At 34.5% G+C, this 72,089-nt stretch overlaps 4 protein-coding genes and 1 non-coding gene across 5 annotated transcripts; 4 read left to right on the top strand and 1 right to left on the bottom strand.

Moving 5' to 3' along the window:
• Window positions 1–5,835: 5,835 nt before the first annotated feature.
• LOC140006862 (uncharacterized) lies at window positions 5,836–11,186 on the bottom strand. Its single transcript, XM_072049530.1, has 5 exons — window positions 10,947–11,186; window positions 9,712–10,185; window positions 8,430–9,516; window positions 6,875–6,914; window positions 5,836–6,481 (listed from the first exon to the last, which is right to left on the bottom strand). The coding sequence occupies exons 1-5, from the start codon at window positions 11,184–11,186 to the stop codon at window positions 5,836–5,838; spliced, it is 2,487 nt and encodes an 828-aa protein (XP_071905631.1).
• Window positions 10,543–10,649, top strand: LOC113719573 (small nucleolar RNA R71). Its single transcript, XR_003454922.2, has one exon. It is a non-coding gene; the product is annotated as a small nucleolar RNA R71 (small nucleolar RNA).
• Window positions 11,187–15,121: 3,935 nt separating the features above from the next.
• LOC113694389 (dirigent protein 11-like) lies at window positions 15,122–15,685 on the top strand. The gene has a single exon (XM_072049529.1). It carries the CDS (start codon window positions 15,122–15,124, stop codon window positions 15,683–15,685), a length of 564 nt encoding a protein of 187 aa, XP_071905630.1.
• Window positions 15,686–32,704: 17,019 nt separating this feature from the next.
• On the top strand, window positions 32,705–33,268 carry LOC113694405 (dirigent protein 11). The gene has a single exon (XM_027213287.1). The coding sequence runs from the start codon at window positions 32,705–32,707 to the stop codon at window positions 33,266–33,268; it is 564 nt and encodes a 187-aa protein (XP_027069088.1).
• Window positions 33,269–39,837: 6,569 nt separating this feature from the next.
• On the top strand, window positions 39,838–40,404 carry LOC140006861 (uncharacterized). The gene has a single exon (XM_072049528.1). It carries the CDS (start codon window positions 39,838–39,840, stop codon window positions 40,402–40,404), a length of 567 nt encoding a protein of 188 aa, XP_071905629.1.
• Window positions 40,405–72,089: the final 31,685 nt, after the last annotated feature.

Genomic DNA, 72,089 nt, shown 5'->3' with positions numbered 1-72,089 from the left:
CAATCAAACTCACAAGTTTATTAATGCAAAACATCATGAAATACAAGTATAAGAAAGGTAAAAGAAAGCTTAGCCAATTGAAGGTAAAGCTCTCCAATTCCTGCTATGTTCTTGTACAAGATGGTTACAAGTGAAAAACCAAATGCTTCTCTAAGAACTCTTAACTAGAGAGAAAATTTGTTGCAAGAAGGAAAACTAGCTACGTATGGTCATCCAGGCTTCTCCCCTGTGTTTCTGCATAAAAGGTGGTAGAAATTCCATTTCTCTCACTTCATAATTTCCTCCACTCAGATTTTGTAAAAAGAAGTCAAAGATATGATGTTTCCTTTTGTCCACACTCATTTGGTCTTCTCTTTTATTGCAGAAGCATGTGCCACCGATTTCTGTCCCTCAAAATAGCTGGAAAAGTTGTGAGAAAGGTAAAGAAAAACGGCTGTGCCACTTGCTGAAGAGAGAGACAGATCCGAGCCACGGATCCGAGGGTTGAAAAATGGATCCGAGCTCGGATTATAGGATCCGAGGACTTCCCATGATAGATCCGAGGTCGGATCTTCCTGACCTCGAATACACTCCGCCAGAAGTACAGACGAGGGGTCGGATCCCTCTTGTCCACACGGATCCGAGCTCGGATCCGTGTTGAGCAATTTTCCAGTTTTTCACTTCTTCCCTTTTTCTACATTTTTGCTCCCAATTTCTTGTGTACTTTGTCCTCTGGATGACCCTGACATTTCTTTCAACTTGTGCATGAATTTCATACATCAATTACCTTCACAATTTCACAAAATTAACGCATTAATCCACTCATTTATCAATTTCTTAACCCTTAAACAATATTTAAGCAATTATCACCAAAAGAGTTCAAATATGGCTTTAATCTTCTCAAAACATACCAAAAATTCATGCCAAATTCGTACAAAATGTACGTTAAATATTCACTTATCAAATTCCCCCACACTTGAATCATTGCTTGTCCTCAAGCACTTTTACACAAAACTTACTTCAATGATTCAATAGATAAAGCAATATACGTACTTTTGTCAAATTTAATTCCTAGAAAATCTAGAAACCAATCATTATGCCATTTCTCAAATTACACTAAATACTCATAATATTCAATTAAAGAAAAATAATTATGCCCTAATTTTAACAAATTCAACTCAATCTCTCATTCTATCCTAATTCTATAAATAAGTAAATCACAGAGTCAATTCTATGGCCTTCCTCATTCCAACACTCAACAATTTAGAGGGATTTATTCTCATTTCATTTTATTTAAATAGTGACAACGTCTCTTTACGCGAAAATCAACACTTTTAGGTGAAAATTCCCGGTTACTCGACATTTCACTTATTTAAATTGCTAAGCCTACTCTTAATTCCAATACCTTTTTACGCGAATGTCGACATTTGTAAATGCCAACCCCCGGTTACTCAGTATGTGAATCATTGGAGTAAAATAATACTATTTTTCTTCATTTTATTTGATTTGATTTTTTTTTTTTTTTAAGAATCCGCTTCTTTTTCCCTCTAAATATAAATAAAGGAAGAATTTGGCCTTTTCTTTGACTATATCAATCACTTACTTATAAAATTAAGTAAAAATGATAAATATCATTAATCTTGCAAAAATCTAAGCATAATTTTTCTTATTTAACCAAATATACTTTCTAAAATGTAAAAATCTTACTTGCATAATAATTCATTCCAAGCCAAATAAGAATTAAACTTTTCCAAAATACACATAGCATTTTATCCAATGGAAGAATTAAACACTTAAAATTTTAACATTTTGGCCATTTAATTGGAAGAATTGCAATGAAATATTGGAAATTATTTTAGAAAAATTTTGACAGAGTTTCCCCATAAAAATAGATGAAACTCCCTGCCAACAACCTCAATTTCACAAAAATTATCCTCATGACAATATCTCCAAATATAATTCCAACATTTTTAAGCTATAAACAACTAAATTCATGCATTTCAAGACACAATCGCCCATAAGATAAAGTAATCCCTCCTCCACACTTAAAATCTACAATGTCCTCATTGTAGAGGAAGGTAAAAGAACTGAAACTTCCCTCAAATAGGTGGTGATGCCATTTTGAAGCCCTTAATCATCACGATCATCCATTTTCTGTCCAAAATGAGACAACAAGGGTACCAAATACCATAAGTAGCACAAGATGATTCAACTAAAAGAAAAATCTACAAGTGTGTCTTAACAAAGGAAAAGAAAAATAAATAAAGACATAAAAGATCAAATCCGATAAGTAGCGTCATGGCTGCTCGGAACGAGGGTCTACTGCCTCCTCGGCTCCATGAGGACCCTGTGAGGTACCAATATGCCCTCCTCCTGATGAGGTGTCGGAGTAGGGGACCGTCGGATATGGAAATGATCCTCGATCGCACGAAGGCGGCGATCATGTCGGTCGAGGCGCTCAGTCATCATCCGCTCCGTCTGGTCAATGCGCTCGACGACTCGCGTCTCCATACAGCAAATAGCATTGAGAAGCTCTTGCCACTTGGATCGCGGTTGAGGAGGTGGTCGCGGAATCGGAGGAGGAAGAGTCTGCTGTGCCTCCGTCTCTTGAGTTTCCGCTTGTGGTTCAGTGTGAGGCGGAGGCTGAGTGGAAGTCGATGCTTCTCCTGTGTCCCGGACCAAAGCAGCTCCAAAATCCGTAGAAATACTCAAGGATTTGAGTATAGAAGCGTTTACCTCCTCGGCCGACCTAGTTACCACCGATCTCTCGGTTCCAAGAGGAACCTTGAGCTTCTCAAAAACGAGGGATAGCAGTCGGGGAAATCTGAAGCAAGTCTCGCCGGCCCTCATGCGAGCTGTGGTCCGCATATAACTGGTGATAATGCTGGGTAGAGGAATACCAGTCAACTGCCTACCCAATCCATGTATCATCTTATCCAGAAAATAGAGATCGCTATTTCGGATCTCTCGTTTACCACTCTTTTTCGGCACCACATTAAAGGCAAAAAGATAGAAGATCAGGTGGTAACGATGCTCAAAGGAGTCGGCATATACCTCGAGTTTTTTCGAAGTTCCTCGCTCACGGTACTGACCCTTTAGACGCTCCACGGCTTCTCCCACTTGCCAAGGGTCTCGAGCTTTGAATTCCTTGGTCAGTTTGACATCCTCGCCTTCGTCTATTAGTTGAACGAAGCGTCGCAGTGCCTCTCGATTGAGAACCACTTTCCTGCCTCGAACCCACGAGACGATGAGGTTGCCACTGTGGCTCTGCTTGTTCTCCACATTGGCGTAGAACTCCCGGACCAAGTTGGGGTAGTAGTACTTGGGCAACTGAAGGATGTTCTCCCATCCAAGTCGCTTGAATGTTGTCGAAATGTGGTAGTGCGCATCCACCTCCGGTGCCAAGTGTTTCTCAATGATGATCTCCTTGGCCAGGCCAGCTTCATACCACTCTTGGTTTTCGAGCGATGTGAATCGTGTGGTATCGTAGTCTGGCGGTGGCTCATCACGGCTAGTGGATGCGGTTTTCCGGCGAGACCGAGGTGGTGGCTCAGGCGAAGGAGATTCTTCCTCAGGCGACTCCTCATGCAAAGAAGGTGTATGTTCTTCACTTGACGATGGTGTAGGAGTACGAATACGAGCCCTTCTTGTATGAGCCATAGCACCTATAAACAAGATGAGTATTTATTAGAAACGATAGAAACTCTCTCATACATGTTCAATAGGAATTTAAGAAAATTTCGGCAGAGTTTCCCCTTGAAAAAGGGCTAAGCTCCCTGCCAAAATGTACCCAAAATTAAACAAATAAACTTCCTAACAATTCTCAAATCCAATTCCCACACTTAGAAAGGATATTAGCAGTGAAGAAATCATTTCATGCATATTAAGTGCAAACAATTTTAAATTATATCCATTTGCAAGAATGAACACTCAAACACTTGAGAATATCTCCAATCCAATTCATAACACTCGTTAACACTTAAGTTAACTACACATGAGTCCCAATTCATCCAAATACTAATTATTTCAAGTAAAAGTGGTTCAATGTGCTTAACTTGATCGGGAACACACACTTTTACCCAATGGGCTATTGCTTTAGTGATAGCATATCATTTTCAATTGATATAACAGTGATTTATACCTCTCGGAACAAGCAAAATTCACAAGTTTAATTTACTAAAATGCTCAAACCCAAAAATTGAGAAGCAAAACTCAAAACTATCACCAAATCCATAATTCTCTCACAAATAAGCATGAAAATAATTATAACAGCTGATTTGAGCACAATGTAGCACACTTATATGAAGAATTTTCAAAAATTAAGCTATTAGCAAAATATATTGAAAACTAAAAATATACAAAAAAATGAGAGATATAAAATGTCCCAGAAATTCGCAATTTGTTACCTCAAATAGATGGAGTGATGATGGAGGATGATAATGATGCAAAAATGGAGAACAACCAAGCCCAAATTCGATCTCAAATTGCAAGATTTCAATTCGGCCCTAATTTGCTTCTTGAAGATCAAAACCCCTCAATTTGATGTTTTTGATTCCAAATTGTTGAGGGTTAATGCTCACAAGAGGTTAGTGAAGGTTTTTATTGTGAAAAATTGGGAATTTTATGGATGAAATGGAAGATTGGAGGAAAGGGGATAGGGTTTCGAAGAGAGAGAGAAAAGAAATCTGGAAAATGAGGAACCGAGGCCTCGTTTCCCTTCTTATCGCGAACGGATCCGAGGTCGGATCAGTTCTGGAAGGCCTCGGATCCGACAAGGCTTGGATCAGTCTCAACAGAAACACAGACGAGCCCTCGGATCTATCTGGGTTGGAAACGATCCGAGCTCGGATCTATTGATCCGAGGTCGTATCTGTCTGGGATATTTCGGATCCGGGCTCGGATCTAGATTTCTCTGCACTTACTGCAGAAACTGCAATTTTTTTAACTTTTTCTCCCTTTTCCGGCCAATTCCAAAACACACATTGGATAAACTTTTTATCAATTCTAACCTCCCACACACATGCAATATACCTTAAACACAATATCCATCCTCTCAAAACACAACAAACACATTTACATTGAAAATCGAGGGGTGAGGTTCTTTGATTATTTTTGCATTTTTACATCAAAATGGCATTTTTGAGCATTAAATACACATCAAATGAATCCATGAACCTTTATAACCATAAGGTCGTTGGCAGTATTGGAGTGGGGGAACTTTTGCAGGGGTGGGGAAGGGGGGTGGCGGGCAGAGGGAGAGAGAGGGAGAGCTTTTGCAGGGGTGGGGGAGGGGGGTTGCGGGCAGAGGGGAGCGACGGGGGAGCTTTTGCAGGGGGCGGCGGAGGTAACGGGGAAGAAGAAGAAGAAGAAGAAGAAGAAGAAAAAGGAAAGAAAGAAAAAGAAAAAGAAAGAGAAAGAGAAAAAAAAAGAAAAGGAAAAAAAATTTCACCTTCACCTTACAAAAATTTCTACAAAATTTTTTCAAAAACTTCTACAGTACACTACAGTAAAGTTTTAGACAAATTCCCAAAAAACTCAGGTTCCAAACAGGCCCCATGATCTCACCAAAACTCACTTGAATTGCACAATGTATGTATAGGCATAGAAATTTTAAGCACTTAAAACACAATTTGGTAAGAAAAACTCCCTGCCAACATGTTCTTCAAGTGCACCTCCAAAATGGATGATAAAACTCCCGTATCTCCTACAAACAAGTGAAATACATCTAATTAGTCAATTAAATTACACCAAAATGTAAGAAACACATAAAAACACACAAAAACACGATTATTATTGGGTTGCCTCCCAACAAGCGCTTTTGTTTCTAGTCGTTGGCTCGACTCTCCTATAACTTCTTTAATTCTCCTTTGCATTTCCTAAGGAGTAAATTACCCCTTTAGGAACTTTTTCTCCTGCCAAATAGGGCTTCAATCTTTGTCCATTTACTTTAAATGGAGAACCATTTTCTCCTTTTATTTCCACTGCTCCATAAGGAAATACTTGAGTTACTTCAAATGGTCCCGACCACCTTGACTTTAATTTTTCTGGAAATAACCTCAAGCGTGAGTTGAACAAAAGTACATGTTCCCCTACCTGAAATTTTTTAGGAATAATATGCTTATCATGCCAATATTTGATCTTTTCTTTATAAATTTTGGCATTTTCATATGCATGTAGTCGGTGTTCCTCCAATTCACTTCGCTCAAGTAATCGCTTTTCTCCTGCAAAATTAAAATCCATGTTAATAGATTTAATTGCCCAATAAGCTTTGTGCTTAATCTCCACAGGTAGGTGACAAGCTTTCCCATAGACTAAACGATACGGCGACATCCCTAGGGGTGTCTTAAATGCCGTTCGGTAAGCCCATAGTGTATCATCTAGCTTTGTAGCCCAATCCTTGCGTGATTTATTCACAGTTTTCTCCAAAATGAGCTTTATCTCTCTATTAGCTAACTCTGCTTGTCCATTGGCTTGAGGATGATATGGAAGTGATGTCTTGTGCCTACAACCATATTTAAACAATAAGGAATCCAATTGTCTGTTACAAAAATGTTTCCCTTCATCACTTACTATGGCCTTGGGTATACCAAATCTACTGAAAATATTCTTTTTAAGGAATCTAAGTACAATCTTAGAGTCATTAGTAGGTGAAGCGATTGCTTCTACCCATTTAGAAACATAATCCACTGCTACTAAGATGTACTTATTATTAAAAGAACTAGGAAATGGTCCCATAAAATCAATATCCCATACATCAAATAACTCAACTTCCAAGAACGTAGTCAGGGGCATTTCATTTTTTCGAGATATATTTCCAGTTCTTTGGCATGCATCACAATTTTTAACATATTCCCTAGCATCTCGGTACATAGTTGGCCAATAAAATCCTAATTGCCATACTTTTGCCACAGTCTTTGAAGTACTGAAGTGACCACCTGTTTCAAGGTTATGACAATGATATAAAACATTATGTACCTCATCTTCAGGAATACATCTACGTATCATACCATCGGCACAATGTCTGTATAGCAATGGTTCCTCCCAAAAGTAACTTTTGACGTCATATAAGAATTTCTTCTTTTGATGATAATTAAACCCCTTTTGAATCTCTCCACTGACCAAGTAGTTAGCAAAATCTGCATACCATGGAGAATTTCTAAGTGCTAGAACAAACTCATCCGGAAAATTCTCTTGAATTGGAACCTGATCTTTGGTTGGGATATATTCCAAACGTGATAAATGATCTGCAACTACATTCTCCGATCCCTTTTTGTCTTTTATCTCCACATCAAATTCCTGCAATAAAAGAATCCACCGAATTAGTCTAGGTTTTGCATCCTTCTTATGCAGCAAATATTTAAGAGCTGAATGGTCCGTATATATAATAACTTTAGATCCTACTAAATAGGATCTAAATTTGTCCAAAGCAAATATCACTGCCAATAGCTCTTTTTCTGTCGTTGAATAATTGAGTTGTGCCTCATTTAGCAACTTGCTAGCATAGTAAATGATGTGCAATCGTCCTTCTTTCTTTTGTCCCAAAACTGCTCCAACCGCATAATCACTTGCATCACACATCAATTCAAATGGTAGTGACCAATCGGGTGAAGTTATAATTGGGGCCGAAATCAATTCCTTTTTCAACCTTTCAAATGCAACCAAACAATTGTCATTAAATTGAAAAGGAGTATCTTTACATAATAAATCACATAATGGCTTTACTATTTTAGAAAAATCTTTAATAAAACGTCTATAAAAGCCAGCATGTCCTAAAAAACTCCTTATCCCCTTGACATTGCTTGGGGGTGGCAATTTTTCGATAACTTCTATTTTGGCTTTATCCACCTCAATTCCCTTGGAGGAAATCTTGTGCCCTAAGACAATTCCTTCTTTTACCATAAAATGGCATTTCTCCCAATTTAGTACAAGATTTGTTTCCTCGCATCTCTGCAAAATCAATTCCAAATTATGAAGACAATGATCAAAAGATGAACCATACACAGAAAAATCATCCATAAATATCTCCATAATTTTCTCAATATAATCAGAAAAAATAGCCATCATGCATCGTTGAAAAGTTGCAGGAGCATTGCATAAACCAAATGACATTCTTCTAAAAGCAAAAGTGTCATAAGGACATGTAAATGTGATCTTCTCTTGATCCTCTGGAGCTATAGCTATTTGATTATATCCTGAAAAACCATCAAGAAAACAGTAAAATTCATATCCAGCTATTCGCTCCAATAATTGATCAAGAAATGGTAGGGGAAAATGATCTTTTCTTGTTACCGTATTTAACTTACGATAATCAATGCACACTCTCCACCCTACCACAAGTCTAGATGGAATCAATTCATTATTTTTACCCACGATTGTAGTTATTCCACCTTTCTTTGGTACCACATGAATTGGACTAATCCAAACACTATCGGAGATAGGAAAGACTATACCTGCATCAAGCCACTTAAGAATTTCATTTCTTACCACCTCTTTCATGTTTGGATTGAGTCTTCTTTGTGTTTCCACCACTGGTTTGCAATTGTCCTCCAATAAAATGCGATGCATGCATATAGAAGGACTTATACCTTTAATGTCTGAAATTGTCCATCCAATTGCCTTCTTACGCTTCCTTAGAACTCTTAGCAACTTTGTACACTGCTCATCATCAAGATCAGCACTAACAATTACAGGTAAAGTGCTATTTTCTCCAAGAAATTCATACCTTAGATGAGTTGGAAGTGGCTTAAGCTCTAACCTTGGAGGTTCAATTTCTGAAGGTTGTGAAAACCCTTTTCCTTGGCCAAGACTTTCATACAAATTACTCCTTTTATAAGGTGCTTGAAAATCCAAGTACTTGGCCAATTCTTCAATTTCTTCATAAACATCTTCTTGCTTACCTAAACTCATTAAACAATGCTCAAGAGGATCTAAGTCAAAGTTGACTTGACTCATCTCTTGGGTTAGTTTATCAATTGTGCCAATAGAATAAGCATGATCGGTAAAAGAAGGGTATTTTTCCATTTCATTCAAATTAAATTCTACTTCTTCTTCCCCTACTTGAAACTTAAGCTTGCCATTTTTTACATCAATAATAGTACCTGCAGTAGTTAGAAATGGTCTACCTAGAATAATTGGCATAGATATATCTTCTTCCATATCTAATACCACAAAATCCACTGGAATGATAAATTTTTGAACTTTTATCAATACATTCTCCAACACTCCCAATGGATATCTAATAGACCGATCCGCTAGTTGCAAAGTAATATTTGTGCGTTTAAGCTCATGCAAACCCAATTGTCTAGCCACCGTTAAAGGTATTAATGATACACTAGCACCAAGATCACACAATGCTTTAGAAAAATCAACGTTACCTATGGTGCAAGGTATAGAAAAACTCCCTGGATCCTTCAACTTCGGTGGTAGCTTATTTTGAATAATTGCACTACATTCCTCCGTTAATGCTATTGTTTCGCAGTCTTCCAACTTTCTTTTTCTAGTCATGATTTCCTTGAGAAATTTCGCATAAGACGGAATCTGCAAAATAGCATCGGCAAAAGGAATGTTAATGTGCAATTGTTTGAACAGTTTAACAAATTTTTCAAACTCTTTATCAAACTTATTTTGCTTTAATCTTTGTGGAAATGGAATCGCAGGAGGTATTGGAATGGTAGCGGAAGATGATGGTTGATTTTCTCTTGATTCCTCCCGGCTATTTTCTTCCACTATCGCCTCTTGGTTCCTCTGCTTTTCTTCTTGTTTTTCATTCTCATCTTTCTCAACTTCCATCACTGGAGGATCTTCTAATTGCTTACCACTACGAAGAGTAATGGCTTTCATATGCTCCTTAGGATTGACCTCTGTTTTGCTAGGTAATTCGCCTTGATTTCGATTATTTAACGAACTAGCAATTTGACCAATTTGGACCTCTACATTCCTGTACATTGTAGTGAGTTGGTCCAACCTTCCTTCTACTCGCTCAAATCTGTCTGAAGTAACTTTTGCGAGCTTTTCCACTGCCATCTCCCAACCAGGTTTAGTTTCAGCTTGTTGTTGCCTTGATTGAAATCCCGGTGGATTGGTTGGCCTTGGTTGATTTCCTTGATCCTTCCATCCAAAGTTTGGATGATTTCTCCACCCCGGATAGTAAGTATTCGAGTAGGGGTTATTTTGAGCATTACGATTGTAATTATTGACGAATTGTACCTGCTCAGAATCAACACACTCATTAGTATCATGTTCACCTCCACATATAGAACAACATGTTACATGTGCATTAGATGAACTTGTACCAACTCCACCTTGTCTACTTAGCAACTTCATCACATTATTCATTTGAGCACTCAGCATATTGAGAGTGTCCATTTCTATCATACCTGCGTGACGTCTTGTAGTACCTTTCTCATTGGCCATTGGTAGTTATTTGCTGCCATTTCTTCTATCAAATTATGAGCCTCTTGGGGTGATTTACCCATTAAAGCTCCACCTGCGGCTGCATCAATCATAGTTTTAGTGGAGAAAGATAAACCATTATAAAAGGTTTGTATAATCAGCCATTCGGGTAGTCCATGGTGTGGACATTTCCGTAACAATTCTCTGAACCTTTCCCATGCTTCATATAATGATTCTCCTTCCATTTGACTAAAACAAGTGATATCCATTCTTAGCTTAGCAGTCTTACCGGGTGGAAAATACTTATTCAAAAATGCCCTTGATAAATCATCCCATGTAGTAAAAGTGTTAGGAGCATGAGAGTGTAACCATATTTTTGCCTTATCCCTTAATGAAAATGGGAACAACCGTAACCTAATAGCATCATCACTAACTCCATTCATTTTAATGGTATCACATATTTCTAAGAATGTAGCTAAGTGTGTATTAGGATCTTCTACTGCATTACCTCCAAATTGAGATTGTTGAACCATTTGGATAAGTGATGGTTTAATCTCAAAGTTGTTAGCATTTACCGAAGGCCTTGCTATGCTAGTTTGTGAACCTTGTGTTCTCGGTAAAGCAAAATCTCGCAGAACTCGCCTATTTGGGTCATTTTCCGCCATTTCTTCTTCAAATGGTAATTCTATCAAGATATCTTCTATTGGCTGCCAAACCTCTTGTTCCTCTTGATGCAGTGTATTCCTCCTTTGTCTCCGCAATGTTCTTTCAATTTCAGGATCAAAAGGTGCGATTTCTTGATTTGATCGGTGCATACACTACAAATAAAAATAAGAGAAATTTTTACAGTTTTAATTCAACAACTTGGATAAAAACAATGAAAATGTCTAAATTAATAGAGATGACTAGGCCCTAATATTGCCGCTCCCCGGCAACGGCGCCAAAAACTTGACGGGATTTTTACTATCAATGCAAGTTTAATTCCGAATTTACACCCGTTGGACTGCAAGTATACATGTTGCAATTGTAGTACAAGATGTGTATCGGGTCGATCCCACGATGAGCAATTTAAACAATTACTAAGCCCTTGTTTTCTCTATTATTTAGACTTACAATTAATTTGAGCAGAGAAAATATAATGCTGTAATCTACAACTCTGATATACAAATCTAGTTTAACAAATGCTAAATGCAAATAGCGAAAATTCACTTAAGGAAGATTCTAGGGATGTAGATTCCACTTATGGCAATAAACAACACAAATTAATGGATTTACTTCTTGCTATTATTCTTGTTTAACCAGAGATTCATTTCTAAAATTACCAAGTCTCATTTTCATGATGAAATGGCCTAGAGCAATATAGATTTCCCTATTTTCATGGTGAAATACTACTACTACTCTGTTTTATTTCATAAAATGCTCAATAATCCACCTAAGTGTATCACTATTTTCATGAACATATAACTCAAGCTCTACTCATGTGTTTCAATTGTTATTACCAATTCTCATTGAATAATAACACTATAAACATGCTATTGGTGATCAATCAATAACAAGTAAGAACAGCTACACAAGTAGACAAGTTAATACAAGATATAACAAGTGTAAATCACATTCAATTAGTATTATTTAGCCATAAGTTTCATCTACTCCCTAGATATAGAAAATTAGCTACTCATGAATGATTTAACAATCAAACTCACAAGTTTATTAATGCAAAACATCATGAAATACAAGTATAAGAAAGGTAAAAGAAAGCTTAGCCAATTGAAGGTAAAGCTCTCCAATTCCTGCTATGTTCTTGTACAAGATGGTTACAAGTGAAAAACCAAATGCTTCTCTAAGAACTCTTAACTAGAGAGAAAATTTGTTGCAAGAAGGAAAACTAGCTACGTATGGTCATCCAGGCTTCTCCCCTGTGTTTCTGCATAAAAGGTGGTAGAAATTCCATTTCTCTCACTTCATAATTTCCTCCACTCAGATTTTGTAAAAAGAAGTCAAAGATATGATGTTTCCTTTTGTCCACACTCATTTGGTCTTCTCTTTTATTGCAGAAGCATGTGCCACCGATTTCTGTCCCTCAAAATAGCTGGAAAAGTTGTGAGAAAGGTAAAGAAAAACGGCTGTGCCATTTGCTGAAGAGAGAGACAGATCCGAGCCACGGATCCGAGGGTTGAAAAATGGATCCGAGCTCGGATTATAGGATCCGAGGACTTCCCATGATAGATCCGAGGTCGGATCTTCCTGACCTCGAATACACTCCGCCAGAAGTACAGACGAGGGGTCGGATCCCTCTTGTCCACACGGATCCGAGCTTGGATCCGTGTTGAGCAATTTTCCAGTTTTTCACTTATTCCCTTTTTCTACATTTTTGCTCCCAATTTCTTGTGTACTTTGTCCTCTGGATGACCCTGACATTTCTTTCAACTTGTGCATGAATTTCATACATCAATTACCTTCACAATTTCACAAAATTAACGCATTAATCCACTCATTTATCAATTTCTTAACCCTTAAACAATATTTAAGCAATTATCACCAAAAGAGTTCAAATATGGCTTTAATCTTCTCAAAACATACCAAAAATTCATGCCAAATTCGTACAAAATGTACGTTAAATATTCACTTATCAGCTCACACCGTTCCTTTTGTTTTCCTTACAGGCATATGACTACTTTTGGAATGATTCTTGCTAGTTGGTTGCCGAATGAGCTAAATGAATGTCTCTTTTGTATAGCTTATGAATCGAAACCCTAAATGTACCTTTAGGGCCGTTTCACTTTGGATTTTGGCAAACCATACATGTAGTAACTTTTGTATCACTTTTGTATGCCATTTTGGCTTGTAAATACTAAATGTTATGTTGTATATGTATTTTGATGTTTGACTGGGTTCTGACGGGTCGGATACTATTCGTGGCCGACTCCGGATTTCATTTTTTTACTTGGGGTTATTTTGGGCATTTTGACTTGTTTACGCGCGTTATAAGTTCCGGAACGCAATAGATCGCTTTAAACTGCACCGTTAGTCCTGGCGAGAGCTAGGCAGGCAGCCCGCTAACCCCTTTGGTTCGCCTTAGGGGAAAGTGGGGCTGTCACATATACCACACCATTCTACACAAACCTACTGTGATAAGTGGCCACCCATTGAGGTTTAATTCTCTTTTAAAACCTTTTAATCTCTACCTGACTCTTTGAAATGCAATCCTATTTCATTTAAACCATTCATCTATAGAAAAATCAAAAGTCAAGTTCGATTTATCTGCTAAGTATAAGTTTGGAATCCTGTTAAAGTGGTACAAATTCAAAGATGCAAAGTTGAGTTAATCATTTTCCAGAACCTTGTAAACTGTATTTCATTTTTTTTGGGGTAAATGTGTTTCAGGTTTTCAAGGTTTTCCATTATTACACTATATAGCAAAAGAAATTAGGAATGGCAGTAGGGCGGGGGGAATTTCCCTTGCCCCTCAGTCCTCCTACCCGTCCCCGCTACCCCCACGGAAGCACCCGTCGGGCTAATAAAAATTTGTTATATAATTTCATTGTAGTCAAATTTGAGCAAAGAATCAAATACTTAAATGCCAACACATGACCAAGTCATTATCCATTGTAATTTCATAATTGAAACCCATAAAAAACAATTAAACAAAAGTTATTTGAATACAATCCAACATGATGAAACAAATATAACTAAAATAGTCAAGTTTTCACTTTTGAGAAAACTACAATCATTAAGTCATTATTGTGTTTTTTTTTCTGAGAAAAAAGTGTTATTGTGTTAAGTGTAATTACGAATTTAGTATAATTGTATTAGTAGATTTAATATAACTAATTAATAATTTCTATTAGTAGACATGTACTATTATTAGTATTTGATAATATCAACTATATTACAAATACTTATCATTTATATTGCAAATACTAATATGCATTATATAATATTTATAACTAATAATATCATTATTATATATTTGTAACAAATTAAATTAAATATTATATATAAATATATACATATATAGATTTAATTTTTTTAATGGGTGGTGAGGCGGGGGTTTACTCCCTTGCCCCCTGCCCCATTTTTTAACGGCGGAAAAAATCCCCTCCCCGGCCCATTAGCCCGTGATCATCCGACCTAGTTGCCATCCCTAAAAGAAATTCTTGGCTATCAACTTTGAATGATATATCTACTGAGTATATCGCACCATTCTACTCAAACCTATTGTGATAGGTGGCCACCCATTGATTTTTAATTCTCTCTTAAAACTTTTTATGCTCTACCTAACTCTCAGAAATGTAATCTCATTTCATTTAAACCATTTATATGCAGAAAAATCAAAAGTCGACATTGATTTATCTGCTAAGCACAAGTTCGGAACCTTGTTAAAGTGGTACAAGTTTGAAAATGCAAAGTGGAGTTAATCCTTTTCCAGAACCTTATTAAATGTGTTTCATTTTTGTTAGGTAAATGTGTTTCATGTTAACAAGGTTTTCCATTATCCCATTATATATGAAAAGAAATTCTTGGCTATGAACTTTGAATGTATATATGCTGATTACACCACACCATTCTACACAAACCTATTGTGATAGATGGCCACCCATTGATGTTTAATTGTCTTTTAAAACTTTTTGTGCTATACCTAACTCCTTGACTCCATCCTATAAATATGGTCATTGAACAAATTATCTTCACCATCTAACTAATTTGTTTCTTCCTTCTTTGTTTTTCAGCAAGCCTTTCAACATACAAAATGGCAAAAGGTTCAGCTTTAACATCCATCCAAATTTCCCTTTTGCTATTAGTAGCAATCTTTGTTTGTTCAGAAGCTAATCATCGTGACCGTGATTATTGCTGCGGTGGAAAGGAAACAAAGATTACTGTGTACCTTCAACTGTTTTCAGGCGGACCAAATGCCACCACTGTCGCAGTTGCCGGCGCCCCTGGTAGGCCGAGAACTCCCACCGAATTTGGAACCATTTATGTTAATGATTCTCCCTTTACAGAAAGCATCAGCATCAATTCTCCAACTGTTGGTCGAAGCCAAGGCCTTTATGTAGCTTCATCCCGTGATGGACTTTACTCATTTGACCCATTTTCCTTCATTTTCACCGACGGACAATACAACGGTAGCACTTTGGAATTCCAAGGACTAGGATATAGCATACAAAATACTTCGGTGACTGAATTTTCAGTACTTTCTGGCACCAAAATATTTAGGTATGTTCGTGGATATGCAACCTTTCTGGCAGTTCGACAAATACCAGCAAGGAATTATACGGTTACAATGGCCAATATTACCATAAGGCGATGCTGAGGAGGATGGGAAGTTTGAATAATAAAGTGAAAACCAATAATTAAGAAAGCCAATAACAGATATTTAGTTTTATTTCAGACCATATACGTACGTGGTGGTCTCTGTTTCTTTATGTACTTCTGGTTCATTCGACTATCTTAATAAGAACTCCATCCGGGAGGATGGGAAAAAATAAATAATAAAATTGTTAAAATATGTCTTTGACATCCATGTGAAATCATTTATGGTGCTGTCAAATTTTGAGAGCTACATGGACATTTTTTTTTTTACCTCTTGAGCATCCTAGCATATAGCCCAACTATTGAGTTGTATGTTTTATTAGTCAAATTCGTAGCAGCCATTTCCATTCAAATACTATTCGTTCGAAGGCTTTCACATGGAAGAATTTCTCCTATAAATAGAGGGTTTGGCAAGGCAGTTGGTGTGGCACTTCTTTTTACGTCTAACCTCTTCTCATTTTGAGTTTGCGTTTTTTTGTTTTCCATTCACACTGTTGCTTTTCCTCTAGCATTAAATGCTGATTGTCCTTTCAAACAACCCTAGTTTTGTTTGGATTTTGATATGAAAAAAAAAATCACACAAGTTTACTTTAATCATCTATTTTATTCTGCGGAACTCTAACCCAATGATGCTGCTCATGTATTGCCAAACAAAAACAGCATAATCATCTTTCATTGCCAACACACAAGCTGGGACATTAAAGTTGAAGATAATTTTCGAAGCTTTGGTTGGAAAAAAATGCTACGATACCATGTTATTAGTCCATGCTATATTCTCATAATTTCTCATTTATGAATGAACGAATATCGGATGCACATTTTTTATGATGAACTTGTAGAAGTTCTTGCAAGATAAAATAATAACCATAAAAATTACACTTTTACTGTTCAATACTATACTCATATTCTGCTACTTCAGCACATATATGCTATATTTTTATTAACATTAAACTACATTTTATACAGTAACCTACCAACAATTCTCTCCAATTATCCTAATTTAATAAAAAATAACTAGCTCACAATTATTTTACATATTATAAAATTATTTCCAACATCAATACTTACAAAGCAAACTTTACAAAATATTTTCAGACAAACATATACTATTAACACGGGTTACATATGCTCACCCTGTGCGTAGCGCAGCCTCAGACTAGTAGAAATTATATTGAAAGTCAACTAGCAATATAAATTATTGCTTCAAGTCTATTTGCTTTAAAACATTAATCATTTACGCATACATTAAGAGATCATATAATTCTTTCTGGCTGCGTTTTGATTTTAAAAGCATGGCTTTGACCTTTCTGTTCTTAATTGTTGCTTGGTTCCTTTAAATATTCTCTTTTACATCATTTGTTCTCGGATCAGCATCTAGAAACTTGGATAGTGAAAGTTATATTGTACCAATGAAGTACAAAGTCCTCAATCAGGCAGTCTTCAAGATATCAGTGTTGAGTCGTTCACGTATTGATCAGTGTTGATTGTTCAAAGTAATATTTAACAATTCATCCTTTCTTTCTTCTTGTAATCCTCACCTTTAAAGGTTTGCGGAGTTGAAGACGGTGACGTACTAATTAATCAACTGCAAAGTCCAAAGGATTTGACTAACGGCTACATACTCTCGTTATAAGTGTTTATATTTTTACAAGACTATAATTAATTCGGGAAAGCCTCGAAATGCTAGGATTGTAGTAACGGTAAATATATGTATTCATATAATAAGTTATGTGTAATTTAAATATACTAACGAGTTACTACTAGGCACCCATTAGAAAATCAAAGTTCAAATAATAGAAAATAATTTGTTTTTTCATTATCGAATCAAATAAGGATTTAGCCTAACATTTAGGACAAATAGTGGATAACATTTAGGACAAACCACAATAACAAAAAAGAAATTTTATCTAATGATACAATATTTTATATTCATTCTCAAGTTAAATAGAGATTTAGCATGAAGAAATTACTGAAGTAAAGAATTGATTTTAAAAGGTAGGATATGGGGTGTAGCTGATTGGTGAAAAAATCAAGCTTTACTTTTGCTTATGGTGTTAGTTACTAACTACTAGGATTAGATTCCGGAGGTTGAATTTGATAAAGTTTTTGTGCTTACGCCCTGTTTGATAACCCAATTCAACATTTAAATTTAATAGATTCGGATTTTAACATGTTCAGATGCACTTAATAACTAAAAATTGAACATTTGAATTAATTAATATTAAACAAAATTTGTTTCTAAAAATAAATGATAAACTGTTTACTTATTACTTATTATGATATATATTCAAATGTATCAAATTTAGTACTTAATAATTCAATAACTTAATGGATTCAAACTTTAGTTCTCAATTTTTAGTTTTCAGCCTTCAGTTTTATCAAACACACTCTTAGAATCTGATCAATTAGAAGTGCCACGCTTTTCTAAGATAATTGCCCATTAAAACTGCTAATTTACTGGTTTCCCTAGTTAGGCACATAATGAAATTGAAAATGGCAGAAGAAAACTTTTGAAGTACCATAGTGCAACTACTAGCATGACTATCAATAATCTCCATGTAATTAGTTGAAACATAGGAAAAAATACAGAGAAGATAGCACTTATGAACAATTTTAATAACCAGGAAAAAAAATTCATTTTTCCTTTTTGTCAATTTAATAATGGTTTGACCGGTTCAAGATTTTCGCTTATTTGCTAAATTAATCGCTCTGAACTAACAACCAGAGAGTAAATTGACTCTTTCAGGTACCAATGGTTGCTTGATTTAGAAATCAATACTAAATATAATTCTCTTTCTTGCTTCTTTTGGCTTTTGATATCTAAAAAATGAAAACCTAGATAGCTGAAATTGATATTGTCTGCCAAAACCGAAGTGATTGGTTGTATTTATTAGCACTAGGAATGGCATTTCTCCTCAAAATTGATACCTTTTTGTTTAACGTTTGTTACCTACATTATTCATTGGATGTCATTTGCGGACATGATTTCGAAAAGTCCAATTTAAACTGCATTATTGACTCAATCGAATATTAGAATAGGCAAGGAGCCCCGCACCTAAAACACAGTGGGAAGACTTCAGCTTTTTAGTCTCCCATCTCAACTTCGAAGCTTTTTAGTCTTCTGACATTTTCTTACGAAAGTAAAAATTCGACAAATAAATCTAAATTCCCGAATAATCTTCAAAAGTCGGCAACTTTTGAAGACGTCCAGAGGACTTATCTATCCAAATCCATCCCCCCAAGACCGATGTGGGATTCAAAAGCTTTTTAGTCGATCTTCAGCCTTTTAGCTTTTCAGACTTCCATCTCAACCTTTTCCATCAATTTGACCAAGATGTCATTAGTCTTCTCAACGTCCTTTCCTATCAATTCTTATTTCTTAGTTTTCCTTGTGAACAACTACCAATTCCATGTGTTTAGTCAACTTAGCTTAATAATAATAAAGATTAAAAAACTCCGCTTTAACTATGAATCTGTCTAACGAGTGCATAAGAACACAATAATGCTGTAGTAATTTTCAAATAAAAATTTTAGATAAAAATTTCATTTTTTGCTTTGTTTGCATCATACACACAATTTCCAATACCTATCTCACATACATTACATCACAAAAAATGCTATATTAATTTTTTCAAATAAATATTTCAAATAACTTCCTATTCAAACAAAAATTTGAGTGGACCTGCAAATGTTTATTTGGGGCGAATAAGGGCACAAAGAGCATTATCTGTTATACCAAGTGCTGTAGAAATAAAAGCGTGTTAGAAAATTTTGAACGTCTTAAGCAAGATAGTAAAATTTTTTTATTCATATAATCTTAAACTCTCAAAATTTCACCATTGAATAAGGGTTATAGCACGTAGTAATTAATAGCAACTCTTGCCTTTGGCAGATATGTAATTTTGCCTCTCATTGACATCTGCCCTAGTTTTTTAAATGAAAAGGAAGACGAGACTAGAACCTTTTGAACCTTAACTATCGGTTTTTTTTTTTGCCCCATCAGAGGAAGGGGTGGAACGTAAGAAGCGGGGAAAAGGTATGAGAATTAAAATCCAAGACCTCTAATTCTTGAAATCTGAACTTGTTAGGTTAATTTTAGAGAAAATCGTTCAAAACGTCCTTTACATTTTACAAAATGACTTTTTTTGTCCCTCACTTTTAAAAGTGTAATTTTATATCTCTTCCAAATTCACATTGACCAAATTTGATTTCTACGTAGGTTTCCGACTAGTTTTTGGCCAGAATCCACCACATGACTTGCATGTGATCATTTTTTGAGGGCAAAATTTTAAATCAAATTTTTCCATAATTTGATTCATTGTCTCTCACATTTCACAAAATGAATTTTTTCGTCCCTAACATTTTACAAAATGAATTGTTTCGTTCCTCATATTTCAAAAAATGAATTTTTCCATCCCTCACATTTTTCAAAATGAATTTTTTTCATCCCTCATTGATCATGTGTACGAATAGCTTTTTTCTATAAACCCACGTATATGTCTATTTGATTTTACCTGAACAGTATGAATAACATGTAATTTATTTCTATTGGATTTCATCTAAACATGCTAATCATAGCTATACACATGCTATTCAATAGATGTATATAGGGGTTTAAAACTAATAATTTTGTTTGAAACCCACGTATATATTTATATGATTTCATCATTTGAACCTATTCAATATTTGTGACCTTTCTCTTTTGGTAATAATTTATTTATTGAGTTGTATAATAAGGTCATCTAATTAATAGGTTCTAACTCGAATTCTATAATTGTGCTAACAAATTTCAGTTTAAATCTGAAATTTCTACTCGACATTTTTAAGACAAACAGTTGAATTACTTGCCTTGTGATTGTCTTAAAATTTGAAAGTGCCAATCACTTATTTCTTTTTGTCATGCTTTTCTTTTGTTTACTTTTTCTATCCAAATTTAATTCGATATAAACACTCGATAATATTTAGGATTAAATGTCATCTTTATTTTCAAATTTCGAGTAAAAGAAAATGAATATAAGTGAAAAACTAACAAATTTTTTAAACACATGTATATATCTATTTGATTTCACTTGAGCAGTACGAATAGTATGTAATATATCTCTATTTGATTTCATCTGCTATTCGTACTGTTCAAGTGAAATCAAATAGATATATACATGGATTTAAGAAAAATTTTGCACACACATGTGATAAGTGACTAATTTACGTAATAATTGTATGACATTTTATATTATTTTTAGTCACTTTGGTTATATTATTGGAAGAATATGAATCATTTTGGCTATAATTGGTGAAAAATGCTTTTAAGTGATTAAATGAGGTTTTTATCACTTTTTACTTGGATTTTGTGTATTTTGACAGTTTTGACACATTTTCGTATTTCGGCTATAACTTGAGTTACAATGATCGGATTGGGATGATTCTTGAACCCATTTGAAGATAAGAGATAGATCTACAACTTTGGTGAAGACATCTAAATCCAGTTTGAAGGTTTTCCAGGTCAAAATGCCGAATTACAATAGCAAATTTCTACTGGTCGAAACTGGAACAGGGCAATGAGCAGGTAAGGGTATTTCAGTCATTTCTCAGCCTACACAGATCCAAATGAGGTGATTCTTGATGCATTGGAAAGCTAACTCAAAGGGCTACAAGTTTTATGTTTTGGTCAAGAGCTAAATCAGCTTTTATCATCAAGAAAAGATCGGTTGAAATTGGGCCAAAAACAGAGCAAGTGATCCACACTCGGATCCACTATTCATCCGAACCCTCGGTTGTTTCTGGGTTAGTGGATCTGAGCTCGGATCCATACGGATCCGAGGTACTGTAGCAGCTCGGATCACTGGTCAGAAAAGGCTGCTCTGTACGCGTAAAACTCAATTTCACTTCCACCAACTCACATTGGATGCTAGACATGTGAGAAACATTCCCAGCTGTAAAAGGGAGATGTAATCCTCATTTCTTGACCACCTTTCATCATTAAATAGCCAAATTCATTGCAAAAAAGGAGATGGGGAGTTCATAGCAGAAAAATAGAGAGTGAGCTACGGGAGAGCTTGAAACTGCAGAAATGTAGCTCTTTCATCTCCCTAGTGTTAGTTTAGCTTAGTATAGAGTAGTGTAGCTTTCCATTCTTGTTTATTATCTAGATTAGGATGAAGACGGAGGATGAAGAAGGCAAGGAAGAAAGCTCATGTGACAAGGGTTGTATTCCTTCCAAACTCTTTATCTTTTGTATTTGATTCCAAGTTTAGTTAATATACAAGTTCTGGATTTTGTGTTCATTATGTGTTTCTAAAGTTTATACCTTGGGTTTGGTTGAACTTTCTATAATTGTTAGTGTTTATTATTTGGTTATTTGACTGCTATGATTTGAGCAAGTTATTTAGCACTTTAGCTCTTGAAATCATGATTAATCTGGTACCATTAATTGTGATTATCTAAGGTGTTGTTTCTGCAATGAAAATTGAGATTTAACACTAGTTCAAGAAGTGCTAAACATAGGGAGTACACTCACGAAAGTAGAGGTGCACTTATGTGGTTTTTAGTGATTCATTTCATGTAATTTCATTGAAGAAATGAACTTGTAGCTAATTTCATAACCATGAAAATAGGTATGGATTAGTTATGAGTATAATTGATTCACTACGAAAGTAGGATTCAAATGCATAAGGAAATTACACCATAATTAGCCTAGATGTAGTATTCAATGATCCAAATATAACACTTGCATTAGTAGTTAGGGATACCACAACCTAAGGAGCTTTCATTTGTTATTTTCTTGTATAATTTCAGTAGGTTTTAATTTGTTATAATTCATTGATAGTCTAAATAATAGAGAAGCTTTAGTAGTACCGGTAATTGCAATCTTCCTTGTGGGATCGACCCTTAATACCCTATACTCGCTCACGATTCGTATACTTGCGATAAATCGCGTGTGGGGTATTTAGGAGTTTATAAATGTAAAACTTGATTAGGATGAGTTTAATTGTATATGTATACTCCGCGCACGTCAAGTTTTTGGCGCCGTTGCCGGGGAAGATTTGGCAATATCGGTGTGAAGAGCAACTTTATTAGTTTAGACATTTTATTAGTTATAGTGTGAATGTTATTTTCTGTTATTTTAGTGTTTTTATGTGTATGTGTTTTATAACTTATTCTTCTTACTAATCTTGCTCTTAAGTTGTTTAAAAGCAATTTTAGGTGATGAGAAGCGTAGGTCAATTTGGAGGACAATGCTTGAGAAATGGAAGATTGGTAATGGATGGTTACCAAGTGCAAAGCTCCTTTAATAGAGGTAACCAAGAATTTACTGAATGTATGTCTTTTGAAGATGGTTTAAGGTGCTTAAAGGCAAAATTTGATGTAATTAAGTTACAAGTTCAAATGGACACCATGATGCATGAAATTGAGCAGAGGAGGAATGTTAATGTTTTTAATTCTTATCATGTGATTTGTGACTTGTGTGGAGGTTATCATGCTACTAATACATGTATGCAAGCACAAAATGTGGATTATTATTATGAATTAGAGCATTACAATCCTTGTTTTGATCAATATAGTGCTAATTGGAGCAATTCTCCTGCTTATGGTTGGGATAATCAATGTACTTATAATAATTCTTCATATTTTTACGATTACCAACCTGAATGTGTCCAATATGAATCAAAACCATCTTGGGAGTTGGCAATAGAGAAGTTAGCTAATGCACCTCTACCTTGGGAGTTAGAAAATGAACCATTAGCTAATGATTCTAATGCATCTTGGGAGCTAGCTGTAGAAAATTTTTCTAATCAATTTGATTTAGCCACAGAAAAGCTAGCAAATGCAACCTCCGACCGTTTTGATAGGATTGAGGAAAGGTTAGATGAATTAGCTTCTCACTTTGGTGATATACATGAGCAATTGAGTGCATTGTGTGAAGTTATTTCTTCTAATAATTTGCAAAATGATCCTAGCATGAATGGTGGGAATGTTGTATGTGAAAATGGGTTGCATTTTGATGAAAATGATGAATCTCAATTGTGTTTCAATGAGCAAATGTCCATTTCACATGATAATATCTTTGGAACTAACTTTGAGCCTCAAGAGGTGAGTTTTAATGACTCATTTTCACCCCTCTTGAGGAGTGCATTGAAAGTATAGGTTCTAAAGGTATTCCTGCTCAAGATACTCTCATGACATTTCCTTTGGTAAGTTCTCAAGTGGTGCATATTCAAGGTAATATCTATGAAACACTTGGAATATGTAAGTCACTTCCATCTCTCACATCATTAGATCATGTGGCTTTTTCTATTAAGTCACCTTACAATGATCCACCAAGGCCTAAAATGGTGGATTATTCGTTAACTAAACCTCCTTGAAAAATGAGGAGAAATAGTCAAGCTATTGACTTTAAAGAAGCGCTTATTGGGAGGCAACCCAATGCTTGTTTAAGTTGGTGTTAATTTGGAGTGATTTTATGTTTAAAGTATAAGTTTGAGTAATTTTGTTGTTTTTCATTTGTAGGTTTTGGAAAAGTGACCAAATGAGGTGAAAAAGGCGAAGTTTGATCAAAGATCTCAATACCTCAAATTCAGTAATTGTAAATTTTGATGCATTAAAGAGGTTTAGAATGCATGTTTAGATCATTTTACATGTGCGTGAATGATTTATTTTGATATAGAAATGATCTAGGGTGTATTTTGAAGAATTGAGGTCAAACTGAAAATTGCAAAAATTCTGCAATAAGTGCAGATTCAATGGATCCAAGGCCTCGGATCCATATGGATCCAAGGCCTCGGATCCACTTCTGCAATCAGAGAAAAACTTCGAGCTTCTTGATCCGAGCTCGGATCCATATGGATCCGAGGCCTCGGATCCACTTCTGCAATCAGAAAAAATTTGAGCTTCTTGATCCGAGCTCACTTATCATGATCCGACCTCGGATCCTTTCAAAAACGACCTCGGATCCTTTCCAAACGAAGCCTCGGACCACTTTTCTTCATTCTTCCCTCTTTTTCCTCCTTCAACTCCACTTTTCTTCTTGTTGGTTGCAAGCTTTTATTCTTAAGAATTGTATTTTTGTTTTTTTTTTTTTTTCAAGGTGCATTAATTGAAGTCTCCATTCTTTCAAGTAAAGTTGGAAATTCATCACTTGGACATGGATTCGGATTGCGCAAGTCATAAGGGGAGTATTTTCTTTTACTCTTTCTTTATTTTCCTTTTCTCACATTGAGGACAATGTGAAGTTTAAGTGTGGGGGAGGAAATATGTGAACTTGCATTCTAATGCTATGTGATGATATTTTGTTGATTTAAATGCTTAGAAATATTGAAATTGTGTTTGAATTATTTGCCATGTGGATAATTTGCCTGAAATTGGGTTTGTTGGCAGGGAGTTTTCTTCCATTTATATGGGGAAACTCCGTCAAAATTTGTTGTCTAACATCTTGTCCAATATGTCACTATGGCCCAAAAGTTCTTCAAATTTTTGCATTTTCATTCAAAAAGGGCTAATTTGTTCCAACTTTAAATGTTTATATTCTTCCAATTGTTGAAACTTTATATGTATGTTGGAAGGTTTAGTCCTCATTTAACTTGGAAATAGTATTATGCAATTAGAATTTTTACATTTTAGAAAGTATATTTGGTAAAGTGAGGAAAATTATGCCTATAATTTTACATGTTTAATGAGATTTCTTCTCTTTACTTAATTTTGCAAGTAAGTGATTGATATAGTCGATAAAGGTTATATTCCTCCTTTGATTATTCTTATATATTTTCTAAGAGGGGTTATCTATTTATTGTCGTTTATTTCTGAAAAAGAAAAAAAAAAGTAAAAAAAAAAAGAAAAAAAAAAGAAAAAAGAAAAAAAAAAAGAGAAAGTAAATAAAAATTGTTCTACTCCAATGATTCATGTACCGAGTAACCGGGGGTTGGCATCAACAAATGTCGACATTCGCGTAAAAAGGTACTTGAATTAAGAGTATGCATAGCAACTTGAATAAGTGAAATGTTGAGTAACCGGGGATCTTCACCTAAAAGTGTCGATTTTCGCGTAAAAAGGCATTTTCACTATTTAAGTAAAATTTGTGTGAATAAATCCCTCTTAGTTATAGAATTTTGAGAAAAAGATGATTATAGGAGGAGGAAAGCTATAAATTGACTATGTGATTTGCTTATTTGTAAAATTAAGTTAGGGTAAGAGATTAAGTTTAACTTGTTGAATTTAGGGTATAATTATCTTTCCTTTACTTGATATTATAAGTATTTAGTGTAAATTGAATAATTGTATAATGATTATTTTCCAAGTCTTGAGGAATTAAATTGGACAAAGTGCATATATTGTTTCACCTCTTGAATCATTGCATTTGATTATGTGTGAATTGCTTGAGGACAAGCAATGATTTAAGTGTGGGGGAGTTTGATAAGTGACTAATTTACGTAATAATTGTATGACATTTTATATTATTTTTAGTCACTTTGGTTATATTATTGGAAGAATATGAATCATTTTGGCTATAATTGGTGAAAAATGCTTTTAAGTGATTAAATGAGGTTTTTATCACTTTTTACTTGGATTTTGTGTATTTTGACAGTTTTGACATATTTTCGTATTTCGGCTATAACTTGAGTTACAATGATCGGATTGGGATGATTCTTGAACCCATTTGAAGATAAGAGATAGATCTACAACTTTGGTGAAGACATCTAAATCCAGTTTGAAGGTTTTCCAGGTCAAAATGCCGAATTACAATAGCAAATTTCTACTGGTCGAAACTGGAACAGGGCAATGAGCAGGTAAGGGTATTTCAGTCATTTCTCAGCCTACACAGATCCAAATGAGGTGATTCTTGATGCATTGGAAAGCTAACTCAAAGGGCTACAAGTTTTATGTTTTGGTCAAGAGCTAAATCAGCTTTTATCATCAAGAAAAGCTCGGTTGAAGTTGGGCCAAAAACAGAGCAAGTGATCCACACTCGGATCCACTATTCATCCGAACCCTCGGTTGTTTCTGGGTTAGTGGATCTGAGCTCGGATCCATACGGATCCGAGGTACTGTAGCAGCTCGGATCACTGGTCAGAAAAGGCTGCTCTGTACGCGTAAAACTCAATTTCACCTCCACCAACTCACATTGGATGCTAGACATGTGAGAAACATTCCCAGCTGTAAAAGGGAGATGTAATCCTCATTTCTTGACCACCTTTCATCATTAAATAGCCAAATTCATTGCAAAAAAGGAGATGGGGAGTTCATAGCAGAAAAATAGAGAGTGAGCTACGGGAGAGCTTGAAACTGCAGAAATGTAGCTCTTTCATCTCCCTAGTGTTAGTTTAGCTTAGTATAGAGTAGTGTAGCTTTCCATTCTTGTTTATTATCTAGATTAGGATGAAGATGGAGGATGAAGAAGGCAAGGAACAAAGCTCATGTGACAAGGGTTGTATTCCTTCCAAACTCTTTATCTTTTGTATTTGATTCCAAGTTTAGTTAATATACAAGTTCTGGATTTTGTGTTCATTATGTGTTTCTAAAGTTTATACCTTGGGTTTGGTTGAACTTTCTATAATTGTTAGTGTTTATTATTTGGTTATTTGACTGCTATGATTTGAGCAAGTTATTTAGCACTTTAGCTCTTGAAATCATGATTAATCTGGTACCATTAATTGTGATTATCTAAGGTGTTGTTTCTGCAATGAAAATTGAGATTTAACACTAGTTCAAGAAGTGCTAAACATAGGGAGTACACTCACGAAAGTAGAGGTGCACTTATGTGGTTTTTAGTGATTCATTTCATGTAATTTCATTGAAGAAATGAACTTGTAGCTAATTTCATAACCATGAAAATAGGTATGGATTAGTTATGAGTATAATTGATTCACTACGAAAGTAGGATTCAAATGCATAAGGAAATTACACCATAATTAGCCTAGATGTAGTATTCAATGATCCAAATATAACACTTGCATTAGTAGTTAGGGATACCACAACCTAAGGAGCTTTCATTTGTTATTTTCTTGTATAATTTCAGTAGGTTTTAATTTGTTATAATTCATTGATAGTCTAAATAATAGAGAAGCTTTAGTAGTACCGGTAATTGCAATCTTCCTTGTGGGATCGACCCTTAATACCCTATACTCGCTCACGATTCGTATACTTGCGATAAATCGCGTGTGGGGTATTTAGGAGTTTATAAATGTAAAACTTGATTAGGATGAGTTTAATTGTATATGTATACTCCGCGCACGTCAACATGATCAATAAAAGATGAAAAAATTCATTTTAAAAAATGTGAATGATGAAAAAATTCATTTTGTGAAATGTAAGGGAAAATTTTTATTTTATGAAATGTGAGAGATTATGAATCAAATTATATAAAATTTCATTTGACAATTTTGCCCTTAAAATATGATCACGTGCAAGGCACGTGGTGAATTCCGACCAAAAACTAGTCGGAAACCTAAGTAGGGACCAAATTTGACCAATATGAATTTGTAACGGACGTAAAATTATATTTTTAAAAGTGAGGGACGAAAAAAGTTATTTTGCAAAATGTGAGGGACGTTTTGAACAATTCTCCCTTAATTTTAAATTCATATCAAACATAATTTGTCAATAGAGGCATACCGTTTTGCATTAGATACAAAAATTAAAATGTTCTATTTGCAGTTTAATTATCCTTTGTTTCTGCATAATTTGGTAATTGACTTGATAGATTCAAGATGTTGGCTACTTTGCTTTAACACGTTGAATTTTGTAGAAGTCAAAAATTAACCAAAAAATTATACGATATATATTTGATAAAAACTCATGTGTAGGAGAAAGAGGAATAAATATCAACAATATATCGTTAATTATATATAATAACAAGACTCTCAAATTTCACTCTTTTCAACTAACCATAATAATAGGACTTCTTATTTATAGACTAGATAACTTGTTACACATAATAACAAGACTCTTAAATTTTACTCTTTTCAACTAATCATAATAGTAGGACTCTTTATTTATAGATTAGATGATTTGGTAAACAAGTTATACAACTGCAAGAAATTTTTTAATAAAATAAAACTTCCTAAACACTAAAACTACTATAACTTGACTTCAACAAAATTACTAAAAACTTGATTTGACTAAAATACTACCAAATAACAATATAGAAACTTATATTTTTTTAGGCTTGATTTAGTATGCCAATATTGCTTTCCTTAAATCAAGCTCTCTATTGAATTACGTTCATTGCAATCACGAACAACAATCTCCTTTGTAAATTTTGTTAACATCAATTTGAATTCTTCATCTTCAAAGGTTTTTTTTGCTGCAATACTCCACACTCCTAGACAAATTTATCTGATCGCTCGATTTATTTTGACTCATTAAAATAATCCATGTTTCCGGATAGACTGTTCTCATCGCACAATTTGATATCAACCTATTAACAATGCACTTTGTGATTTTAATAATCACAACTCAACGGACAGGATTCTGCAATCTCTGTTTTTCCACCCATAATCAATCTGAAAATTCTCTTAAACCAATATTGTAGCCCAATCTTCACCAACTGGATACTCCATGATCAATCTTGTGGTCTAACTCAATCAACTGAGTGTATTTCTTGAGTGTATTTCTTCCTTTGGTCCTTCATGTCACATGATTTCCACATTAAATCATCAGCAATCATGCAAGCATCTCCTCACTTCCCTTCAATTGATGATTGAATTATCAAAACCTATAAAAAAAACATGAAATTTCCGCACTTAAGTCCATAGAAATGTGAGTTTTCTCACTTAACCACAAAATGCAAAACTTAACTTAAAATCTAGTTATTCAACTTCAACTTAAATGAAAATACACTAAAATGCACATAAATAACCACTTACAAATATGCAAATCAAGCACTTATCATTTACCTTGCTTTGACTCTATCATATATGCATCTTGTATCTTTATAATCATTCTTCCACTATTCTTGTAATTCATCATTACCAATCACTCTGGAAAGAATAAAATGTAAAGGCTACACATCTACGAATAAAAAAATTGTGATTTTCGGTGTTCATTTTTGACTAATACTCTATTTTTTTATTCAGGCCAATATAGTATAAATAGTATCTAATATTGGTTGAAACTTTCTTTTGGTGGTCCTCTGTTTCCTTTTGGTATAGTGTTTACTTAATTGTAATTTTAAGTCATATATATCGTACACAAATGCAACGAAACTCTATACTAGCAGAAAGAGGTAAAAGTTGATTTGTCATGGAAGATTTGTCTAAATGTAATTGAAGGGGTCAGGAACTAAGTAAGTTATATATGTTGGTGGTAAAGTAACAATTATTGTTAAAAGATTATTGTCCTACATAATTTTCATAACAATTTTTTTAGGTGTGGAGGGGCTTTTCTTTCTCGCCCCCGCTTGGTACGTCCTTGTCCGATTGAGATTACTTCAAAAGAAATATTTCTGGTCTGAAAATGAGAAGTTTCATTTTGTTGCATACATAAATCATTATACACTGTCATTAAAAAATTTTTTTTTGATATGCTACCAAGTCTAAATGTACGGTAGTCTTTATTTTTCATATTTTTATTTTACATATGATGTGCATCCAACTTGCTTTATGTAAAATAATCTTTTACTTAGTTTAAGAAAATGTAATCCTTCTCCTATTTAACCACCACAACTAATAAAAGGTGACAAAAGCCCTTTTCATCTATTTTTTCTTAACATGGTTAAGAACTTCTGTTTTATTGAGCATTAAACTAAAAGTGCAATTCGCCATTTAGATGGTCAAGATGGATAATGGTTTGGCCACAGAATGGTTAGTTAAGTCCTTATAAAACGGGAAGAATGGAGTACCATGTTATCAGGAAAGTCAACTTTTGAGCTCTTCATCAAATTTACTGCTGAATCGTAGATAAACATATGTGGATTGGATGGAGCATCATATTATCAGGAAAGTCAACGTTTGAGCTTTTTATTATTTTTACAGTAGATGAAATTCTTGACTATCAACTTTGAATGATATATTTGCTGAGTATACCATTCTATACAAACCTATTTTGATAGGTGACCACCCATTGGCATTTAATTCTCTCTTAAAACTTTTTATGCTCTACCTAACTCTTAGAAATGTAATCCTATTTCATTCAAACCATTTATACGCACAAAAATCAAAAGTCAAGATTGATTTAGCTATTAAGTGTAAGTTAACCTTATTAAAGTGATAGAAGTTCAAAGGTGCAAAGTGGATTTAATTCTTTTTTTCAGAACCTTGTCAAATGTGTTTCATTGCTTTTTATTTCTTTTTAGGCAAAAGTGTTTCAAGACTTCAAGGTTTTTCATTATTCCACTATATAACAAAAGAAATTCTTGACTATGAACTTTGAATGATATATCTACCGTGTATACCACACCATTCTACACAAACCTACTGTGATAAGTGGCCACCCATTGAGGTTTAATTCTCTTTTAAAACCTTTTAATCTCTACCTGACTCTTTGAAATGCAATCCTATTTCATTTAAACCATTCATCTATAGAAAAATCAAAAGTCAAGTTCGATTTATCTGCTGAGTATAAGTTTGGAATCCTGTTAAAGTGGTACAAATTCAAAGATGCAAAGTTGAGTTAATCATTTTCCAGAACCTTGTAAACTGTATTTCATTTTTTTTGGGGTAAATGTGTTTCAGGTTTTCAAGGTTTTCCATTATTACACTGTATAGCAAAAGAAATTAGGAATGGCAGTAGGGCGGGGGGAATTTCCCTTGCCCCTCAGTCCTCCTACCCGTCCCCGCTACCCCCACGGAAGCACCCGTCGGGCTAATAAAAATTTGTTATATAATTTCATTGTAGTCAAATTTGAGCAAAGAATCAAATACTTAAATGCCAACACATGACCAAGTCATTATCCATTGTAATTTCATAATTGAAACCCATAAAAAACAATTAAACAAAAGTTATTTGAATACAATCCAATATGATGAAACAAATATAACTAAAATAGTCAAGTTTTCACTTTTGAGAAAACTACAATCATTAAGTCATTATTGTGTTTTTTTTTCTGAGAAAAAAGTGTTATTGTGTTAAGTGTAATTACGAATTTAGTATAATTTTATTAGTAGATTTAATATAACTAATTAATAATTTCTATTAGTAGACATGTACTATTATTAGTATTTGATAATATCAACTATATTACAAAAACTAATCATTTATATTACAAATACTAATATGCATTATATAATATTTATAACTAATAATATCATTATTATAAATTTGTAACAAATTAAATTAAATATTATATATACATATATAGATTTAATTTTTTTAATGGGTGGTGAGGCGGGGGTTTACTCCCTTGCCCCCTGCCCCATTTTTTAACGGCGGAAAAAATCCCCTCCCCGGCCCATTAGCCCGTGATCATCCGACCTAGTTGCCATCCCTAAAAGAAATTCTTGGCTATCAACTTTGAATGATATATCTACTGAGTATATCGCACCATTCTACTCAAACCTATTGTGATAGGTGGCCACCCATTGATTTTTAATTCTCTCTTAAAACTTTTTATGCTCTACCTAACTCTCAGAAATGTAATCTCATTTCATTTAAACCATTTATATGCAGAAAAATCAAAAGTCGACATTGATTTATCTGCTAAGCACAAGTTCGGAACCTTGTTAAAGTGGTACAAGTTTGAAAATGCAAAGTGGAGTTAATCCTTTTCCAGAACCTTATTAAATGTGTTTCATTTTTGTTAGGTAAATGTGTTTCATGTTAACAAGGTTTTCCATTATCCCATTATCTATGAAAAGAAATTCTTGGCTATGAACTTTGAATGTATATATGCTGATTACACCACACCATTCTACACAAACCTATTGTGATAGATGGCCACCCATTGATGTTTAATTGTCTTTTAAAACTTTTTGTGCTATACCTAACTCCTTGACTCCATCCTATAAATATGGTCATTGAACAAATTATCTTCACCATCTAACTAATTTGTTTCTTCCTTCTTTGTTTTTCAGCAAGCCTTTCAACATACAAAATGGCAAAAGGTTCAGCTTTAACATCCATCCAAATTTCCCTTTTGCTATTAGTAGCAATCTTTGTTTGTTCAGAAGCTAATCATCGTGACCGTGATTATTGCTGCGGTGGAAAGGAAACAAAGATTACTGTGTACCTTCAACTGTTTTCAGGCGGACCAAATGCCACCACTGTCGCAGTTGCCGGCGCCCCTGGTAGGCCGAGAACTCCCACCGAATTTGGAACCATTTATGTTAATGATTCTCCCTTTACAGAAAGCATCAGCATCAATTCTCCAACTGTTGGTCGAAGCCAAGGCCTTTATGTAGCTTCATCCCGTGATGGACTTTACTCATTTGACCCATTTTCCTTCATTTTCACCGACGGACAATACAACGGTAGCACTTTGGAATTCCAAGGACTAGGATATAGCATACAAAATACTTCGGTGACTGAATTTTCAGTACTTTCTGGCACCAAAATATTTAGGTATGTTCGTGGATATGCAACCTTTCTGGCGGTTCGACAAATACCAGCAAGGAATTATACGGTTACAATGGCCAATATTACCATAAGGCGATGCTGAGGAGGATGGGAAGTTTGAATAATAAAGTGAAAACCAATAATTAAGAAAGCCAATAACAGATATTTAGTTTTATTTCAGACCATATACGTACGTGGTGGTCTCTGTTTCTTTATGTACTTCTGGTTCATTCGACTATCTTAATAAGAACTCCATCCGGGAGGATGGGAAAAAATAAATAATAAAAGTGTTAAAATATGTCTTTGACATCCATGTGAAATCATTTATGGTGCTGTCAAATTTTGAGAGCTACATGGACATTTTTTTTTTTACCTATTTAGCGTCCTAGCATATACCCCAACTATTGAGTTGTATGTTTTATTAGTCAAATTCGTAGCAGCCATTTCCATTCAAATACTATTTGTTCGAAGGCTTTCACATGGAAGAATTTCTCCTATAAATAGAGGGTTTGGCATGGCAGTTGGTGTGGCACTTCTATCACCAGAGACGTAAACTCATTTAGGGAATTCTCTCCCTTTTGCGTAGTGTTGAGTTTTCTTGTTCAGTCTCTTTCTTATTTTGGGACACCACAATTCCAAGACACGAGAGCTCCTTTGGAAAATCTTCCTTTTTGTGATATATTGAATACTCTCCTATTTTGTCTCTTTTTTTGTTTTGGGGTTTTAGGAATTAACTTGGAATTCTCGGTGACATGTTTTCTATGCCAACCCAATATCACCTATAGTATTGCACCAAGTGTTCTGTTATTATTTACACTTTAATTTTCTAATAATTCAACTTGGTTTGGTTTCACTTGGGATCCTCGGTGACATATTTGCAATGCCAATCCACTGCCACCTATAGCATTGCGCCAAGTGTCCTGTTATTATTTGTACTTTATTTTTTAATAATTCAAATTGGTTTGGTTTAACAAAATTTTTCTCTACCTCTACAACTTTGAACCAAAATTTAACCAACCGGTCTAATTTCACTTGGGTTCCTTTTGTACGGCAATCACTGGGGAAAAAGAAAAAGATAACCCTGCCACACCATTGCCGGAGAGAGTCCAAACCTTTTCATCGTTGATTGCTTTGAACAAAGTCAAAGAAAAAAAAAAGAATGATATTCTAGCTTCCCCCAAGAAACCAGTTCAAAGAATTCATCCAGACAAGCAAGACAAATTTAATTGTAACGATTGGTGGTTGCTAGGGTGCTTTCTCGAGCAAAGAACTAACCAGAACGTTTCACATCATTCAGGTAATTATCCAACCTTTTCTTCAGTTTAAGTCTTGAGTTTTTTCAGCTTTGATTTATTAAATCAATATCACTAATTGCTCCATGATCTTGATTTCGAATCCTTTAACTAATCTCAAGTTCTTTACTCTTCCATATCTGGAGGCACTCTTTTAGGTACTTCTTGCAAATCAAACGACACCATTCCAAGGCAGCTTTCTTCAATGTTGCTCTTCTCGTTCTCCGCTACTGCAACATTTTTTTCAGTCCAAACCAAGATTTCTAAAGAGGCCAAATTCAAGCCTTCTTTATCGAATGCAAAAACCTGATCCCACCCCTTGTCGTTACAGGCCTGGGATTTTTTTTTGATCGCGTGGGTTCCAATCACGAGTTTTGCAAATGCTGAAGAATTTGCTGGTGAATTAGTAAGCTTCACCTTGGTGACACGAACATAAAGAAAAGGCATTTGATCCACGAGATCAAAACCAGAGCGGCGGTCCATGCTGCCGGAGAGAGCTTTGTCTAGCTTCAGTCTCATCATTTCCACGTCTTTCTCAGCCATGGCAGCCTTTTCCTTCTGGGTTTTTTGTGGGGTCTGAGACAGCGCAGGTTGCTGCACCTCTGGCGGTGGTGGTGGTGCCTGCGCTGTAGCCTCCGTAGCCGCAGGTGCCTTTGACGGTGAGCCAATCGGCAGTGAAGATGAGCCAATCAAAAGGACCTCATCGGAGGAAGAAGGAATCGGCAGTGAAGTGTGGACCTCATCGGAATGGATCGGAGAGTTTGAAGGGTTTGAAGGGAATCAATGATGAAAGTATTGGTAGATGAATTAGACCGGTGGTTAATTTTGGTTCAATGGTTTGGAGGGTTAAGAAAATTTGTGTTAAACCAAATCAATTTGAATTATTAGAAAATTAAAGTGTAAATAATAATAAGACACTTGGCGCAATACTATAGGTGGCATTGGATTGGCATTGCAAATATGTAACCGAGGATCCCAAGTGGTTTGGTTTAACACAAGTGTAAATAATAACAGGACACTTGGCACAATACTATAGGTGGCATTGAATTGGCATAGAAAACATGTCACCGAGGATATCAAGTGGGAGACTTAAGGGGATGGTTTGCAATTTTGGAAACTGTTTTCATGCAAAGCATGCAAACACTACGAATGAAACAAGCTTCTGCAACTACTTTCTATACTTTTAGGCTTCAGCAATCATGCGGGACATGATTTCACAAACTTCTCAAACTGCAACCCAATCCTCAAATTATCATTCCAACTTATCATGCATGCAAGGGAATGGCAGAACCAAAATGAGGAGGTTTTTCATGCAAACTCCATGCAAAACCAAACGAACAAAGCTTTCTACTAAAAAAATTTTGACAGCTAATGAAGCTTTCTGCAATTCTAAGTTAGCTGCAACTTTCCTCATTCTAACCGAAACACATTGATGAAACAACTCAAACCAAACCAAACACAAATGCAATGACCTCAATTCCATGTTGTTAACATCAACCAAATGCCATTGTTTTCCCCACTGAAATCAAACAAGGGGGCTGAACACAAAATCAGCAAAAGAAAATGAACTTGGAGCAGCGAAGGTTTCACTCATTTGCAAAAAAAAAAAAAATATCTACCTTTGTTGCTGCAACAAGCCAGGAAACTCCCTTTTCCAAAAAACTATGACTGAACCTTTCCTAAACTACCAAGCAATGGTCTTGACAGTCCAACAAAACAAAAATGCAGCCTGGTCGAGTTTCACTTTGCTACAATTAATCGAGAGCTATCAACATTGCTATAACAAGCAAGTAATTCCAACCTTGTTATAACAATTTTTAGTTGCTCATACCGAAGCAAATACCTTTAAACAGAAGAAAAAAAAAACTCAATGCATGTCCTAAACTTATTTATACACATGAATGCAGGAAACTTGGGACAGGGGGAGAGGGGACTTTAACAACTTCCAGACACAAAACGCAGCAAATGTGACTTGAAGATCTTATTAAGGCTCGACCAGAAAAACAAAGCAAACAAGGAAAGAAGAAGTTCTGTACACATTGCTGCAATAAAACTGAGAGTTTCGAGCTTGTTGCAGCAACCTGTGATTCCTCATACCAGTAACCAGAAAACGACTCAATGCAACTAAAACACGAGAACATGAAACAAGGGAGAGGGGAGACATCCAACAAGCTTTCGGACACCAAATGTAACAAAGTGACCTGAACACTAGCTAAACTTTGACCCAAAAATTTCATAGAACAATCAAAGACCGCATCAGAAAAATGCACCAGACAATAAACTCAAAACTCATGATTCTCATCCCTCTTGCTTCGCGCATGGAAGAACACTAAAGGCTTTTGTCCCTAAGAAGGGTCTAAATCATGCTTTAATAGAAAACATGTTCACAACATCCCAGTCAAACAGCAAAAAACAAGAACATCGAACGAGCAACCAAAGAAAAAAAACTGATTTGCCCGTACTGCTGCAACAAGCCGAGAACTGTGAGCTTGTTGCAGTAGATTCTTAAGGTACCAATCTCAGCCGCATGCAATCCAAAACTCAGGCAACAGATTAATCGAACGTTCTTCATACTTTTGCCAATGTAAAACCTTGATTTTTCAGCATAAAAATCAGAACAGAAAACACGCACAAACTGGGAACCTTCTACAACTTACCCAACATATGACTTCAGATGCATTTTCGAATAAACTGGCCATGTAAATGTCATTTTTTCTTTTCAAAGTTAACATCTTTGCTCCTAAACTTCAGCTTGGGAACAAAATAACAACACCAAACAAATTTGGAACCCTAACATACTTGTCATGCAAAATGCCAGCAAAAAGGTTACAGCTTTAGGCTACAATGATAAGGAAAACAGCAACTGCAACTCCTTTTTGCCATACTAAGGGGCTCAAAGCCAAAAGAAATAATCAAAAGACATCACGTATTAACAGAGATTATCTATAGGAAAGGGCTGATAAGAACCTTACAGCGCTATTTTGGTGGGATTTTCTAGCAGCGATGGAAAAGGGACTCCCGTAGTAGCTCCTCTCCTTCTTTTGGTTTGACTTGAACCCTCAAAGATCTTGCTCAGCCGTGGCTCCTTCTTGGTTCTCCTCCTCTTGCTCCGTTGCTTTGTTGCTTGATTTCCCTTAGTCCCAAGTTCTTTCTTTCCTCTGCCCAAAAACCCCCTTTTCGTGTCGAAACCATTGGTTTCTTCCCTCTAGCTCTCCCTTGCTTTCTGCCTTTTCACTCTGTCTCTCTCTCGTTTTCCCTCTCTTTCACTCCTGCTCTTTTTTACTCACCAAATTCTCTTAGTTTTTCCTCTCTAGCCGCCACACTATCTTGTTTCTTGTTTCCTTCTTTTCAGCCGTCACACACTCACCTTTCTTTTTCTTTTATTTTCCAGTTTTCTCTCCAGTCTCAAAGCTCTTTTTTTTTTCCTCCGCCGTCACTCCAGATTCTCTCTAAAACCTCCCTTCAGCCATCATCCCCCTGGATTCCCTTAAACCCTCTTTATGCTTTTATATGGCACACCAGAACCTAAACCCTCTCAGTAATGGTATAGATGAAGCCACCTTTCTATGGTATTTGAGGAACCGTTTGATGGTTCTTGATGCCCAAACCATTGAGGTTTCTAGATTAAGCCAGATGACTTATACTAAAACAATCGAACGGAGCTAAAAAATGAGACGAAGCGATGAGAAAGAGCTGGGAAAAAAAAACACTGCAATTCTGCTTCTGTTTCTGCTAGTACGAAGCTTAAGAGAAGTAGAGCGCGCGGCACGCGCGCGTGACTTCCTTTTTTTTCTTTTTTTTAATAAATCAATTATTTTCATAAATTGAATCTGAAAAATTTAAAGCATATTTTTGTGAACAATTTTCTTTTTTTCGACAAATTTTAATATTAAAAATGTCTTAAAATAAAAATTAAGCGACTAATTAAGCAAGAAATGAAAATAAATACATTTAATCAATAAAAATGAAAATAATAACAAATAAAGCTAAATTAAAAAGATTTGGTATCTAAAATGCTAAAAAAAATGTCTAAAATAAAATCATGAGATTAATAAGTAAAAATAGCTAATAATTATCAATAAATTAAAATAAAAATAATAAATAAATAAAAAATAAAAATTTGGTGTCTACAAGAAGGGTCAAGGTTCCGCACTCCAACTTGTTTTCTTCGTCGAGATCCAGGATTTGGTGGGATACGAGTTCATACCCTAAGGCGGGTTCGTATCAACTTGGTAATCAGAGTCAGTTGACGAATTCAAGTATATCTTGTTCGTGTCAAGTAAGTTTTCCTTGTTTTCAAATATGGTCGTGTTCTCCTAGTTGGATCGCTAGGGTTTTTTTTCCATATTGTCTTGTGTTAAACTTTCAACTTGTGTCATGTTTTCTTGTGTTTGTTCCTTGCTAATCGAGTCCATTCTTTGTTGCCCGTGTTTAATCTAGTAGTTCCATTAGCGTTTTTTGTTGTTATTTCTTGCTGCCGCATATTTTCTTGGCTGTCCGAACCTTATCTCTCGTCGGTATCGTGTTTCTGGTTGTGTGTGTCTTGTTTCTTCGTTTGTCAAGCCTTAAAGTCGTTGAGAGTAAAAAAAAATCTGAAACTCAAACTAGGGTTTCTTGACAAATTGCGCTAGTGTTTTCTGTTTCTTGAATCATAAGTGGCTGGTTCTCTTGTTTCTTGGAAGTATACCAAGGTCTGGAAGTTTCTTGATTGAATTTCTGAAATTTCTTGGACAAATCTTGAAGTCTTGGGTTGACAATCTAGAGTTCTTGAATTCTTGAAATCAAAGTTGATCAAATCTTGAACCTTGGACAAACTTTAGCTCTTGTTTTCTTGAACAAAGGAAGTTGCGGCTGATCTTGTGCATAACTTGAGACCAAATCTTGTTCTTTGAGCTTTGATCTGAAGTGAAGGAAAAGAAAGAAAAACAAATCTGTTTTGCATGAAAAAAAAAGAGAGAAATGCAAGAAAAGAAAGAACACACTTGGATCAATCTTGAAGTGGAACAAGAAAGCAATCTGAAATTGGGAATTCAAGTTGACTTGGGATTCAAAACAATTCCTAGTCACACTCAAACTACCAAATTCGGACTTGCCAAATTCTTGCACACGTGACAACCTCACAAATCAGCAACCTAGTCTTCCAAAAACGAACCCAAGAAACCTTTGTTTGAATTTCCAAATTCCAAGGCTAGCACCTGATCCGGAAACCAGTTGGGAGATAAGAAAGCATACAGTTTGGAAAACTTTGTGGAGCCTAACCATTAAGCTGAAATTGAAACATTTCTTATGGAGATGTCTACAAAACGGATTGGCTACTAAGGAAGCTCTCTACAAAAGGTTTGGCATAGGGAACAAGATTTGTCACTGCTGTGGGGATGACATGGAAACCATTGAACATATCTTTTTCAACTGCCCAACAGCGCAAGTAACATGGAAGATTGCACCTGTTCGGTGGGAAGGGCTAGCTAAACTTCAAGGCACCCTATGGAGATGGTGGGAAGCAGTGTTGCAGGCAGCAAAAGAGACTCAAGGTGTGGGCAGAATCCAACTTACAGCAAACATCTTATGGCAAATCTGGAAAGCAAAGAACAAGTTTACTTTCCAACAGGAGATAGCTAATGCAAAGATAATTGTTGACAAGGCACAACAGGAATGGATCGAGTATGAGGCAGCAAAGGAGTCAGACATAGGATCAAATTCTGAACCAGAAAAGGCAACACCAATCCAGCAGCGTTGGGAACCTCCTAAGGAAGGAACAATAAGGATCAATACGGACGCTGCCATCTCGGCTAAAATGGTCAGATCAGGTCTTGGGATTATTGCAAGGAACTGGCGCGGAGAATTAGTGAGAGCGAAAGGAATTACTATGAGGAGGAAAGGAATTGCAGCCACTGAAGAAGCTCTAGCAATCAGAGAGGCGCTCGAAATGGCTCAGTTTGCAGGATGAACAACTATAGAAGTCCAATCTGACTGCAAGCATGTAGTGAGCCTCATCAACACGGACAATGTCCAGGACTGTAGTCTTCAAACAATCCTGGAAGACATTGACGTTCAGAAGAGAAATTTTGAAAGCTGCACTTTCACTTTTGTACCTAGAACGGTGAATCAATGTAGCCATGAATTGGCACAATTTGCAGCAAAGGCAACTAGAAGCTTTGAATGGGAAGGTTCTTTCCCAATTTGGCTTTCAAGTCTAGTTAGAAAAGATATGGGGGTAGTTACCCCTTTTTGTAATTAACTCTTGTATTTTCAAGTGTTGATATATATATATATATATGAGTTTATCGTTTGTCAAAAAAATTTCCAAATTCCAGCCAAGGTTCAAATTGGCTAGAGTAATTCTAGGATCCAAAATTTATGCCATTTTGATTCTTGTTTTAGTCAAAATTTGTAAACTGTCCAACCTTATAATTCTAAGTTTGAGTATATTCCAAGTTGTTTTTCGTGTTTAGAAGTACCCAAAAGGAGTCCAAATCAGTCTAGGATGTAGTTAGTTTATAGTTTCCTAATTTGAGACACAAGTCAAATTCCAAAAGTTTCCAAATTTTGTGTCACTTCGTGCGGCCAGATTAGGTAACATTTCTGTGTGATTACTCACTCCTTTTTTGAGTCCTTATTTCAGTCCATTTTTACCCCCAAAATCCCAGCATTCATTCGCTACCATCTTATTGAATCTCATTGAGAAAATTCTGATTTCTTCAAGAGAGGCAATCAAGCAACTTGAGAAGTGATTGGTGAGCCCATTCGAGTGTTTAAAACATTTTGAGTGATACACAAGGTGAATGAAACATGTAAGGGAGTGGTGAGATAAATTTTCTATTTTATACTAGCCCTTTCTTGCAGGTTTTAAAATGGCAAGTGAAAATGAAATGACCATTGCTCAACTTGCCTTAAAATTGGATGCCTTGTTAGCTGAATCCTAAAGAAAAATTGGTTTTAAGCTGGAATCGATTCATGAACGCATTGAGAACCAAGAAACTTCAAGGAGTTCCTCTAAGAATTCTAGAAGGAAACAACCCTTGAATGAGTCTAGTGATTCCAATATGAACATAGAGCTTGAGGAACTTGAACCAAGGAAGCCAAGGAGGAATACCAAACCAGTTGGGGAGGTAATCAAGGGAATTAAGATGAAAATTCCACCATTTCAAGGTAAATCAGACCCGGATGCATACCTTGAATGGGAGAGACAAGTGAAATTGGTGTTTGATTGCAATGACTACACGGATGAGCAAAAGTTGAGATTGGCTGTGGTAGAATTCACCGACTATGCTATAGTTTGGTGGGATCAAATGGTTACAAGCAGGAGGAGAAATGTTGAACCATCTATAACCACTTGGACTGAGCTGAAACGTCTCATGAAGAAGCGATTTGTACCAAGTCACTACCATAGAGACTTGTACGAAAAGCTTCAATCCTTATCTCAAGGAACTCGCTCAGTTGAGGACTACTACAAAGACATGGAAATCTCCATACTTAGAGCCAATATTCATGAGGATCGGGATGCAACTATGGCATGATTTCTCAATGGTTTGAGACCAGAAATCACTGACCAACTTCAATTGCAATATTATGTCGATCTAGAAGATATGGAGGAGAAGGCAATCAAAATTGAGTGAAGGCTCAAGAGGAGGGGAGCAACCAGAAATTGCACCCCTAATTTCATTCCAAACCAATGAAATTTCCAGCCTAGGAGAGAAGATAAAGGCTTGAGTAAAACATCCAATCCAAGGCCGAGACAGGAGGTGGCCTCAACCTCTCGTCCAAGTGCAAGCAAAGCCGATTCAAGGGGAGCTTCTAAACTAGCAAGGGGAGCTTCTAAACTAGCAAGTGAAGCTTCAATACCTAGGAATCAGGATACTAAGTATTGGAGATGCCAAGGAGTTGGACACATTGCAAGTTAATATCCAAATCAAAGAGCTATGCTTGTGCTACCAAATGGAAAAATTGATACCGATGATGAGGAAGAAGAGTACAATGACATGCCACCCTTAATTGAGAAAAATGATGAGATCAAGGAAATACCAACTAATGACAAAGTTGGTTTGCTGGCAAGACGAGCACTAGCTACTCAAGCTAGTAGGGATGAACTTCAACGAGAAAATATCTTTCATTCAAGATGCCATGTGAACAACAAAGTCTGAAGTTTGCAAGGTCGGGGGTGCTCACTAGTTGGCAAGTTTAGTCTCTCCACCATCAATGCACTAGCAACCTTAGTGCAACTCCCCGGATCAATCACCAAGGAACTGATAAGGAATTGCTGGCTTTAGTTCGAGTTCTTCAAACTTGGCAACACTACCTCCGACCTCGTGAGTTCATCTTGCACACTAATCATAAGTCGCTCAAGTGTATCAAGTCTCAAACTAAATTGAATAAGTGACATGCAAGATGGATCGTCTTCATCGATAGTCTTGTATTTGTGATCAAATACAAGGTAGGTCGGACTAATGTAGTAACTGATGCACTTTTTAGAAGATACACGCTTATCACTATATTAGATGCTAAGCTGCTAGGTTTTGAGTTCATTAAAAATATTTATGCAACTGACCTCGACTTTGGTGAGCTATTTACTTCTTTGTCATGGCACACTCGTGAGCATTATTTCATCTCACAGGAATTCTTGTACTATAAGGACAAGTTATGCATTCCAATGAGTTCGATGCGCAATCTCTTAGTTCAAGAAGCACATGGAGGAGGACTTATGGGGCATTTTGGCATTACTAAGACATTGTTAATTCTCCAAGAATATTTCTATTGGCCACGAATGAGAAGGGATGTGGAGCGACACATAGAAAGGTGTGTGACTTGTCATCATGCAAAGTCCAAGGTAAACCCTTATGGTTTTTATACTCCTTTACCAATTCCAACTGAACCTTGGGTTGGTCTATCCATGGATTTTGTACTCGGTTTGTCTAGGACTAGGAAAAGTCATGATTCAATTTATGTTGTAGTTGACCGTTTTTCTAAGATGGCACATTTTATCCCTTGTCACAAAACTAATGATGCTAAATATGTAACTGATTTGTTCTTTAGAGAAATCATTCGTTTGCATGGAGTGTCTCACACTATTGTGTTTGATAGGGATGTTAAGTTCCTTAACTACTTGTAAAAAACTTTGCGGTGTAAATTAGGTACTAAATTATTATTTTCTACTTCTAGTCACCCACAAAATGATAGCCAAACCGAAGTAGTTAATCGAACTTTGCGACACCTGAAAGACTCATAGAAAAGTGCTCTACTTTGTTGCAAGCAATAATTAAAAAGAACATTAAAACTTAGGAAGATTGCTTGCCGCATGTTGAGTTTGCCTACAGCTACACTGTGCACACCGCTACATAATATTCATCCTTTGAAATTGTTTATTGTTTTAACCCTCTGACTCCATTGGATTTATCTCCTTTACCTGTTCATGAGAGAATTAACTTGGATGGTAAGAAAAAGGCTGAATTTGTGTGAGATTTGCTTGCTAAATCTCGAGCTAACATTGAGAAGCGCACTCTTCAATACGTTCAAAGTGCCAACTAGGGTTGTCGGAAAATGGTATTCGAACCGGGTGACTAGGTTTGGATATACATGAGAAAGGAATGTTACAAATCGCCTCCAAGAGGAGGAGAGTGATGATGAAAGGGTATCAAGTTGTTCAAATTCCAAATGATAAAATTACAAGAGCTCGTGTAAGAAAATTTAGAGAATCACTTCAAACTCTTGTTTGTACAGTTCAAGAACGAGTTGGGGATGATTATTTAAGGACCATTGAAAGGCTGGATAGTGAAGAGTCTACAATATACACCTTGCTTCAAAACAACTCAGTTGAAGATTGCCCAAGCAAATCGGTTTAGTTAGCTAATTAGTCCAAGTTACGAAGTCATTTAGTTAAATGTTGTTATGCGAGGGCTATAATGCCAATTTCCTTGCTAAATTAAGTGATTAATTTTGGCCATGTTAAGCTTTAAGTGAGCCAAAATTTTGGTCATTAGTTAGGGGTTAATATAGTCCAATTTAGGTTTGGTTTTGGAGTCATTGTAAGGCTATAAATAAGCCTAAACCTTAAACGATTGTGGCAGATCAGAATTTACATAAAAAAAAATTCGTAAGTTTTATTCACTTCTATTGTCCAAGAGAGATTTTCTTGAATACTTGAGAGTTTTCTTAAGTTATTCAACCTGAACTTGTCAATCAAGTATACACCTTGGTTGTGGCATTCTTCTATCTACACTTTGCTTCATTGAATTGTTTAGTTGTGGGTTGAGAAAATCTCTTAGTTCCTAACTATGTGATTCTAGAAGGGTCAAGATTCCGCGCTCCAACTTGTTTTCTTCATCTAGATCTAGGGTTTGGTGGAATACGAATTCACACTCTCGGGCGGGTTCGTATCATTTTTATTTTAGTCAAAACTATCCCTTTTCCAAGCTTACAAATTCAAATTTTTTAAAATGTCACCATATAATAAATGTACCCACCTAGGCATGATAAACAAGCTATATTTTGGCTATTTGAATTATCTAATTATGCTTAACAACATTTCAAAACCAATTTCACATTGATCATAATATAGGAATATGCACAAGATTTAAACATTGCATACATCATCACATTCGCACATTTGATCATAAAAATATGCCTAGATATGTTAAATAAGCATAAATAAACTCATAAACATCAACACAACACATCAAACTTTCATCATTCGAAATATATCAAGAAACTCAAGAAACGCATGAATGGCAAAATTAAAAAAAAATGAAGTAACTTAAAGCATATTACCTCCAATTGGTAGAGTAATGCTTTTGTGATGCAAATGATGCAAAATTCCTCAAAACTTTCACCCAGATTAGTCCCAAACAATTGAAATTCAAATTGAAACATCTAGACTCAAGAGTTTTAATCCAAAAGTTGAAGTGTTTTGGGGTGATTTTAATAGGTAAAAATGGCTCTAAAGTGTGTTTAAGTTGTTTGTATGGTGATATAAAACAAAAAAAAAGTTTGAAAATTGAGTTTTAGAAGTAAAGTGTGTGAGTGTGAGAGGAAGAGAAAGAAAAAAATAAGAAGAAGAAGTTCAAAAAGCCTTTTTAAAGGTAAATTAGACGAATTCGCAAGGTACATCACATTGATCTATTGTTTTTGTTCTTTTCAAAGTGAAAGCATGAACCATGTTTGTTACAGGCATAATACGCGAGGCATAGGTCGTATTTTAGCCCATGTATTTATTGTTTCTACAACAAAAATGCCGAAATTCTACACTTTTGTGCTTTTTACTCGCAACTTCCTCATTTTCTACAACATGCATTAGATCACTTTTTTACCTAATTAACACTTCCCACAAGTTTAAAATGATCTAAACATAAAATTCAACCCTTCATAACGAATAAAAAATAACTACAATGCAAAATGAGGGGTTTAGTTCTTCGTTCTTCCTTTACCTCATTGACCTCAAAAGGTGATTTTTGCCTTCTTTCTTGAACCCTATAAAACAAACATAACAAATATACTTCAAAATATATAACAAGCATGAAAACACACTAAAATGCAATAAACTAAAACAAAGAATTATGTTGCCTCGTAATAAATGTTTCTTTATAGTCATTAGCTTGACTATTCTTATGTTCTTGTAAGGCAGTTTTGTCAATAAATAATCCACCAGTTTTGAATTTGACAGAACAACAAATGATGGCTCTATCTTAAGAGCTTTATCTTCATATGATTTGAGAGATGCAATCGACTTGCCTATTCCAAATGCTTTATAGATTTTATTTTATATTTTCACCATCGAGAACTCATTAAAGAAACATCCGCATGACTTTCTTTGGTGATTATGATTTTGAAACCTACACTTTCAGCACGTTCCTCAAGAGAGGTTATATATACATTATTCATGCTTGCCTCTAGAGGTTCAAGATCCATTCCAAAGGTATTATCATGTGAAGTAGACATTTTCTCATTAAAACTCACATTAGATGCTTTATTATCATCAAAATACATTCTATTTTCACATGTCACATTCCTGCGTTTGTGTTAAGATTGAATTCACTATTCTTGGATGAAATAACTTCACATATAATGCTTAAATGCTTTTGTATTCTACCATGGCACAAGGTGAATTCATCCATTATAGCATCAACCCTATAAATTTAATCATCATATTGCTCAAAATGCTTTAAAATCTCATTGGCTAGCTTTTCAATAGCTAACTTCCAAGATAATTTAGGTTCATGTTCGAAATATTCGGGTTGGTAATAATAAAAATTTGAAGAATTAGTATATGCATAATGATTATTCCAATTATAGTCATAAGAATTACTTTAACTAGGGTTGCATTGATCAAAGCAAGAATTGCATTGTCCTAATTCACCTTAGTAATCCATATTATGTGCTTGCATATATTCATAAGTACCATGATATCCTCTACACAAGTTACAAATCACATTATTAGAATTAAAAACATTAACATTCTTATTTTATTCATACATAGATGTCAACATGCCCATTCTAGCTCTTAATACACCAAAGCCTTTCATGCCTGCAAGTTATTCGTGGTTACCTCCATTGTAGAAGCATTCATAATAGTCAGAGTCCATTGCCAATTTTTCTCAAGCCTTTCTGCCCTTTATCTAATGTTCTTGAAACCTAAAAATACTTTCAAAAATCTCAAAAGCAAGATTAATCAAGATAAATAGATTAAAAGACACAAACAAAACAAGACACTAAACACAAAATAAGAGATTAAACAAGACACTTGACACAATAAACAAAAAAAAATAAGTAAAAATGTCTAAACTAATAAAAATATTCTTAGCACTGATATTGAACCATATCTTCCTCGACAACGACACAAAAAACTTGACATGGCTCAGGCTTTCAAGTTATAAATTTCCAATTACCATTTTACTTAAGTCCAATTGCCAAGATTTTTCTCAATTAAATGGGTCAAATGAGTATAATAATAATTAGGATCGATCCTACAGGGAATTGGTTAATTACTCCAGCTTTTTAAACTTGCTTTATTATCTAAACACTCAAGAAATTAAGTAAAAGCAATACACTACCAATTATACTAATTTAAGAAAGTAAATTGACAATGGAGAATTTAGGAGAAGAACTTCATAGGGTTTACGAATCTCTTATTACTCAAGATTAAGAAATTATCCAAATGATTTATGCCTTAAACATGTTACTTTCCAAGGATATACTTCCAATTTTATTTAAATACTATTTTTCCATTACCCAAACATATTCATAACAAGCTTTCACCTATTTACATGATGAGTTAACTTGATACAACCTCATTAAGATCTATGAAGTAGGAAAATCAAAGCCACCTAAATAGATCTCCTACTTTGGTGAACATGATCTTTAGGCTTCATGAATCTTGGTCTACACTTGCATGGCAAGGTTTAAGGCACAACAAATGATAAGATGATTCATAGTTGTTGATCAAGTAACAACAAATATGAAGCATAGATACATGAACTAACAAGTTCACAAGATATCACAAATTAACTGAAAATCACTTCATATCACGATGCAAACAAGTTCATTTTCACCCTAAGAGAAAATAGTTTAGCTAGATATAATGTTAAGCATGTTTAAGCATAATAAACTCATGAAACAAGACATGATTGATAACAAAATTTAAAGAGCAAAGGATGAGAAATTCTTATTCAAAATATTGAAATAAGCTTAACAAGCTTCCTCTTACAATTTTTGCTTCAATCTACCAAGGTCACAAGTTTCTCCTATCTATAACACGTTTCTCACAACTTTTTTTTCTCCTTCTAACCTCCCTTTTGATCTTGAAATACAATGTGCATATATAGAAGTTAGAATGAACAAAAGTCATCAATGAAATGACATAAAACTTCTTCACAATCTCCAAAGCTTCCTTGAGTAGTTGCAGCCAAACTTCTATATGGAAATGAGTTAGAAACCTATGAGAAAGTGAAGCAAGCAGTTGTGCGAGTTGCACAGCCATAATTGCAATAATAGTGGTAGCCTCATATTAACCCGCATTTTGGCTCCCCTGCATTTTGTTTGTCTTTTTCTGCTTCAATCCAAAATAGGGATGAAAATGCGGTGATACTCATATATCAGGTCACATTTTTTCCCCAAAAATAAATTACTCTTGTTCATCATTTGTCATTTCCAAACCATCTTCAAATTCTGTCAAATGTCTTGCTTGAATTTTATTTGATCTGAATTGACCAAAAACCTACAAATGCAACAAATTTACACATTAAATGCCTCAAATGCAAGTTTTTAATATAAAAATAGGACTTATGGAGATAGTAGCTAATAGAAGCGAATTCCGTCCTTAAAAACTCTAAAACACACCAAAACTAAGTAAATAAACACCCTTAAAAATATATATAAGCAAAATATTTATCGGTAGTGTTGTCGGAGATGTAGAAAAAGAAGTTGGAAGCATTGAAGTTAAAGAACCTTAAGGCCAAGAAATATCTTTGTCAAGCTGTTGATCAAGCAACCTTGGAGACAATTCTTAACAAATATATCTTCAAGCAAATTTGGGACTCCATGAAGAAGAAGCATCAAGGAAATGCAAAGGCAAACTGAGTGTAGCTTCAAGGACTTCAAACTAAATTTGAGACTTTAAGCATGAAGTCGGGCAAGTCAGTTATAGATTTCTTCACAAAAATGATGACAATTGCCAACAAGATGAGAAACCATAGACAGAAGTTGGAGGGTGTCACCATTATCAAGAAGATTTTTCGATTGATGAGACCAAAATTTAATTTTGTTGTATGTTTTATAGAAGAATCGAAAAAATATTGATGCACTTTCAATTGATGAGTTGTAGAGCTCTTTGCTAGTTCTTGAGCAAAAAATTAACTAGTAAGAGAAAAAAGAGCAGGCATTGAAGGCCTCAATGGAAAATTAGTTGACATCGAATGAGGATAGAGAATGCAATAGACGTAGAGAAAGTAATGACTGTGTTGACCAGCAACAACACCACTAGCATCAAGAAAATCAATTTCGAGGAAAAGGAAGAGGATGAGGAGGTCATCACTCAACTCATAGGCTAAAGACAACAAACAAGTCTAATGTTAAATGCTATCAATGTCATAGGTTGGCCATTATCAGTCAGAATGTCAAACTAATTTGAATAGGCAAAACAGAGAAAGAACTAACTTTGCAGAAAAAGAAGAAGATGAGTCTCTTTTGATTATGTGTCTCACGAACGAAGAAATACAATAGAACATGTGGTATTTAGATACTAGTTTGATAACCACATGTGTGGAAAGAAAAAGGCATTTTCTAAGTTGGACAAATCATTCCATAACACTGTCAAGTTTGGTAATAACTTCATAGTTTTTCTAATGTGTAAAGGAAAGATAACTATCTAGACTAAAGAAAATTCTACCACACTATCTCTAATGTTTATTTTTTGTCCTAGATTTAAAGACCAACTTGCTAAGTATGGGTAGGGGTGGCAATTTTCGATACGACTTGAAAACACGACACGAACCTAACACGAAATTAATGGGTTTGGGTTGAGGTTTCGGGAATTCGGGTCAGAATCGGGTTGGACCCGATGAACTCGAAAAGAAAACAGGTCGATTTCGGGCCAATCCGTGGTGACCTGATATGACCCGATATGACCCGTTTACGAATTAAAAATAATTTAATAAACATAAAAATAATTTTATCTAACTAAACTAAGTTATTCTTTTTTCAAAGGCATTAATTACTTAATCCTAAATGAATTTATTTAATTTGTGTGAAGTTGAAATTATTATATTTGGACAAATAATATATTATATTATTTTTTACTTTTATACTGTTTTAATTTATTTTATATTTTGTTTGGGATAAAACACTTTTACGGTGTTTAATTTATTTTAGATTTGGTTTGGAATTATTTATTTAAATTTTTATTACTTGATTATGTAATTAGTTTTATGAGAAATTGATTTTATTAGAAATTACAGTGATAAATTAATAAATTAAAATTAAGTTTCGGGTCATTTCGGGTCGACCCGCCAACCCGTCAACCTGAAATTTTCGGGTTCGGATCAGCATACCTGACCCGTCACGGGTTGGCGGGTCGGGTTCGGGTCAACAGATTTTCTGACGGGTCGGGTTCTGACCCGACCCGCCAACCTGATTTGGACCCGAATTGCCACCCCTAAGTATGGGTTAGTTGCTAGAAAGGGGGTATGAGATTTCTATCATAGATGGAGTAGGTCAAGTTTTTGAGGCAAAGATGGATTTAATTGCTCAAGTTAACATGACAGTGAATCGTATGTTCCCACTTTATTTGCATAACACTATTCATTCATGCTTGTCAACAAAATTGAAAAATGTGGCATGGCTATGGCATTTTCATTATAGTCATCTAAACTTTGGTGGATTGAAAACTCAGCAGTAGAAAAAAACGATGATCGATCTTCGCCAAATTTCAATTCCTTCAGAAGTTTGTGAAGAATGTATTGTTAGAGAACAACATCGAGACCATTTCTTGAAAGAAAAAATATGAAGAGCACTCTAATTTATGCAAACCCATTAAACTGACATCTAATGGTGGCAAACATTATTTTATAACATTCATTGAGATTATAGTTAGAAAACTTGGATTTATTTTTGCAAGAGACGTCTGAAGGTTTTTCAACTTTCAAAAACTTCAAGGCTCTTGTTGAAAAGAAACATACAAGTCTACAAAGATTCTTCACAGTGATTGTGGTGGAGAATACAACTCGCAATGATTTACAAATTTTTGGAAGAAGTGTGGAATTCGAAAGCAACTTATAGTAGCCTATACACCATAGCAAAATATTGTTTTGGAAAGGAAGAACTATACAATCTTGAACATGGTAAGGACTATTTTGACAAGAAGTGATATTGCAAAAAGCTTTTTGCCTAAAGTTGTCAGCTGGAGCATTTCATTTACTGAACAGAAGTCCCATGCTTGCTGTTAAAAAAATGATGCTTGAGGAAGTATGGAGCGGACGAAAACAGATAGTATATCATTTCAGAATTTTTGGATGTGTCACCTATGCTCATATTCCAGACTAGAAGAGGACAAAGTTAGATAACAGGGGAGAGAAATGCATTTTTCTTGGTGTTAATGATCTATCAAAACCTTATAAGCTTTATAATCCTCTCACTAAGAAAATTGTTACCAGTCATGATGTAAGTTTTGATGAAGAAAGCTTTTGGCCATGGAACAACAATGTTACTGAACAACAAATACTTGTTGACTTTGATGGAGTTAACAAAGAGGAGAGGCAGCAGGTGATAGAACAAAATCCATTAGATGGTCCAACAATTGTTCCAAGCTTACCAACTCCAAAAGAAAATGAAGGACGGCCTCAATGTGTTAGAAGAAGACCTACATGGTTGACTGATTACGAAGTAACTAGAATTGACCAATTTGAGGACCTACTTACACATTTTCCTCTATTTTTTGATTGTAATCCTATAGCTTTTGAAGAAGCCATCAAAAAATCAGAATGGCAAAAGGTGATGGATGAAGAAATTTTAGCCATTGAACGAAACAACATATGGGTGTTGACTAATCTTCCAAAGGGGCACAAGACAATTGGTGTCAAGTGGGTGTATAAAATGAAATTGAAGGAGAATGGAGAAGTTGACAAGTACAAAGCACGATTAGTAGCAAAAGGCTATAAACAAGAGTTTGAGGTGGATTATAAAGAAGTCTTTGCTCCTGTTGAACGACATGTTACGATCAGACTAGCGATTGCATTGGCAGCACAACATTAATGGCTTATTTTCCATTTGGACATAAAATCAGCATTTTTGCATAGTGATTTACAGGAACATGTATTTGTCAATCAATCTCCTGGTTATATGAAGCTTGAAAGTGAAAATAAGATTTACAAACTCAAATAGCATGGGCTAAAACAAGCCCCTTGGTATAGTCTTATAGATGCTTATTTTTTGAAGGATTTAAAAAATCTCCATATAAGCATACACTTTTTTACAAAGATTAAGGATGAAAGAATTGATTTTCTCCACTGCAATGAAAATTAGATTGCTAATATAATGACCAAGCCATTGAAGTTGCCTACGTTTCAAAAACTAAGAAAGCTGCTTGGAGTCTATGCACTTGATAAGTCTCGTTAAACTAAATGTTTGAAAACTTTCAATTTAAGGGAGAGATTGTTAGAAATATGTACTTAATTTTAGTTGACCATAGTGGAGTCAGTTGCGTGTGTAAGCACTTTACCATAGGGGTGGGCGCGGGTCGGGTACCCGCCCCATTCACTATTTGGTTGACCCAACCCGCACCTTGCGGGTAAGCCATTTTCTGGCCCTTACCCGACCCGCATATCAGCGGGTACCCGTTATAGGGTACCCGCTGAGATAGGGTTGGATCAGCGGGTGCCCGACCCGCCCCGTTTATCATTTATTTTTTTTTTAAAAAAAATGATTTATACCAATTTAATTTTATATTTTACACATTCATCTAAGATTTAATAATAATTTTTTTCTAAAAAAAGGTTTCCTGCCAAGAAACAAGCATATGAAGAGAATATAAGATAAAGGAAAAAAATTAAAAGAATTCAAAATCAATAAAAGTTTGAAATAAGTAACATAATTTTTAATATATATGTTCCACATTAATTAAACTTTTTTCTATAAAATATAAGATCATGGCTTTTACAAATGAATCTTGTAAATAAACTATAGTCTCTCATATTTGTAATGCAATTTGTTCAATAAAATTACTTATTTAGTTATAACTTATTATTTTATAGTGTGTGTATAAAAATTAAAAAAAATATATATATATATATATGCGGGGCGGATCGGGTACCCGCGGATTTTTAATTATGTGACCCTAACCCGTCCCGCATTTTAGCGGATACCCGACCCTCTTTTGACCAGATCAAATAATAAAAATCGGATATCCTAATTTTCGGATCGGATATGACGGGTTTTCGGATTAGCGGATAATTTTGCCCACCCCTACTTTACCAGTAGTTAGTGGCTACACTTCCTAGTTTCAAGTATTTCTCCATTGGTTTGGCTCTATAAATAGAATAGCATCAAGTTTAGTTCTTTGCTCCTCTCATTTTGTCTTTTCTTCCTCAATACTTGTATCACTTTGCAATTAAACTCTAGCTGTAATCTTGCTTGAAAGAGTACCAAAACAAAATAATATGAGAAAGTTAAAAAGGATTATGTTTTGTCCTTTTGTTCTCATGCAATTTCAATGTGTGAACAAATATAAGTGCTGATACAGACTATATGACTATCTCTCCAATAACTGCTGATTTGGATTTTCTCCAAAAAAAGGAAAAAAAAGTGCTGATTATTCTCCAATAATATTTTCTTTATATAAATCTACTTTGAAATAGTAAAAGTTTCTTTCTTCGTAGTCCCACACCATATTGTAAATGCAATAGATACAAAAATGTTTCCAAATTGCGACTGAACGATCTCATATACCAGATAGCAAGGGGGTTGACTCTCCTCATTCAAAGTCCTACTTTCAAACCATTATTCCGATCCTATTCAGAAAGATAAAGTTCTAAAGATTTAAGAAAAACAATATGCTAATAGAACTGGCTTGAATCAAGATGTAAAAGAAGCCGTTCGTATGAAATAATTGAAGCCGCAAATTGCCAAGAGCAGAAAGCATTTAACACAGCTTGACTTATTGGTCATACCCTTTTCTTACGCTACAAACACTTACCCACCGGACATAGTTAAGAGCGTTAAACAAGTCATGTACATATATGTGTAGGATTACGTCCGGCCATTATTGTCAAGTGATTGTTGAATCCTAGCAACATATTTTGTTTTGAAGTAGCAAGATTAAATACCTCAGGGTATTTATAAGTTAAGTTAGAAACTGTTACTCACAAATAATAAATCCATGGATATCCCTCCGGCAAGAAACGCTTATCATAAATCATAATTAAAAATAATATCGTATCACATATTTAGACTTAGTTAATTGATTTGATTGATTGAAGAAACCAACAATAGGAGATACTAATCAAATAATTGAAAAGATGTCAATTAGTTAATGAGGATATCAATCAAGTTAGAATAAATTATCTGGGTCAAGTGTACAAAGAGGACTAAAACATTATAAAACAGGAAGATCTCTAAATAGCAGCTTTGCCCATAATAGTTGATTCCTACACAGGCATAAAATATCAAAGGAAATGATATTAGCACTTCAAAGAAAGCTTTATGCACTTCTTCCCTCTTTTTGCTTTAAATGAATTTACTTTCAAGTTCCAGGTGGAAATATGTCAAGCGTGATGAAAAATTCATCTCCTCAAATCTCTAGAACTCATGCAAGAGATACAAATAAGTTTCCTGCATTAATATCCTAGTTAGAAAGAAACAATTATACAAGTACCAAAATCACTTCTTTTTTGATAAACTCCTGAGCAATTCTTTGAAGTTGTCAGCATTACACGAAACTCTCAACAATCCCTGCTGATTATCCCCAAATTCCTGCACAGAATCATCAAGTAAAGAAACAAGACTAGGGTGATTGATGAGCTTTATAGGTATGCAGAGCCTCTCCATGTCTTCTTTGTCAGTTCCCACTAGCACAGGAACATAACCTTTGCGACGAGAACCTGTTGCCTCTCCATCATTGAAGCTGGCTAATCTTACATAAGAAGGAGAAGAGCTCATCTTGCTTTCTATCCTGCTTCTTAGTTAGTGCTTCTACCATTAGTCTTCCTATTTATAGCACCTCTATAAAAGTCTTGGTAATTAATTGGTAGAATTCTAGAGTTGAATAACTTTGGGAATGTCCTATTCATAGTCCTTAGTCGTGTAATTGAACAGTTGGCATGTATGACTTGTAAAAACAAATCAACTTTTTTCTGGACAGCAGTTGTACTTTTTTTTTTTTTTTTTTTGTCGACACAGGGGTGTTCAGGTCAATCCTTACGGGGCCCGACTAATCCCCTGCGGCCCGGGCCTTGGCGCCCCAACCCGACCCAAGCACGGTAAGTGCGCGGAGGAATCCAGCAGCGCAGGAACTCGAACCTGGGACCTAGAGGTTTACCAGGAGGAGGTGCTGCCGCTGAACCATTCACGTGGGGGCGACTGCAGTTGTAGTGAACGAACTTATTTCAAGGTATATCACTGTTTGGTAGTTGAATATAAAAAGTGGTATCCAAATGCTTAAGAATATTATATCTAACAATATAAAAGGAAGAGTTGGCTGAATGAACAGTAAAAGAGTGTTTCCGTTGGGTATTTCGGTATTGGTTGATGTTTTTGGGCTATTTCGATCCATTTGCATGTCCCTTGGCAGTTCCTCATGTGATTAGCTTTAGCCTTTGTACTTCTTCATTTTTAGCAATGTCATTTGCTATTTTTCCCTTACTCAGGACGCCAGAAGATGCATGTTATAGTTGTGTGGTTCCTGTGTAATTTATTTGTTTTTTGTTCCTCTTTTGTTTGGGTCATTGTTGCCCTTGTGATCCGCAAAGATGGGTCACCGGTGGCAATGGGGCAGGGGTGGATCCCCCGTCCCCCGCCCCATTGCCAATTAATTACCCCCATCTCCCGCCTCGTCCCCCGCCCCGCCCCGCCCCGTTTCTTCTGCGGGGGCACCCGTGAGGTTAAAAAAATTTATTATAATTAAATTTGAGCAAATAATCAAGTACTAAAATATCAACATATCACTAAATTATTATTCATTGTAACTTCACAATTGAAACTCATAAAAATAATTAAACAAAAGTTATTTGAATACAATCTAATATGATAAAAAATATATAACTAAAATAATCAAGTTTTCACTTTTGATACAAATACAATCACTAAATTATTATTATTATTTTTTTAAAAAAGTGTTATTGTATTAAGTGTAGTTAGGAATTTAATATCAATGTATTAATAAATTTAGTATAAATAATTAATAACTTTTATTAATAAACATGTATAATTAGTAGTATAATTGATAATATCATTATATATATAATTATGTACATATATATATATATATTTTTTTTGTTTCAAACGTGTGGCGGGGCAGGGGAATATATCCCCGTTCCCCTGCCCCGTTTCTAAATGGGGGGGAGGGGGGGAAATTCCCCCCCCCCCCCCCGCCCCAATAGTCCCCCGCGGGGCGGGTGCCCGCCCGGCCCATTGCCACCCCTAACCTTAGCTATTCATGAGTATTAGTTTAGCCTTGGGTGTTGTCTTATTTTCCAGTTATGCCATTCATTTTTCCCTTCATTCAACATGTATGTTATGTTTGCTTGGTCGCTTTGTAATTTTGTTATTTTTTTACCCTAATTTTTGTTGACTTGTTGTTTTCTTTTGTGGACCACACAGATGGGTCACTTTTTGATTCTATGCTTCTTTCAAAGCAGCATCTTCTTCATTGGAAAATTCTCATTTTGAGTTTGCCTTTTTTTGTTTTCCATTCATACTGTTGCAATGCTGATTGTCCTTTCAAACAACTCCAGTTTTGTTTGGATTTTGATATACAAGAAAAAAAAAATCACACAAGTTTACTTTAATCATCTATTTTATTCTGCGGAACTCTAACCCAATGATGCCAAACAAAAACAGCATAATCATCTTTTATTGCCAACACACATGCTGGGACATTAAAGTTGAAGATAATTTTCGAAGCTTTGGTTGGAAAAAAATGCTACAATACCATGTTATTAGTCCAGGCTATATTCTCATAATTTCTCATTTAGGAATGAACGAATATCGGATGCACATTTTTTATGACGAACTTGTAGAAGTTCTTGCAATATAAAATAATAACCATAAAAATTACACTTTCACTGTTCAATACTATACTCATATTCTGCTACTTCAGCACATATATGCTATATTTTTATTAACATTAAACTACATTTTATACAATAACCTACCAACAATTCTCTCCAATTATCCTAATTTAATAAAAAATAACTAGCTCACAATTATTTTACATATTATAAAATTATTTCCTACATCAATACTTACCAAACAAACTTTACAAAATATTTTCAGACAGACATACTATTAACACGGGTCACATATGCTCACCCTGTGCGTAGCGCAGGCTCCAGACTAGTAGAAATTATATTATAAATTATTGCTTCAAGTCTATTTGCTTTAAAACATTAATCATTTACTCATACATTAAGAGATCATAATTCTTTCTGGCTGCGTTTTGATTTTAAAAGCATGGCTTTGACCTTTCTGTTCTTAATTGTTGCTTGGTTCCTTTAAATATTCTCTTTACATCATTTGTTCTCGGATCAGCATCTAGAAACTTGGATAGTGAAAGTTATATTGTACCAATGAAGTACAAAGTCCTCAATCAGGCAGTCTTCAAGATATCAGTGTTGAGTCGTTCACGTATTGATCAGTGTTGATTGTTCAAAGTAATATTTAACAATTCATCCTTTCTTTCTTCTTGTAATCTTCACCTTTAAAGGTTTGCGGAGTTGAAGACGATGACGTACTAATTAATCAAGTGCAAAGTCCAAAGACGTGTCTCTCTTGACTGACTGACTTGGTTTACATTTTCTTCGTTTATTACATTAATGACACGACCTATGCTTATTGAAGAAAGAGGAAGGTAAGTGCAAGAAGAGACATAATTTCATTTTCTATGTGAAGGATAACATATTTCACTTTAACAAATATTTTGGAAAAATTCAAAGGATTTGACTAACGGTTACATACTCTCGTTATAAGTGTTTATATTTTTACAAGACTATAATTAATTCGGGAAAGCCTCGAAATGCTAGGATTGTAGTAACGGTAAATATATGTATTCATATAATAAGTTCTGTGTAATTTAAATATACTAACGAGTTACTACTAGGCACCCATTAGAAAATCAAAGTTCAAATAATAGAAAATAATTTGTTTTTTCATTATCGAATCAAATAAGGATTTAGCCTAACATTTAGGACAAATAGTGGATAACATTTAGGACAAACCACAATAACAAAAAAGAAATTTTATCTAATGATACAATATTTTATATTCATTCTCAAGTTAAATAGAGATTTAGCATGAAGAAATTACTGAAGTAAAGTATTGATTTTAAAAGGTAGGATATGGGGTGTATCTGATTGGTGAAAAAATCAAGCTTTACTTTTGCTTATGGTGTTAGTTACTAACTACTAGGATTAGATTCCGGAGGTTGAATTTGATAAAGTTTTTGTGCTTACGCCCTGTTTGATAACCCAATTCAACATTTAAATTTAATAGATTCAGATTTTAGCATGTTCAGATGCACTTAATAACTAAAAATTGAACATTTGAATTAATTAATATTAAACAAAACTTGCTTCCAAAAATAAATGATAAACTATTTACTTATCACTTATTATGATATATATTCAAATGTATCAAATTTAGTACTTAATAATTCAATAACTTAATGGATTCAAACTTTAGTTCTCAATTTTTAGTTTTCAGCCTTCAGTTTTATCAAACACACTCTTAGAATCTGATCAATTAGAAGTGCCACGCTTTTCTAAGATAATTGCCCATTAAAACTGCTAATTTACTGATTTCCCTAGTTAGGCACATAATGAAATTGAAAATGGCAGAAGAAAAATTTTGAAGTACCATAGTGCAACTACTAGCATGACTATCAATAATCTCCATGTAATTAGTTGAAACATAGGAAAAAATACAGAGAAGATAGCACTTATGAACAATTTTAATAACCAGGAAAAAAAATTCATTTTTCCTTTTTGTCAATTTAATAATGGTTTGACCCGGTTGAAGATTTTCGCTTATTTGCTAAATTAATCGCTCTGAACTAACAACCAGAGAGTAAATTGACTCTTTCAGGTACCAATGGTTGCTTGATTTAGAAATCAATACTAAATATAATTCTCTTTCTTGCTTCTTTTGGCTTTTGATATCTAAAAAATGAAAACCTAGATAGCTGAAATTGATATTGTCTGCTAAAACCGAAGTGATTGGTTGTATTTATTAGCACTAGGAATGGCATTTCTTCTCAAAATTGATGCCTTTTTGTTTAACATTTGTTACCTACATTATTCATTGGATGTCATTTGCGGACATGATTTCGAAAAGTCCAATTTAAACTGCATTATTGACTCAATCGAATATTAGAATAGGCAAGGAGCCCCACGCCTAAAACACAGTGGGAAGACTCTAGCTTTTTAGTCTCCCATCTCAACTTCGAAGACTTAGCCCCGTTTGGATTGCAATTTTCTGTCGAAAAATTACGTCGTTTTCTGTGATTACATTTTCCTATTACCTTTTTTCCTCGTATATATCAAATCGTTACAGTAAATTTTTCATAAAAAATCATGAAAAATGCAATCCAAACGGGCAGTCTCCCATCTCAAACTTTTCCATCAATTAGACCAAGATATCATTAGTCTTCTCAACGTCCTTTCCTATCAATTCTTAGTCTTCCTTGTGAACAACTACCAATTCCTTGTGTTTTAGTCAATTTAGCTTAATAAAGAATTAAAAACTCCGCATTAACTATAAATCTGTCTAACGAGTGCATAAGAACACAATATGAGTGGACCTGCAAATGTTTATTGGGGCGAATAAGGGCACAAAGAGCATTATCTGATATACCAAGTGCTGTAGAAATAAAAGCGTGGTAGAAAATTTTGAACTTGAGGATCTGAAGCAATAGACTCATGGGTGTGGGTGTTGAAGTAAGCATAACTAGAAGGGATGGAATCATTTTATACAATCCCAAACCAGTTCCCCTCGCGGTGAAAGAATAGATAATGACTTTTTATGCCAAAACGAATGGTGATCTCGATTCATTAAAACTTTCTTGTTGAGCTACCTACTTAAGGATTTGAAGACACCAAAAAATAAAAGGGTGAAAAAGATAAAAAGCACAAAGATCAGGGGTCTCGTTGCCCTCGGCGTCAATTAAAAAGACCAACCACTACCAAACAATCATGTACTAGACTGCTAGTAGTCTTAACAAATCCATTCCCAATTCATCAGTTTCTACTCAGAGAAATTTCCCAGGCACCTCATCGTCAATTGTTGCCCTCCCAACTGAAGCTATGACCTCATCAGTGGCGCCACTGCTTCAACCCCGAGATAATTTCTCAAGCGTTAAACTACTAGCAGAATCACCAGACCTCGATTCCATCCCTTCTAGTTATGCTTACTTCAACACCCACACCCATGAGTCTATTGCTTCAGACCCTCAAGATAGTAAAAATTTTTTATTCATATAATCTTAAACTCTCAAATTTTCACCATTGAATAAGGGTTATAGCACCTCGTAATTAATGGCAACTTTTGCCTTTGGCAGATATGTAATTTTGCCTCTCAAATAAACTCTTATCCAAACTGCTATATGACAATATAGAAACTTCTATTGTTTTAGACTTGATTTAATATGACGACAATTACACTCATACATCAACAGATCATAGGTCGTGCAGGATGTGTTTTGATTTTGAAAGCGTGGACGAACTTGAACTTTCCAATACTTAGAAAAAAAATATTTTCCAGTACTTATTCAATCGTTGCTTGATTACTATAAATACTCAAGGCTGTTATTTATAATAATATTTTGACCTGGGTCAGCATATGAACACGCTTTCTGGTTACATTCGACTAATTTAGGCCCAAGTCATGTATCAAATGGTCAATCGAGTCGACTTGACTCTATCCCTTGTGGTTTTGAGCCCCTACCGTACTATACTAATGAAGTACGGATTCCAACATCCGTTATTCTTGATTAACTTGGATTTCATTTTCTTTGTCAAAAAATGCCACGAGACTAGAAATGTTTAGACAATTCATAAGAATTATATTTTAGCAAATGAACTCTTTGTTAGACCAAAAAGTCGCGTCACGTATATTTTTTAATTTTGGTTATACTCTTGCTTGGAAAAGTAGCAAGACAAATAGTACGAGTAGATATGTCTAAACAAAAAATAATATGAGTAGATAGAAGGGTTTAAATTTCTTCCTATTCTTCTCGTAGACTTTTCATGTGAAGAAAATAAGAGTTTGTTCTCGGTTGATTATTTTAACTAATTATAGATTCAGATTTTAGAAAATTAATTTTATTATGTTCACGATTGCTTTTGTATTCTAATTATAGATTTTTTTAATGACTAGAAAAACTAAAATTTATAATCACCCAACGAATAGCTGATTTTATAAAATCTAAAGCAACCAATAACAAGGTCTAAGTGCTGATTCTGTTCCAATAATATTTTCTTTTCTTTAATCACTTGGAGATACTAAAACCTTCTTTCTTGAGCAGACTGCCACCATATTTATAAGGTAAATTACCTTTTATCCTCCTATGATTTGATACTTTACAACATAACTCTCCTATAATTAAAAAATCTATATATGAGCCCCTTATGATTTGATTAAAGTACTATCATTAATTTTTCTATTTAAACTAAAGTCAATATTAAAAAGTTGAAGTCAAAAAATTTGACAAATTCACCCTTTTATTTTTCTCTTTTTTTCCCCTTTGAGAAGAGAAAAGATGATATTGAAAAACAGGCTTTGTTTGAAAAGTAATTTTTCAAAGAAAAATTGTTACATTTTTTGTGAACACAACAAAGTTACAGTACTTGCCGCTAAATAACAATTAATGAGGGTCCACACTAAACTATGAGCCTGCCTAAAGACTAACAAATCCCCGTAAAACACAATAAAAGTGGACCTGCATTCTTTATTTCGGGTGGATAAAGACATGAGGACCATTGCCTATATACTACGTGTTGCAAAACTAAAGGCGTGTCAAAAAAGTTTGAATGCATTATACCGGATAGTAAAATTTTTTATTCATATAATCTTAAACACTCGGGGTTCGTTGGATTCCTTATTTTGCTTATATTTTTTAAAAACTGTTTTTCACATTTTAAATGTTACAGTAAATGTGTATTTCAAAAATATTTCCAAAAACACCCATATCCAAACATTATATCAAAAACAACTCCAAATATACATATTTAATATGTATATTTCAATTATGTATATTATATATATATTATATTAATATAAATTGAAATATACAAATTGAAAATTATATATTTATATATTTATATATTATATAAATATTTATATACATTAATATTATACATAATATAATATAATATACATAATATGTAATATTGTATACATAAATGTATAAATATTTATACATAATATATTATGTACATTACATTATAATATATACATTATTAATGTACTTTCATTATTATGTACATTATTGTGTATAATAATGTATAATAATGCTATGTATAATATATAATATACATAATATGTAATAATGTATAAATGTATATTACGTATAATATATTATATTATGTATATTGTTATATATATATATATACATTAATATTATACATAATATAATATAATATACATAATATGTAATATTGTATACATAAATGTATAAATATTTATACATAATATATTATGTACATTACATTATAATATATACGTTATTAATGTACTTTCATTATTATGTACATTATTGTGTGTAATAATGTATAATATTGCTATGTATAATATATAATATACATAATATGTAATAATGTATAAATGTATATTACGTATAATATATTATATTATGTATATTGTATTATATATATACCATATTATGTATATTATACAAATTGAAAAATATATATTATATATTTATATATTATATATTATATAAATATTTATATAATGAAATATACAATAAATATTACAAATTGAAATATTATATAAACACCATATTTATAATATTATAATATTTATAATTAATCTTAATGTATATTATATATATTAAATATTTATTTATTTATTTATTTATTTATTCATATTATAAATATTTTATTTTATTTAAAATATATTTTCAAATATTTTTAATATATTTATATAAATATTATATATCCAAACATTATATCAAAAACAACTCCAAATATACATATTTAATATGTATATTTCAATTATGTATATTGTATTAATATAAATTGAAATGTACAAATTGAAAATTATATATTTATATATTTATATATTATATAAATATTTATATACATTAATATTATGCATAATATAATATACATAATATGTAATATTGTATACATAAATGTATAAATATTTATACATAATATATTATGTACATTATATTATAATATATACATTATTAATGTGCTTTCATTATTATGTACATTATTGTGTATAATAATGTATAATAATGTTATGTAGAATATATAATATACATAATATGTAATAATGTAATAATGTATATTACGTATAATATATTATATTATGTATTTTGTATTATATATATACAATATATCCATAAGCAAATTTGTAGAAATTAAATAAGGAGTACTACTCCCTTATATCATAAAAATCTATACATTAGTGAGTTATATATTTCCTAAAAGGTGGAACTTATAACCTATCCATTCTAATAGCACTGCGAGCCATTTTTGAGAGAGCCATCTCCACCTCATAATTAGTATCCCTAGAGTCCAAACAGCCGACATTAGACAAAGCATCTGTTACTTGATTCGCTTCTCGAAAGCAATGATTGAACTGCATAAAATAAGAACTCAGATTCCGTAGTTGTTGTATATAGACTATGGACATACCCATTCTTTTTAAGAACCTTTAACAACAGCAATGAATCCACTTCAACCTGGAAATTAGTATATTCCCCGAAAATACATAATTGTACACCAAAAGAAGGGCACGCGCCTCTGCTTGGATACTTGTAGCCACTCTAGAATGACAAGAAAAAGCTAACACCATAAGACCTTGAGAATGCCGAAACACACCTCCACCCCCACTAGCTCCTTGATTGCCCTTAGAACATCCATCAGTATTTAGTATTGAGCTTAAGTAAAGGAACCATTTTCATATTATTACATAGTAGTCGGAATACATCTTATGATGGGAATAAGGTAATAATATTCACCCACCCTTTTCATATTATAACATAGTAGACGAAATAAATATCATCGATTGACTATCGATTTTTTCTCTTCTTCTTCCTCAATAGTGTCTTATGGTGATATTGCTCATTACATTCGCATAACCCGCTGATGGCCTTTGCAGGGCTGTATCAAAGGTTGCACATCCCTTTACATATCTAAAGTCTTTAGTCCCAGAAAGTTAACTACTGAAAGCTCTAGCCAGGCACGTTGAATGCTACCTCCCTTTTGTTTGTAAAGATAAAGGAAAGCAATCTCTGTAGGTTAGCTCCATCGAGGGATGAGGTTGCATAAATCCCTTGGGTGTGTCCAATTTGTGGGAAGCTGATACTAATGCCTTTGTGTTAAGTCAGCATCAACAACAAAAATAGTTCCAAATTGAAAGGCATTTATTGGCATATCGGGAATTCCTGCAACCGCGGCAACAGTGCCATTTGGTGCGGCATGAACTCTTGACTGAACACAATCATCATTGTTTCCTTTGGAAGGCAACAACATTCATGAAGATGAGCTTCTGAACAGACAAATCTGGAGAGTAAAAGTACTCCACATATTTGGATTGATGTTAGAACTAAATATTTTGCCATTGGCTAAAGGAGTTGTTGAATATGTACATGGAAGGAAGTAGTAGATGCAAGGTGAAAGTAAGTCGCTAAGTGACTGTGTAGGAAATTTCAACAAAGCTTTAATGTTTATTTATTAGTGGTCTATGTTTCATATTTGGTTGGTCAATTTGTGTTGGAGTTGCAAAGGATCACATAACTCCTCTTGAGGAGTGTGTTACAAATGAAGGTTCCCAGGTCATAATCGTTATAATCGTAGAAAATTCATGCTGGCTTTTTTGGTTTTGATAAAGAAGCGATTAAAACTTTAAAGTTTGCAACTTGGTCTAAAAGACGAGAAAAACGTATTTCTAGTGGTCGCTACTTTAGCCTTATAAAGTGTACAAGTTTTGGCAAAAAATTCAGCTTATATACCTCTACTAAAAGAAACTTGAAGACTCTAAACAACCGATGTTCAATTCGACGACGAATCACCGCACAAGTTCCAAGTTCACTCACTTATCCCTTGAACGAAAATTTGGGCAGCATACCCTTTGTATTTATCTATTTTTTCAGCCATTTAAGGCTTCACGTTTTTCCTCAAATCAACCCAATTCAAACACCACAAGTAAGCATATCAAGATAGCTCTTCATCTAGGCTAAAAACCATCCAAATATAACTTATTTCTAGCAAATAATCAACCACTACCAAAGCTGGAATTTTCTCATCAAAGCTGGAAATTCATCTTTTAATACTAAAAAGTCACAATCATGCCACTAATCACGTCACAAATTCCATATCCAAGTTCAATACCAACATTTGATAGTTAAACAACATAATCAAGGCTGAAAATTTCCAAACCCTAGCTGAAATTTCATTATTCAACACCAAACTAGAGTATCATCCAATATATTCCAAGATTCAAAGCTTCTATAGCATATTTAGCAAGATTAAGGTAGAGACAAGAAGTGGATGAACTTATACCTTCCAAAACCTTCTTGAAAGTGAGGAACCAAGCAATTTCTCCCAAGAATTTCACCACTCCTAGCTTCCTAAGCACCAAGATGCAAGTTTAATCGGTTTGATTTTTGTGATTCAGCTCAAACAAGGCTAAAATCAAAGTTGAAATTGGAAGTTTTGTTCCCTCTTTCTCCTCTCTTTGCTCTAGGCCAACAAGAAGAAATAATGGAGGAATATTAGCCAAAAATGGAAGATAAGAAGGAAAGAATTTGGCTTGGTCAAACATCCTTAGATTGCCAACACTTGGCACAACAAGATTCCTTCTTATTTTTTTTCTTTCCTCACTTTTCTTTAGTCAACATTTTCGGCTGGTTTAAGGCTTAATCTAGGGTTAATTAGCTGAAATAAAAACAAAGAAATTAGGGTAAGAAAGGAGTGCTCAAGTGGTGTACTCAATCGATAACAAATTGTGCACGTTGGTTCAAGCTTATTTTTCTTAACTCTCGCGTACTTATGTTTTACTTATGATTCACTAACTTAATAATAGCACTTCTAATCATACACTTTCTCTTATCTAATACTCACTTTTATCTACCAAATTTAGTACACACACCTCATCAATTAATCACACTACCAAAATACGTAAAAATCTTAGTTTACCCTAACTATAAAAGTAAAGGTAAAACTCTCGATTCTATCATTTATTACAACTATTGAGGGAGTAATTTAGTAGTAAAGATATTATAAAATAACTTATTCAAAATAAAATGAAATTTTAAGAAAATATGGAGAATTTTGCAAGTCCTCACAAAAGCAGTTCGAAAATCACTGGTAATTGGCAATCTTCTCTATGGGTTCGACCCTTAATATCCTATACTCAATCACGACTCGTATACTTGTGAAAAATTGCTTGTGGGGTATTTAGAAATTTATAAATATAAAACTTGATTGTGAATGGGTTAATTATTATATGTATATCCTGCACTCGTCAATTTCCTTATGCATGTGAAACCTACTCTCATAGTGAATCACCTATAGCTATAATTAATCCATACCTAATCTCATTACTATGAAATTAGCTACAAGTTCATTACATCTATGAAATTATATGGAACAAAACCACAAAAGCCACAAAGGTGCACATCTACTCTCTTGAGTGTACTCCTTAAGTTTTTCACTTTCTTGAACTAATGTTAAATTATAATTTTCATTGTAAATCTAACACCTTGAGATTATCACAATTAATGGCAAGTCAATCAATCTTAGAAGAGCAAAAACCCTAAATAACTTGCTCAAAATAATAAGAAGAAATATCACAAACAATCCACAGTTAGTTCAACCAAAACCCAAGGCAAAAACCTTTAGAAATACATCACAAACATAAGATCCAAACTTGTATTAACAAAGTTTAAAAGTCAATACAAAGATTAAGAGGTGGAAAGAAGAAAACCCTTGTTACTAGAGCCCATTGAATCTCACCTTTTTCATCTCCTTTTGCTTCCTTATTGAGCCAATACAAGAATAGAAGAACAACCAACTAATCCTACACTAATCTAACCTAAACTAAGAAACTAAGTATTTCCAGTATTAGATCTACATTTTGATGGTGTTTTTCTCCCCTTTTTCTCTACAAAAATCATCCTCAAAAAGCTCCTTTTATAAAAAGAAGATAGAGCTCAATTGCTATGCAAGTTGTACGAGTTGCATTGGTTTTCTGACACAAATCCAGCCCACAATCCGCGTATGGATTGCTGGCTGGATTGATCAATTAGCGTATAGATTTTTGGCTGGATTGATCAATTAGCATATAGATTTTTGGCTGGATTGATCCCCTATTTCTGCCTTGAAGATGCTCAAAAACGGCCTTCAAAGAGGATCCGTAGACTTAGATCCGTGGATCCCTCATTTTGCTTTGTTCTTCATTAGACTTTTGCTCTCTACCTGCAATCCATTCATGAACCCGGCCCAGGTTAATATGAAAATTTCTCTATGAAGAATGCTGAATTAGCTCTTGTGGAAAACAAGAAAACTGCAATCCTTTGAGATAGATTTCCAATGGATCATGAATCAAGTCATTTCGAGATCTGGGGATTGAGTTATGGCCAAAAAATTAATGACTAGTCAGAAAGCATTGTAGGAGAAAAGTGCTTCAATAATTTGGACTTTTGGCTATGAAAACGAGAGAATTGGATTTTGGTATCTCATAAGAATTGTAGTCCTTCCTCTTAGCTTTAAAATGATTTAAAAATCATCTCAATCCACGATTTGTAGCTCAAATTATAACCAATGTACCAAAATATATCATTGTTACCAATGCTTTTGTTCTTGTTTCTTGAGTGTATTTCTTCCTTTGGTCCTTCATGTCACATGATTTCCACATTAAATCATCAGCAATCATGCAAGCATCTCCTCACTTCCCTTCAATTGATGATTGAATTATCAAAACTGATAAGTGACTAATTTACGTAATAATTGTATGATATTTTATATTATTTTTAGTCACTTTAGTTATATTATTGGAAGAAAATGAATCATTTTGGCTATAATTGGTGAATAAATGTTTTTAAGTGATTAAATGAGGTTTTTATCACTTTTTAATTGGATTTTGTGTATTTTGACAGTTTTGACACATTTTCGTATTTCGGCTATAACTTGAGCTACAATGATCGGATTGGGATGATTCTTGAACCCATTTGAAGATAAGAGATAGATCTACAACTTTGTGGAAGACATCTGAATCCAGTTTGAAGGTTTTCCAGGTCAAAAGGCCGAAGTACAGAGTCAATTGCTATTGGTCGAAACTGGAACAAGGCATGGAGCAGGCAAGGGTATTTCAGTCATATCTCAGCCTACACAGATCCAAATGAGGTGATTCTTGATGCATTAGAAAGATAACTCAAAAGGCTACAACTTTCGTGTTTTAGACATGAGCTGGTTCAGCCTCTAACATCAGGAAAAGATCAGTTGAAGTTGGGACAAAAACAGAGCAAGTGATCCACACTCGGATCCACTATTCATCCGAACCCTCGGTTGTTTCTGGGTTAGTGGAACCGAGCTCGGATCCATACGGATCCGAGGTACTGTAGCAGCTCGAATCACTGTAGCAGCCCAGATTTACTGTAGCAATCCGGCCTGAATTTGGCCGGATTTGTGGCCGGATTCCTGGCCGGATTGTGGTCAAAAAAGGCTGCTCTGTACGCGTAAAACTCAATTTCACCTCCACCAACTCACATGTGATGCTAGACATGTGAGAGACATTACCAGCTGTAAGGAGAAAGTGTAAAGCTTCATTCCTTGACCAACTTTCATCATTAAAAAGTAAAATTCATTGTAATGAGAGAGGGATGGGAGTCCATAGCAAAATATAGAGAGTGAGCTACGGGAGAAAGCTTGAAGCTGCAGAAATGTCGCTCTTTCATCTCTCTAGTGTTAGTTTAGCTTAGTATAGAGTAGTGTAGCTTTTCCATTCTTGTTTATTATCTAGATTAGGATGAGGATGGAGGATGAAGAAGGCAAGGAAGAAAGCTCAGGTGACAAGGGTTGTATTCCTTCCAAATTCTTTATCTTTTGTATTTGATTCCAATTTTAGTTAATATACAAGTTCTGGATTTTGTGTTCATTATGTGTTTCTAAAGTTTATACCTTGGGTTTGGTTGAACTTTATATAATTGTTAGTGTTTATTATTTGGTTATTTGACTGCTATGATTTGAGCAAGTTATTTAGCACTTTGGCTCTTTAAATCATGATTAATCTGGTACCATTGATTGTGATTATCTAAGGTGTTGTTTCTGCAATGGAAATTGAGATTTAACACTAGTTCAAGAAGTGCTAAACATAGGGAGTACACTCACGAAAGTAGAGGTGCACTTATGTGGTTTTTAGTGATTCATTTCATGTAATTTCATTGAAGAAATGAACTTGTAGCTAATTTCATAACCATGAAAATAGGTATGGATTAGTTATGAGTATAGTTGATTCACTACGAAAGCAGGTTTTACATGTTTAAGGAAATTACACCATAACTAGCCTAGATGTAGTACTTAATGATCCAAATATAGCACTTGCATGAGTAGTTAGGGATACCACAACCTAAGGAGCTTTCATTTGCTATTTTATTGCATAATTTCAGTAGGTTTTAATTTGTTATAATTCATTGATAGTCTAAATAATAGAGAAGCTTTAGTAATACCGGTAATTGTTCACTCTTCCCTGTGGGATCGACCCGATATATACCCTAAACTACTAGTTGATCTGTATACTTGCAGTGAACGGGTGTAATTCGGTTTTTTTTTAACTTGTACGTATGTAAAATACCCGTCAAGTTTTTGGCGCCGTTGCCGGGGAAGATTTGGCAATATCGGTGTGAAGAGCAACTTTATTAGTTATAATGTGAATGTTATTTTCTATTATTTTTGTATTTTATGTGTATGTGTTTCATTACCTATTTTTCTTACTAATTTTGCTTTTGAGGTTGTTTAAAAGCAATTTTAGGTAATGAGAAGGGTAGGTCAATTTGGAGGACAATGCTTGAGAAGTGGAAGATTGGCAATGGATGGTTATCAAGTGCAAAGCTCCTTCAACAGAGGTAACCAAGAATTTACTGAATGTATGTCTTTTGAAGATGGTTTAAGGTGCTTAAAGGCAAAATTTGATGTAATTAAGTTACAAGTTCAAATGGACACCATGATGCATGAAATTGAGCAAAGGAGGAATGTTAATGCTTTTAATTCTTATCATGTGATTTGTGACTTGTGTGGAGGGTATCATGCTACTAACACATGTATGCAAGCACAAAATGTGGATTATTATGATGAATTAGAGTATTACAATCCTTGTTTTGATCAATACAGTGCTAATTGGAGCAATTCTCCTGCTTATGGTTGGGATAATCAATGTACATGTTAGATTAATAATAAAAGATATAGGCTGATACACAATAGAGAAGAATAAATACAACCCAGAAAGAAAGAAATGATCGAAAATAACAATAATAACAATCCGAGGCTTGTGAGCACAATTTCCTTAAAACAGATTCGCCCCCTCCAGGTAGAGTGCTTGAGGTTGAATAGGCGTCTGTCTCCCAGGATACAACGGATTAAAGGTGAATATGTCAGCACCAAACGTTCTTCACCCCAGCGAACTCGAACTAGAGCAATATGGAACACTATTAAAAAATGCAGATGCAAGAAAGAAAAGGAGAGAGAGAGCCCCCTTGCTTTTGAAACAAAAGAGATATTTATAGATGCTGGCCAAGGGTGACTGTTAGAAATTGGCAACAAGTGTTAAATTCCAGATAATTATCTTCACGTTTATCAAAGGACCACATTCATGTACATACATGTATCTCAATAAGATAACCCCAAATGAATCCTATCCAAAATCATGTATCAATAATTAATACACATGAATCCTATCCAAAATCATGTATCAATAATTAATATACATGATAGATAATTATCCTGAATTCTTTCAAGAGTGCCATTATGAGAACAATTTTCTCATTCACTCTACAATGAATATAGCCATTTTTCCAACAATCCCCCACATGAATGGAAAAATTGTTTTGATTTGACTCTACAGTAGTGTTCCACGACTGAAACCTGCATAAGATAGGTTGGTGTTACCCTTTGAACCTTCTCTTGTGAAATATACTTACTTTACTAGCAATCCAGTAGACATGATGTCTTTGAACTGTCCCGCTTTTTAGTGTAAATGAACCATATATTTCACACAGGAATCATGCTCCATTTGTTCAGTTCTCATAGTTATGTTCGTTTTGGCCATGAACATCAACCTGGTTCAGCAAGAGTTTTTTTTTTTTAAGAATTGAGCCCTAAACAATTCTCTTTTGAAGCGGCCCCACTTCACTCTCACATAGGTGATTTACTTAAGTCTTCAGTAATTAATTACTTCACTTAAGAATCATTAAAGCACACCATCGTGCTATCCTTAATTCTCCTTTGCATCATTGTTTCATTATGGAATGGGTCTAGGGTTATCCCCCCACAATGACTATGCTAAGTCCTTATAATTAGGTTGTCCCTTTGAACCTAGATCTTGGGATCTCCAGTCAGCTAGGTTGGGTTTCCTTTATAACACTTAGCCTTCCATGGGCTTTAGTCCCATTCCATTTGCCATTTTTGCAACCAACTCTCTATTCAATCCTTTGGTTAGCGGATCCGCTATGTTATCCTTTGATTTCACATAATCAATAGAGATAACTCCTGTTGAGAG

Source organism: Coffea arabica, chromosome 5e (assembly GCF_036785885.1).
Source record: "Coffea arabica cultivar ET-39 chromosome 5e, Coffea Arabica ET-39 HiFi, whole genome shotgun sequence".
Classification (NCBI taxonomy): Eukaryota; Viridiplantae; Streptophyta; class Magnoliopsida; order Gentianales; family Rubiaceae; genus Coffea; species Coffea arabica.
This window is presented reverse-complemented; position numbering and strand designations above follow the sequence as displayed.

Excerpts from the sequence above, each read along its gene's own strand:
- LOC140006862 (XM_072049530.1), bottom strand. The coding sequence starts at position 11,186 with ATGCACCGATCAAATCAAGAAATCGCACCTTTTGATCCTGAAATTGAA. Across the intron at positions 10,186-10,946 it reads CTAGCATAGCAAGGCCTTCG|GTACAATTCGTCAATAATTA; the intron begins GTAAATGCTAAC and ends GATTCTGAGCAG. Across the intron at positions 9,517-9,711 it reads AAAAGCAGAGGAACCAAGAG|ATTCCGTCTTATGCGAAATT; the intron begins GCGATAGTGGAA and ends GCTATTTTGCAG.
- LOC140006861 (XM_072049528.1), top strand. The coding sequence starts at position 39,838 with ATGGAAACCATTGAACATATCTTTTTCAACTGCCCAACAGCGCAAGTA.
- LOC113694389 (XM_072049529.1), top strand. The coding sequence starts at position 15,122 with ATGGCAAAAGGTTCAGCTTTAACATCCATCCAAATTTCCCTTTTGCTA.
- LOC113694405 (XM_027213287.1), top strand. The coding sequence starts at position 32,705 with ATGGCAAAAGGTTCAGCTTTAACATCCATCCAAATTTCCCTTTTGCTA.